The sequence below is a fragment of the Cornus florida genome, unplaced genomic scaffold (assembly GCF_030987335.1).
Source record: "Cornus florida cultivar Cherokee Brave unplaced genomic scaffold, ASM3098733v1 CherokeeBrave_3.0.0_Hap2_Chr11, whole genome shotgun sequence".
Taxonomy (NCBI): domain Eukaryota; kingdom Viridiplantae; phylum Streptophyta; class Magnoliopsida; order Cornales; family Cornaceae; genus Cornus; species Cornus florida.
Window position 1 is genome coordinate 71,398,548 of NW_026775581.1, and position 71,542 is coordinate 71,470,089.

Sequence of the window (71,542 nt, forward strand, 5' to 3'; positions counted from 1 at the left end):
CTTCCCATTTTGGGCGACTAGTCGCTTTTGGCTCCTCTTCTTACTTAAATGCCATGACCTCCTCCTCTGTGACCGCATCTTAAGTTACTGAAAAACTCACTAGTATGGTGCAAACTTTAGCGTTTGTATTTCACATACATATCTTGATAAGGGATGGAGCCAATGAAGGTTTAGGGGGGCACGTGCCTTTTTGAATTGGTCAACAACTTATAATATATGTGGTAATTTTTAAAAATTTTTCATATATATGACAAAATTTATATAGTGGCCCCCCTCAAATTTGTAATTCCTAAAATTATATTCTTATTTTTTCTTTATTTTTTCTTTTACTCTTCACATTCTTTAAATTTCTTTAATAGAAAAAGTCAAAATTTTTTTCCTCAATTGAAACATTTTAACTATTTTCTATTAAAGTTTTTTCATTTTTATTTTCCTTTTATATTTTAATAATTTTCTTCTTCTTTGTCTTTTTAAATTTTATAGTTGTTATATATATATATGTACTCCGTATTATTATTATTATTTTTTGACAGTGTGCCCCCCTCACTTGAAATCCTGACTCCGTCACTGTCTTTAATTCTTTTATATTCAATTTGTTAAGGAAACACATTATCAGATTCGGATTATTTTCGAATTATCAATTTTTTTTTCAATTCATATCCGAATAATCGGACCGAATTTGGATCATAATCTGATCCATTGACAGGTCTACTGCATAACACATCAGGTAACTCAAGGTGTAATGTGAGAGTTGAAGTACTCATGGGAGCAAGTAAGTATAGAATTTATTGACACGCACATAGAAAATGATAAAAACTTCTATCCGTTTTTGCAATCGAATGAAGAAACTTATTACAATGATAGTGTCAAGTCTAGCATCTAATAATTCACCAATGACAGTTGTTAATTACTCCCTCCCCTCCGTCCTAATTTGTTTAATTCGTAAATTGTGACTCACGGTTACGAAATTGACAATTATATTGAGGGGAGGGAGTAAACACTTTAAGCAATACTCATATGCTACGTGTGCGCGTGTATGCTCGCGCGCAGTCATGATAAGTTGATCAACACATTAACTATATAATTATCCCACCCTTATAAGAATAGTAAATAATAGGTGTCAATAACAGTTTTTAGTGGAAAATTGAGACGGGTCACGGTGTCAAATTAACTTAATACAAGTCAAAAGACAACACCTCCGGAATCGCACCCACCAAGCCCCCGCACGCACAAACGAAGAAAAGTCGGGTGTGTTACAGCCATCTATACGAATTGTCTCTCGCCCTAAATTCATATATATATTTATAGAGTATCTTACGATAGAGACGATCAGTCGAATCCTTACTTCCTTCTTCACAGGCTGAAAAGGGTTTCGATACTCTGCTATTGAATCGTCGAACCATGACTTACGCATCTCAAATCTTCAGTCAGTCGAAAAAGGTACTCCCCATCTCAATGAATTCACCATTTTCTCTCCTTTTCTGTGCATCCAAACACTATATCCACACATAAGTATATCATTCTACGTATTATGGTTCGTGATAGGTTCCAATTCTGGTTGCAACCGATGTATACATGTATATAATTCTAGTTTATTTATTTAGTTTTTAAAATGCACATTTGATACTAATTGCATTTGGTGGTTTTTTTTTTGACCTTTTAATTCTTGAACTGAAAAATATTGTATTGGAACATTCAGAGGACGGCGTGTTTATATATATATATATATATGAATATTTATATATCAATCTATGTAGTTTGGTTTAGTGATCATTTCTAGTTCTGGGTGCAACTGTTTTAATTCCTTTTTTTTTTTTTTTTAATTCACATCTGGTGCTGCTAATAGTGTTTGGTGTATTATTTGACATCTTAAATTCTCAATCTTAAATGTGTTTATAATTATTTGAAGTTTATCCATTTAGGATAGTATAATCAATTAGGTTGGTAGGCACACTTAATTGTTATTGCATCTACAAATACAAATGCCCTTGTATACATTTTTATTCTTTTGTCTCAAGAGTACTTTTGCACCCTAAACTGCTTAGTACGGAATGGGTAATATTATTTTTTCTTCAGCCCTGGCCTTGTAAGAAAAACGGTTTCTACTTGTCAAATTTATTTATTTTTCCTCAGCCCGGATGTGGGTTTGATGGGTTTTACAAAATAATACAAGATACAATGAGTTGCATGCACTGTCTTTAAATCATCTAGTTAAATTATTTGCATGTAACAGCAATCAAATCTGGCTATTCTCTTCAATGTTGCAAAGCTTATTGTTCTCGACTCTTGGTGGCTTTCATTGCTCCATTCACGTTTTATCTTGTCAAATTTTGAATGATAGGCAAAAAATTTATGATTATCACTTCCAAGTTCAGTGTTCATACCAAGTAGGTGAGTATACCTTTTTCTTTTTAAGAAGTACAACACACACGAGTGTCTCATCCAAGACTTGAAGGAGCACTTCTTCCATTAGAAGTGGTCGGAATACCATTCAAGATGAGGGCTGGGGGTATGGCTAGTATATGGAAAAATAAGCTTGTGTTCCCAATTTGAATTTGATGTACTGTCTCCTTGTCATTCTTCTATCACATTGAGCTGATTTGAGCCTAAGATGAGCTACTCAGTTATATTGCAATACGGGCTTGGATATTGAGGCTAAATTTGTAGCATGTTTTAGTGGAGGTCAGTCAACTTGTTACTGGCTAAGCTCAGGTCATTTACACTCCTGGAAGGCAGACAAATGAGATATTGTGTTTTATACTTCTAATACTCGGTAACATTATATTGGATGGTAGTACTATGGTAATACACTATTGTGTATCCCTGAAACGATGTTAAGACTAGGAATTTTTGATAAATAAGAATGCATTAGAAAGCGATCAAAAGGGGATCACATCCCAAGAGAACTACACAAGGCCAAATGGGGCCTCTAAACTCTCAAAGTTAAGACTAGGAATTTTAAACAATACATGTAACACAACTCTGCATATTGATGTTAAGGACTTAAGACGGTATAACACTGTGGACTACCCTGGTTTTGAGTGGTTAATTACATATTCTGATCCTATAAATGAGTATCAAATTATCATTTGGATAACATTTCAAGTGTTGACAACCCTGTTGGGGACACAAGAAGGTTTAAACTTTGTAGCCATTTCTTTGCACAACTTAATCCATAATGAGGGACTTCATACCGTGTAACCAAGAATCCAAGATGGGAAGATATATTTGTTCAGAGCTTAGATTTAAGTGGTACTAAATTGGTAGAGAATTATAGATCTGCAACTTGCTATGTAGATGGTGCTGATGTAACATTGGATCCTTTATTTTCTTTTTCTTTTTGTATTTTCTACTGCATCAAAATTTTTTTTTTGGGGGGGAAGCTTATCTTAGATTTATAAAGATCTAATGAAATTTTATCATCTTGTTTACTTTTATGCTTGAAAATAAAAAATGCTTATGTGTTTAGCACACAACATCAATTTCAAAAAATTGTAAATATATGCGCAATCACATCTAAATAACTTGAAAACAAGGATGAAACTATACCCTTTTCTTTAAGTAGAAGAACCCCACAATTATTTGTTACTTGGTATTTCATAATGAGAGAGACTTGGTATATGAATTTTCATGAGAGAAAGGGACTCATATATGGAGTTTGAGTGACTGGGAAAGCAATTGACTTTGTTGAAATATATTTTTATTTATTTATTTATTTATCAAGAAGACCTAATCAGTGTTGTTGGTTTTTGAATGTTGACAAGTGAGAGGATAATGTTTTGGTCAACTTGTTGTGCGTGTTATTGTGAGATGGCATTGTCACAGATGAGATGCACGTCTTATCTCGCAACAAGACATTGCAACACATATTTTTTGTACGTTCACATATTCTTATCATAGCCCTGCAATAACAAGATGGCTCAACTGCTCAACCAAATTATTGTGGTATAGGGAGACTCTGAATCATGAGTCGAAGTTGTGCATGTTTAAGATTGATTTTATGTTATTTCATCAACTTCACTTTGTATGTTATGGCTCGTGCAGAAGATATACATCCAGCAGTTGGATTTGACATGGTGATCCTTCTGTTCAATCGTTGGGATGATGTGTTGGAATATCATCTTCAATATTACTTCTTGTCCTTTACACCTTTTATTCCCTGCTATAAGTATGAAGAGAAGAGAAAATAGAGGAGAGAAGAAGAGAGAGGAGAAGGGAAGGATATGGATGTAATTTATGCATGCTTTATTTTATTTATTTTTACTTTGAGCTAAGAAATTGTACGTCTCTCCAAATCACTCCAAGCTTCTTCATTTTAGAGTTGATAATTTTTGTGGTTTGGACAGTGCAAAGAAGAACTTTAAGTGTGCTACTTAGGAAGAGTGATATACACATTGAGGATAATACTAAGGGAAGATGAAGATCAAAGTTAACACAGTAGGGTTAGTAAAGAAGGATATGATAGCATGTGGTTTGATTGAGGCCATGGCCTTAGATAGAGTGGAATAGGAACACAGGATTCATGTAGCTGAACCCAAAAATGACATGGGATGAGGTTATAAAAAATGATTTGAAAAAGTTAAATACAATAGATGGTTTAGCATGTAATAGGAAAGCTTGGAGAGAATTCATGTGCCCGGCCCCATTCATATGGGATTTAAGGCAAGAATGATGATGATTTATATATTTTTTAGTTTCTAGAACACCTGAAGGGCGCTTAGGGGACTGGGATTATACTCCATGTGTCATGCCTCTTACTATTGTAGGTTTAAATTCTAAAACCTTATTATTTAACAATTATGCGTTTAAATGGCTTGAATACACCTAACGTATGCTGAGTGGGGTAACACTAATTTTGTAATTTGGTTTGTGAAGGTGAGAGTGCTTGGAGATTATTAAACAGTATTAATGATTAATTGCACTTGAAGATAAAACATTTCTCTGAATGGGTAGTTTTGATGCCATCTGGTCAGGGCTATGGCTAACGAGCTTCCTAATGGAGGAGCTGATGGGATTGTGCTTTTAAATAAGAAAAAAAGGTCCTTTTTCTCCTTTTCTTGAGTGTGTGAATAATTGGGCTGCAAAACATATTAGGCCTTTTTATTAAAAATCTTTTGCAGCTCAATGATTTGCAGAGAATTTGGATTTTTTTTTTTAAAAAAAGGTGTACAGTTTGTAATTTGCATACGCTGCAGTGGCATGGATTGCACCTTTTCTGGTGTCCTTATGAAATCCTTTTACTAATTAAAAAGAAGAAGATTTTATGACATTTTTCTTGAATCTTTGTAGTCAGTTATTTCTTTTCATACAAATATATAATAACGCATTCATGTTGCCTACATTGGTGAAGATAGGGACTATAAATACTGCCATACTACCTTTTCCCAATCTAAGGAAGTGATGGAATTCCAAGAGAAACAACTTTTTTGTTTCTTATTCTTTTTTTTTCCCTTCCTGAATGTGGTTTTATTTTATAGCCACGTGTGCCTTATTCTTTATTAAGATATATTTTGAGGGAACAAAAGTTTAATGCTTTAATGGACGCGTAATTTGTGGAAGGGAGGAATGCCCAAGAAATGCGAGTTCTTCTCTAATTTACTTGAAAGTAATGCAAAGCTGTTGTATTGCCTGATGATTCTATGCATTATTTCTGCCAAGTGAGAGTTTGCATCTATATTGCTAGTTGTAATGTCAAAGCCAATGTTCTATCATATTCTGTTAGTTCATGACTTATCAAAAAATATTCTGTTAGTTCATGACCATCATGTACTCAATTGCATTTACTAATTATCTTTGCAGACACAGTTTGGTATTATTCTCTCTCTCTCTCTCTCTCTCTCTCACACACACACACACACACACACACACACACAAACACACACTTCGTTTACATATGCTTCTCGATGCTATAGATTTGCACATATTTAATGCATTATAAACTTAATGTTTCTTTGGTATCATGCTTTATTCATTTAGGTATGTAATTTATGAATTATTTTTTTCCTGATATTTACAGTTCAGAAATGTTCCCGGCTTATTACGGCATGACCATGCCATTTTGGTCCGTTGGTTTTCGAATGGTGCTCGCCCCTCTATTGATATAAGAGATGGTTGGTATCTGATTTTCTTTCTTGTTTATTAATTGGTCATATGTCAACAAGTGATGTGTATTTTTCTTTCTTTCTTTGGCCTGTCTATGTACGATGTGTTTAATGACTTTGTTGTACATATCTGATCTTAATGAAATTAAAGTCTAGTTTTCTTTTCCACCTGAATGTGCATGGACTAGAATTACATATTTTTTCCTCTGAGTTGGTATTATGGCACAATAGAATTCTAAAACAAAAATGTACAATGTGAATTGTTTTTTTAATACATGTCCATGTTTATATATATATATTTATGATGTATGAAATAGGGTAACATAATTGCTGGCAGCTGCATGAATTGGGTGTATATTAATATGGATCATTATATGTCCATGTGGACTTTCTGCTTATAACACACATGTGCACCAAAAAAAAAAAAAATAATGTAAAAGAAGAAAAAGAATGCGTTCATATGATTATAAATAATTTAACTTAAGAGTACAATCCAAATTTTAGATACAAAACTTCAGAATGATACTAATTTTTGTGTTGGGTAATATATCGAAAGTATGTTTTTCTGGAATTCGGTGAAGAAGATGAAAATAATCCAACAGACAAGATGGCATTTCTTATAGTAATATTTGTTGAGGAGGATACTTGCAAGTTGCAGCACTGAATAGGGTCCCTTAGTTTCATCTTTATATATGGTTCTTATTGGATCTTGACTTGAGTTAATGTTTTTCACCAAGCTCACCTAGCATACTAGGCATGCTAAAGTTCATGGTAATTGCATGATAAGTTGATAACCTATGGTTCATGGTATTAAGATTCTAAAAGATTTTTGTAATCTGGCATGATAACTGCAGTGCTTGGTTGTTGTTGAGGTTTCCTTTTTTTTTTTTAAGCAATTTTTATTTATTTATTTTTCCATAAGCAGTTTTTAGCAATTTTTGTTATTTCCCAGATATTTTCCAGTTCCGTCGACATGTTTGTATGCCTGGAGAGGGATATGGAGTTTGTAAGTCTTACACTAGATACACTCACAGTTGTACAACAGTAAATCCTGCCATTTTCAAGGTGATTTGACCCATCTAATCATTTCATTTCCTCTTCCTCACCGTCACCTTCATTGGCATAATTTAGGCATGCCTCTCCTATTACATCATCATTTGTTGTGGAGATATGTGTTCATTATCCGAACTGAATACTCATTGGTCATAGGTAACTATCATGTACTGTTTTGTGTAGATCTCATCAGTAGGAGTACACAATGGGAATGTTGTAAGGACAGCATGTACAATGGAAACTCCAATGGTTGGCTTGGAGTTCAATAGAGGGTTCACATGGTAGGTTGTGCAATGTTTTTTTTTTTTTTTAAGTACTTAATTTTATTATGAAAGCTTCTTATTTCTTTTGTTCTCTGATATCAGTTCACAGGTGCATTCAAGGAGAGGTTATTCAACAGAGTCAGGTGTAGTTCTATTTTACAATTTTGCTCTAAGAAACTATAGTTGATTCTAAAGTTTTTTGTCTGTAAAGATGCTTCTGTATGATAATTATGGAAACATTATACCATTATTTTGTCTCTTAATTGCTCTACAATACAGATACAAGATTATTACTAACTTATACTCTTGTGGAGAAATGTTTTAGAATCGAAAGGATTGAGAATTGGTTGAACTAAAACCAAGTATATGGGTGTAAATTCAATAAAGATTCAGACATTGATAATGTAATGATAACATTTGAAATTTAAAAAATTACTCAAAACAACCACTTTTGTTATCTAGGATCGATAATACAAAAGGATGGAGAGATGGATAGTGATATGACTAATAGGATTGGAGCCGGTTGGACAAAATGGAGAAAAGCTAGTGGGATTTTATGTTATAAAAGAATAACACATAGGCTACAAGGAAATTCTATAGGACCGTTATTAGACCAACTATGTTGTATGGAGCTATGTTGTATGGAGCGGAGTGTTGGGCCCTAAAAAAGAAACAAGAACAACGCCTTCATGTAGTGGAAATACGAATGTTAAGATGGTTGAGTGGATTGACTAGAAGAGATAGGGTCACTAATGAAAGTGTGAGAGAAATTGGTGTAGCACCATTGGTGAGAAAATTAGAGAGAGTAGACTTAGATGGGTTGGACACATTGGAGACCTAGAGATGGGCTGGTCAACGAGGTAGATTAGTTGTTATAGAAGGTAAGAGACGGTGGGGACGACCAAAACTAACATAGTATGAGGTTATTAAAAGTGAATTAAAAAAGTTAAATATGGTAGGTGAAATGGCATGTAATACCCTAAACCTAAACCGTAAACCCTAAAAGGTTGGAGAGAGAGAATTCATGTGGCCGACCCCATTCATATGGGATTAAGGCATGGATGATGATGATGACTCTGGAGGCTGGTTCAAACATTTATTGTTCTTGCTAGTTTATATACGAATGATTTGCAATTTATAGATATATATTTCTACTTTAGTAGTTCTAGTTTTGTTATTTTTCAGGAAGAACTCTTTACTAAAAAAGAGTACATTTCCTTGCATACAATTTTGTCTGCAAAGACTTAAATGACTGTCATAGTCAAATGCAGCCGAATACCCAAAACTAGAAAAATGTAATATATTCGGATGCAATGAGGCCCAATGAGGTGGACAGTCTCTATTTGCCCCGGTTTCTGTCACACGATTAACATATTCAAAAAGAGTATCTCATCAAGGCCTGAGCTTACAGTCAACATTTCCCCCTCCCTCCTATATATATATGTATATATATACACACACATGTAATTTATTTATTTATTTATGAGTAAAAATGTATTAGAGAACATTCAAGAGGGGGAACGCATCCCGCAGACAACACAAAGGCTGGAGCCGAAAAGAAAAGGTCCTACGGATCCAAGAAAATCAAAAAGTCAACTATCTCCTCTATTGAATTACAATTTCTCACCATCGCCCAATAAAAAAGAAATTTCAGAACCCCAATGGGAGATTCCTCCCTATAAAAGGATCTTCTATTCCACTCCTTCGAAACGCACCACCAAACGCAAAAGGGTGCCACCCTCCAAACATCATGGGCATGTTTGTAGTGTTGACTCATCTGCAAGTGAAATTACCACTCATATCTCCTCCTATAAGCATAAACTGTACTAGGACCCGCCATCTAGTGGATCCATTTTATAAAATAAACAGAAAATATTATCGTCATGATTCAAACTATCTGGTAGAAATACAAAATTGACTTTTTAAGAGCTCTCAGAAGAGCGAGCAAAATAAGTGGATAGAGCCCATTAAGGATATCTTTTCTGTTAGGTTCATCAATAGGACGTTTGCCCATAGATGTGGTCAACTTAGCAGCCTCTTCATGGAGCTGGGCTATTGAGTCCTTCATAGACATCATGAAGTCCATAAAGTATTTATGTTTTATTCTAAATTTTGATCTCTTTTGTCCATTGCAGTTTTGGCATCATATGAGTCTCTAGTGGTCATGATATATCAATGGATGAGGCAATGGATATGAAAATGCTGATATTTGACTAGAAATTGGATTAAGTAACCTAAATTACTACGATACACAAGTGGGAACTTAGAATGTAGTGAAGGTGAATATGCCTAAACTCTTGCATAGGCTGTGAGTGTTTTCAAAATCAAGTGGATATGGTGATAGCAAAAATAAAAGTAAATATGGAGATGAAAAACAAAACGTTGTGTGTAAGTATTTGAGTTTGGGTCAGAAATGGGCTGGGATAAAATAAACAATTGGACTTGTGGGTTGTGTCAATTGGGTTAAGGTTAAACAAGAGTTGGTTTATTGGTTCTGGGTCAAACTAACTGGGATAAGTGGGTTGGTTTTCAAGCTTAAGTTGGGTCAGATCTGGATTTAGATATTGACATGCACAATATGCAGATCTGGGATAAATATCCCACTGACAGCAAGTTATAATCGTATATTCATTAATAAGGGTTCTGTGAGCAGCAGCAGTAGTGGCGCTGTGAGCAAGCTGATATTGGTCTCCGGCGATGGTGATATCATCCCCAGACGACGCTCCGGTGATGAACGCTGGTATTTATTTTATTTTTTTGTTCGCCTTCCTTCTCTTTTTCTTTTTTGTTTTTCTCCTTCTGATGGGTGAATGATCTAACTATGGTTTAGCAATTGTGGGACTGAAGGAGACGAGGAAATGTGGGGGTTATTTTGTTTGTAGATTTGGTTTTTTGTTGGTTGTTGTTTGGGTGGAGATGGATTTCCGTGAGGGTGAAGCAGCGGGGTTATGATTTTGGTGGTTGTCAATTAGTCTAATGGTCGTGAGGGTTGAGTTTCACAGCAGTGATGGGTTCCGGTTAGTGGGTGCTTTGATGAGTTTTGGTGGTGAACAGTAGCAAGTGGGTTAAGAGTGAAGCTTGGCAGAAGTTATTTTGGTTTGGGTTGTAATAAACAGTGACAGAATGCTATGGATCCTTTGCTGTGATACCAACTTAAATAGAATGGGAAGAGGCAAGAGTGAGAAGAAGAGAGAGGAAGATAGGAAGAATTTGGGGGGGTGGGGAAACTGTAATCAACTGCTCAATATTCAATATTCATCAAAGGTCCTTAATCCAATACATATGCCCATGTATATATAGACAATCCAAAGAAACCTAAAGTCTAATATAATTGTTACAATATCCAAGGTTCGCAATCGCAGCCATAGTCGTGATCACGGTGGTGCTATAACAGAATCAGGCCCATATCGGTGTAATGTAACAAAATCGGTTATTGCAGTCACCAAATTTGTTCAACCATGCACACAGTGCTCAAAGTGCATTGATGCACGATTTTTTACAACATAATTCAACAAAGATGGATTTTTAATGAATTTTATAGAATTTTTTTAAGATCATTTTAACACGAGTGATAACTAGTTATCGTGAATTTTGAGTCGATGTCATTAATAAAAAGGTTTAGTGATTATACTCTTTGAGAAATTAATGAATAAAAAATAAACTCAATTATGAAATGAGTTAAAAAAACACACCATATATAACATGTGAGAATTTAAAATTTAAAATAAGAAAATAAAATTTAAAATTCAAATAAACTATAAAAGTTATATGCTATTATTGGCATATAAAATGAAATTTTTTAATGAGATTTTATGATAATTTATTATTATGCAGCCTATAATAATGAGCAATTGAAACTGTATTTTATTCTGTTTGTTAAATAAAATACTAGCACCATTATGCTAAACAAAATATGATATTCTAATTTGATTTTCTTAAAGAATCAAGAATCTCTCATAAACTTAAGGTATTGACTTAATGTAGTGAGGTCATGTGAAAAAAAATATTCAATTTATTGAAAGATTGGAATAAAATCCTCAAATTGATTGGGTATCTATGAAAATTATATTTGTTTGATATTTTTATTTTTTCAATAAGCAAGATAAATGTATTCCTTCCAAAATTTGTAAAGACTAAATGTAACGGGTGGGCGCTTGCCCATTTACCCAAAAAGCTCAAGCTGTTGGGTAGTGCTGCATACCCACCCATTTATACCTAATCACTTTCACATCCAGATCCGATGCGGGACAAATGACCCTTGTTACATTCTCTCCTACCCAAACTTGCAACGCCCTCGTTGCTGATCGGGCCACCCTGCCTACCCGGGCTGCAATTCCGGATGCGTTCCGGGCCGGGCGCTTGGCGTAACACCGGATCAAGGACTGGGTCTGGCTCTGATACCAACTGTAATGGGCGTGCGCTTGCACATTTACCCAAAAGCTCAAGTTTTTGGGTAGTGCTGCATATCCCTCCATTTATATTCAATCACTTTCCCATCTGGATCCGATGTGGGACAAATGACCCTTGTTACACTAAACCAGAACCAAAAACTAAAGGGGTAAACAACAGAATTTAAAACCTGTCCCATATCAGAGATGTGTTGAAAAGAAAGGAAGGATGAGGTATATAAAAGTAGGCACATGAAGGCAAAAACAAATAAAAGATTGTGTCTCCCACATTGGAAACGTGAAAGAATGATTGGAGCATGATGAGTTATAAAAATTCATGTGGAAAGACAAAATTCAAGTCAGATTAATTGCTTCTTGATGAAATGGGCTGCCCAGCCCATTTTTCTAATATATATAATTAACGGCTGAACCGGCTGACTCTTAGTCAGACGGTTCTCATGTGAGTACCAGGACTCACTGATATATCGGTGTGTCTCGGTATCGGGCAGATCATTTTCCATTGTGAACTGGCCGGTTCGCCGAAATATGACAACATCTTATGCAATCACATAGAAGTCAAAAAGGGCTGCCATTAACCCTCATTTGTGGCTAAATGCTTCAACGTAGTAGTCCCGTCTTTATAATTTAAGATTTGAGGGGTTAAATGGATTTAGTACATATTGTTCACCTGCACACAACTTCTTTTCAGATTGTGCGTAACACTGAATTTATTTTTGATGGGTCATATCATTGTTAACATAGCAGACCATACATTTGTGGCAAACTAAGCTATTGCCATCTTCTTCCGATTTTTCTATTTTTATTATTTTTTCATGTCTTTGCTATACATGACAATTGAGATCATTATTGAAATTTATTTAAGAATTTTGCTCATGGACACCTCTTTCGCTTCCCCTCAAAAAGATGCACTTACTCCAAACATGCATAAATATAACTATGTGTGTATATTATATACATCACACTTATATCTATATTCTTGTTATATAAATGTGTATTGGCAGCTGTTTGTTTGAGTTATATTTCCTGGTACGGGTTCCAATAAATAATAGAATGGAGGTACTTGCAAAAAACAAATTGTGCTTGTTTCATTGTAGGCTACATTCACTTGAATGATAATTGATAAGAGTGTAATTAAAAGCTTTTGAAGGATTCCCTGTCAAACTACAGTGCTGCTAGCTGCAGTTCTCAAGATACTACAACATCATTCATTCATCCTGTAGTAGATGAATACGGCGAGTAGAATGAAGTGTGCTGCTTTCTGCAGACTGTAGTAGGTTACAAGGAAAGATCTAATGGAAGAATAGTGTTTCTTTTTGCCCATATTCCTTTTCAGCTTTTCTCTTTCTTGCAAGCTTTACTTCACAATGAATTAGAAATTCTTTGTTCATATGTATTGATGTTCTTTTACTTCTATGTACCATTCTTTTGTGGTTCTCTCTGGTTTTAATGGAATAATCACATAGATTGTACTTCTTCCTTGTCACAGTTTATTCCTCGTCATTTATGAAAGTTTTTGTTGAAATGTCTTCTTTGCTTTTGTAATTAATAATGGTGTTATTTCTAATCAAAGTCCTGAATAGTTCTTTCATATCTTGCAGGTCTTCCTCCACACCAGGAAATTGGTATGCCATCTCTTTCACCAACAATGACAGAGGTATGGACCTTTGTGAAGCTTAGAAGAGGATCACGTTACGATAGATTTTTGGTTTCCCTCCTAAATGATTGTTTTTCATGATATGTAGGGTAACATTGCAAGGTGGTTGAAGAAAGAGGGTGATAAAGTTTCTCCTGGTGAAGTACTTTGTGAAGTTGAAACAGTAGGGTCCTTGCTTTATCTTTTAGGCTTTTGCAGTTGATAAATGTTTTTTGAATGTGGCATTCTCATCATATGAACCAACATCTAACATCATATCCACTTCATAACAAAGGATAAAGCAACAGTTGAGATGGAATGCATGGAGGAAGGATATCTTGCTAAGATATTACATGGAGACGGGGTGAAAGAAATTAAAGTTGGCGAGGTACTGATTTTATCTGCCATCTATTCTGCTGTGTTCCTGATAGTTTTGTATTTACATCTTTCTTTTGTTGGAATAAGAGAGCATTACGGGGTGTTGTGCCTGTTGATCAAGGTTGTTGGGACTTGGGATTGGTGGACTTGGTGTAGAGTGCACTTACAGTTGGCACTATTTGCCCAAAGTGGCTACCCTCAAACTCAAACTTGGATGGTCACACTTGGCAACATTTACTTTTCTTTTCTTAGAAATTGGAATAAATTAGACTGTACAATGGAAGTACATCTTAGTGTTAATCTATAGTGTAACTCCCTTTTCCTCCATCACTGTTACCCTCACATCATAAGGGGCTATTGTATGGAATAAACCCTTATCAAATGTGCCTAAATTAGGTAATCTACCTCATGATTGGCTATTTCAGTATATGTTTTGAACTTAAAGAACTAGAGATGGGCACGATGTGTCTGATTTTTTGGATAGTAAATATGTAACTAATTAAATTGAATCCCAAAGTGCTGGTGGCAGTGGTGGACTAGGTTGGCCTAACCGTCAACGTTATTTGCTTGGAGTGGCTGTCTCAGATTCGAATCCGGGTTCCCCCGCTTGGCAACATGAGCTTTTACCATTGCCCCTAGCACTAGCAGTGGTCCTCGTACTGACCTTCTATGGCTGAATATAAATAATATTCTAAAACTAGTGTTGCTAACTTTGGACAATAGCATGCCCAATTGGAATATTTCAATTTATGAGCTTCATTTCTTTAGGATGCTTGCAACCTACAAAATTCACAGTATCTTTGGACAAAACCATAAATGATTTCTCAAATGTCGAAATAGTGTCAGGTTCACTTTTTAGTTGTGTTAACTTCTAAATATATTGCAGTACCCTATTGATTGTTTCAGTTGTCCTACCATAGAATCTTTCCCGCATCACAAATTTTTTTGGCATATGCCAACCAGCCGATGTGATAATTATTTTCATGTGAAGGCGTGGTACAATCATATTTGATGGTGTCAAGTTCTCCATGAAAATTCAAGAGATATCATTAGTCCTTTACCTCTACAAAGAATGGCATTCTGTCGAAACACATCTTCCATTTAGCAATGTATGTACAAGAGTCTACTACAAAGAGTATTTTTGTAAAAGAAGCCATAAAATTGTTTTTATTTTCAGAAATCAATTTAGCACTTCCACATCCATCTTTTAAACTTCAATTCCAATATCAAGGAGGTCTGACTCCGACTGTGGATCTAAATGTTCAGTTTTTTTAGCTTTGTATTATTTTTTTCTTTAGTATTTGCAAAGGTAGGAGTTGCACAAGTTCCTCACTTGCGAAGTTTGTACATTATGCTGGTTAATAGGTGTACATCTGTCCTCTTGAGTTTTCTTGGCTTTCCTTTGTTTTGAGATATACCACTTAGACTGAGATCCAAATCACTCAAATCAATTATGATCATTATTGTTAGGGTCGTTAACTAACGTGGTCCCCCCTCATCGAGGGTTTAGGGAGTGGTGAACTGGAAATAGAACTTACCTTTGGTATTATTTGCACGAATTGACTGCGCTCAAAATTTGAACCCTCTTTATCATGTTTGTTTGACTGAGAGAGAGTTATTAGCATTTTTGTTGCATCGTTTTAATACCTTTCAGTTATTGTGATTTGGGTGTGTACAACTCTGACCCAAAACCTTCTACATTAGATCATGATTGTTTAGTGTGTTTTGTAATTTTGATGATTACCCTTTGTCTAAGAGATTCTTCTAAAACTCTTTTGTTTGTTTCTTATTTAATTTTTGTTGTAGGTTGGGGTGGGGTATGGATGGGGGAGTGTAGGGTACCATGTATCATTTTATAGATTATGTTTAATCAAATTCAAGTCAGCATAGCCTTATCTGATCTCTTTTGGTCTGACTGCATGAATCTTTATTGTGGTTCTACTTTATTCGGAGTTGCAAGTTTCGTCTATTATTTATTCTGATAGACCATGTTTCATTCACCACTGTGTTTCTTTCCTACAACTGCAAGCTGCGACCTTTTTTGGTTTCTCCCTTTTCCCTTGTACTATATCACTCCTTGTTGGTTTATCTGTGAATTTTTTGCACATAATTATTCTCTCTCAGTTGATTCTCTTTTACATTTTTTCAATTGTTAGAATCATGTAACTTGGAATGAACATCTTCATTCTAGTCATACATTTGTCTTTACTACTCGTCCATTTTGGCATCTTTATGTCAGTTGTGCTCAATTTTGTGAAAACATTTTCTGATTGCCTAGCATTCAGAAAATGAATTAGATGACTTTTAGCTATAGGGGGATATAAAGGAGGAAAAATGGAAGGTTTTGCGTCAATTCCTCAGCATGCGATGACATGTTTTTTATATTGTATATTTCATCCAACCTAAATTGAATGGGTGATGTTTTTCTTTTCTTTTCTTCTTTTTTTGTTGTTTAATTAAAAAACCTAATATGAATTATCTTATATGCTTATCATTTTGTTAATTGATAGTGAGAAAAATACTTTTTGAAATAGTGGGCTTTTGTATATGTTCTCCTGTAGGTGATTGCCATAACTGTTGAAGATGAAGAGGATATAGGGAAATTTAAAGATTACAAACCTTCTACATCAGTTGATACTGCTGCAGCTAAAGGGCCTTCTGATTCTGGCCCACCCAAAGAAGAGGTAGTTGAGGAACCTGTCAGTTCACCAGAGCCCAAAATTACCAGGGACAGTGCAATTTCTCCAGCAGAAGATCGTATTTTTGCTAGTCCCCTTGCAAGAAAATTGGCTGAAGATCACAATGTAAATTACAGAAGATGCTGTCACTAAAGTTTACTTTCTTTTTTTCCCCCTGCAATTTTTATTCCGTAAATAGGATGCGATTATTATTGTTGAGCACTTGAGCCTCTAAAAGCATGTGTCATTTGATATAGTTCACATTTTCTTGAGTATAGGTACCTCTTTTGAGCATCAAAGGAACAGGTCCTGATGGACGCATTGTGAAGGCTGATATTGAAGATTACTTGGGTATTACTTTTTGCTTCTAGATATATTTTACATGCTGAGAGTTCAATGCTGTACTTCATTTACACTTTATTCATTAGTTTTAAGATTTGATGCTGCTATATCATGTTCATGTTATCTTCTTGATTTTACCCCCTTCAAATGGATAATTTGCTTCAATAGTCATGTTATCTTCTTGATTTATTCATTAGTTTTTTTATCCCTTCCCATGATGTAGCTTCTCCACGAAAGGAAATCTCAACAGCAGCACCCAAGGTTAGTGGAGCGAGGGCTGAGCCATTAGATTACACAGACATCCCTCATTCTCAGATAAGGAAGGTAATATTTGGGTTCATCCTCGTCATCATAATCATCGTACTGTTTATACTAAAAGTATTGAGGTTTTGGATGCACGGGACCTACTGCCAATCACTCCTTGTGGACCCATTTTTTTTTTTATTTTAATTTATTAGGTTTCCGATCAATGCTCAGAATTTTATTTTGCTCAGTTTTTTCGCAGAATAGAGCTTTACTTTCTGAATCTAATTCCTGGTGTAACCTTTGCAGGTGACAGCTTCACGGTTGTTATTATCAAAGCAAACTATTCCACACTATTATTTGAGTGTAGATACTCGTGTTGACAAACTTTTTGAGTGAGTAATATTTCGCCTCCTGAAAGATATTCCCCATCAAATCTTGTATGATTATCTGAATGCTGCTTTGTCCGTAGTTTGAGGAGCCAACTCAATTCATTACAAGAGGCTTCAGGTGGAAAGAAGATATCTGTTAATGACCTTGTAATTAAGGTATCAAAATCTCCGGTCACTATTTATTTTGGCTCCGAGTCTCAATTAAGTTGCTTATTAGTATGGTCCTGCGATTACCAGACATCAGAAACTGATCCCTGAAGTAAATTGGCCTGCATGATTAGACGATGCTTTATCCCCCCACCTCCAAAATGTTATTAATCATTACAATATGCACCAATATGAGATGATTATTAACATCTACCTTATTTAGGTTATTTATTTATTTATTTATTTTTTCCATTATTGTTTGGCTGATGTATTATAATGGTCTAGAAGTTTCTCAATCAGTTAATTTCTATATAATTTTTTTCGCAGGCTGCTGCTTTGGCTCTTCGAAAAGTTCCTCAATGCAATAGTTCGTGGACCAATGACTATATCCGCCAGTAAGTTTATGGTAGTAAGCATTATGATTGGTTCAACTTATAATGTTGACTGTGACATTATTCTGTGTCAAACTGTCCAGGTATAACAATGTGAATATCAATGTCGCGGTGCAGACAGATAATGGACTGTTTGTCCCCGTCATCAGGGTGAGTCATTGGCCAATTCAATGCTGTTGATTTATGTCCATGCTTTTAAACTTTTAGTTCTGGCAGTAGTTCTTATGAAGAAATCGTACCGTGTTATTTGCAGGATGCTGACAAGAAAGGGTTGTCCAAAATCTCTGAGGAGGTCAAGCATTTGGCGCAGAGAGCCAGGGATAACAGCTTAAAGCCAGAAGATTATGAGGTGAGAATTTTACCTTTATAATCACTTACCACAGAAGGATGATTGCCCTGTGGTATTGGTACATAGTTCTCAACCATCCTCATTACAGGGTGGCACATTTACCGTGTCAAACTTGGGAGGGCCCTTTGGTATCAAGCAGTTTTGCGCCATCATTAATCCTCCTCAGTCGGGCATTCTAGCAGTTGGGTCTGGTAAGATCGGTACATAAATCATGTCTGTTATGCAACAACCATCATGATTATTGTTCATTATATTTCGAAATTCTTGAACAGCTGAGAAGAGGGTCATTCCTGGTTCCGGCTCTGAGGAATTCAAGTATGGTTCCTTCATGTCGGTAACATTGAGCTGTGATCACCGTGTTATTGATGGTAAGTTGCTCTATGAAGACTTTGATTTTGTAATTATTATTTTTTTGGTAGCTTTATCCATCAAAGCTTTCAAGATGATAAAGTCTCTTAACCAACCTGTTTGTGTTTAGGTGCAATTGGTGCAGAATGGCTGAAAGCATTTAAAGGCTATATTGAGAACCCAGAGACGATGTTGCTCTAAGTCGACTTTTTTGTTTTGGTTTTGCCTTTCAAATATTCTTTTTGCTCTCCGAGATAATATCAAGGAGGCCTCCAATGTGACCTGAACTGTTTGTTAATGGGCTTTGAAATGTATTTGTATCACTCATCTTAGTGTACCTGAGAGTACAATTAGATGGCTTTGGAATAAAAGTGACCTCGAGGCATTGTAACATGAACTGAATTTTGCTCGTATAGAGTGTAAAGACACTTACTAAGCAGGAGAGATATTTCAGTTGAACACAGAATCCTATCTATATGCATTTCACAATCAATAGATGAAGAGTTGTTTTGTCATGGGGTTGTGAGGCTTATTTATTTGTCAGCAGATCTTGAACCCATCTCTTATATCAGCCGATGGCTAGCCGAGTTCAAGTAGTTTGGTTTCAAATTGAGTTTGGGTTCAGAGATGTTGAATATTGTCCAGATCAAGGTGCAGAGCTGGCTCGGATGACCTAGGGCTCAGAAGAGGTCCTGATTGTCTATATGTTATAGGAAGATACCTATTGCTTGGTGGTTCCGATTAGTTCCGGCTTAGAACATGGGCTGTTTACAGAACCTATAGTCACACGGGTGAGATAAAGAAAAGTCGCTGAGTTACCGAGTCACAAACATAATCAAGCTTGACTCTCTTTATCACACCAGTGTGGTGGTATTAATGGTTCTGTTTGCAGCTCGATATACATCCAAATATGTCTCTTTTGCATGGCAAGTAGTTCTTTTAAATGCATGTTTGGATTCATTGGCAGATTCACAGGAAAACAAAGAGAAACTATTACATGATCCTAGTCAATCACAACCCCACACATTTGTTTCCATCTTGCGCTGTGATTGGTTACGTTTCGAGCTGTGATGGGTACTGTGATTGGTAGAGATCATGTAGTCCCGGACCATGTAAAAACAATTAGACTATTGTTGTTGGGTTCTTCAAGGATTTTGTCCTCCAAAACTAAAAAGCCAAATTCGACCGTGTGGTATTGGATTCTTTGATAAATTAGATCAAGATTCATAAAAGTACTTGACTTTTTTCATTATTTTCTCGAATGAAGCGAGCGAGCCATAACAGGTGACGGCACATTCACCACAAGAAGCAGCAAGAAAACACAATCCACATTCAAACCCCACAGCAACTTTGTTTTCTCCAAAGAAAAACTGATTTTCAAATATGAATCTATCATGCATTTAATTGTAATCGTCATTTTCTCTTCATGATTCCCTTTTCCCTTTATATTCCTTCATTTGTTGGATAGTGAGCAAGATGGACGATACATAGTCCGAAGATCGGTAGCCTAACGGTATCAGACCCTTACTTTCCCTTGAAGTCAATGGTTCGAGCCTTGGTAAAAACATGTGTGTGTGAGTTATTATGAATAAAAAAAAAAAAAAACCTCTGCAGAATGCCAATCGGAAACACTGAACATTCCCTTACAGAATATTAATGTTTACATCTATATAACACCGACTTCCACAAAGAACAGAGGAGGAATTCAATCAAAACATGTCATATGAGAAACGTTTTTGTGACTGAATCACTAAGTTGATCACATCAGCACTGTTCGCAGTGGGCGAGCTGTTATTAGGCCTATCCGACATGTTTATACACATATGTTTATATACGATCGATCTATCAACAAGACTCTCATTCTAGTAAAACCAACACTACTTTAGAGCAACTGCACTATGCACAGCATCACCTATGCATATGCATGACATTTTCAATATGAAATTTAATTTTAAAAATCTCATAAAAAATGCATTTCATAGAGAGCGAAAAGAGAAATAAAGACTATATACCGTTGAATGAGTCCTTGGGGTTTATCTCATCCTCCAGTTTCCTATCTATTTTACCCTTGACACTGTCGAAACAATCACAACAAGAGTCAGAATTTTCTATGAATTGAGCACCGATCATAGCTTATCGAGGGACATGAGTTGCTGGCTTCTTCATTCCCCCATCAATGCAGCTTTTCACTGGCTTCTTCAATAATTTTTGCAATCATCAGTAATAAGTTGCTCGCATTTAGTCAGGTATATAGTCATCAGTTTGACATGAACATCTCTTTAATTTGATAGCGAGGAAGCACAAATTGGCCATCCCAAGAGAATCACATCATACGAGGATATCCGGGGCTGGTGCTAGCAACTGCTCCGGCGAGGTAACCAATGCCAGTGTAGCTTTGAGCGAGAGGAAGAGGAACTTCAATGATGTGGGGAGCTTGTACAGGGTTTGGATTGAAACTTTCAGATCTTGGTATGGGTTGTGGAGTTGATGATTGTTGTCATGATCATCTTTGTTGTGATCAGAAGTTTTGGATGATACGCCATGTTCTAGAGATCGGGTTACTGTTCATTGTGTACCATGAGGTAAGGAGAACCACACCTAGCTCTTCTAAAACGCAAAATAATTCCACTAAATGAAAAAATATCTTCAAACCTGACAAGTTCAACGGATAAAAAATAAAAACAAAAATATCCGACATAAAAAAAAAAACAAAACAAGCCTAAAAGTCTTGAAAGTTATTTTACTTAAATTACATGTGTCCAGATCAATCTATTTTCAGTAGTCTTAATAAAAATATTATAAATACCATATTTCAGCAAGCTTTAGTATTTAACAGCATTTTTCTCAATAAAGTGGAAGTATTAGCATGCTATACATCAACAAATATCAGATGATATATGCAAAACCAAGACTGCTTAATTAAAAGACATTCACCATCTCAATTACTATATGGATATGGCAACAACAAAAAGTCCGGTCTACTAGACGTAACTGACACCCAAATTACCAAGGCATTTCATTCCTCAAGGACATAATTCATAATATCTGATAAATTCTCCAAAAGATAAATTTTCTTTAACAAAGATTAATATAGAGAGAGAAACTAATATATTAATGAAATTACTTCTCCATGTCCTAGTATAAAAGGGCTACCCGGTGTAAAAGGTTCCCGCCATTGCGGGGTTTGGGGAGGGTTCAATGAATGCAGTCTTACCTCCATATGCGGAGAGACTATTTCCTATTTCGAACCTGTGACCTCCATATCACTATGAAACAACCTAACCATTTCTGCATTCTTACTTACTATATGATATGCTATTCCCACAAAAGGATAAAAAATTTTCAAAGGAAGAACCACAATCTCACCAGAAAATCCCAAGCATCTTACTCTCAAAACATAACTTTACCAACAGAAAAGTAGCACCAAATGGTCAAGTACAACTATCCATCCAAAGATGCAAATAAACATAATAATAGCATCCAGAGGCCTTAAATCAAAATCAGCGACATCATCAATTATCTTAAAACAGCAACAGCATTTCAACAACAGTCAATACAACAATACGAACCAACCATCCAAATGTAGAGGACAGAATAAATAAGGAAGAAAATCCCCTACTCTGAACAGTACAGTCAGTTCTATCCAGTTCGGAATGTACTCAACAATAAGGTTGGTATATTTGCATCCCGAACTGGACGGAACAGGTCCTAATGTTCCAATGGAGAGGATTCAGGTCCACAAAATAAACCTAAAAATGGCATATTGAGGTCTTATCTAATTTACAACAAGAATATAGAGCTAAACAGCCTAAACATCGCATTAATCAACAATTCATTTGAACATTCAAATAAGAAAAATTGGATCCAAAAACCAATCAACCATTCATTTGAACACACATAATAGGAGAACTACAAACTCTCTCTACATAAATTGGATTCTCATAACAAAGTTTGATTCAAATTATTCATCACTCACATCTTCTACAAAATACAACATCATCAAATAAATATATATATCAAAGCATGAATCTTTCATGCAGAATATAATAGTCAATTTGGCGATGAACACCTTTATATCTCAACAGATCAAAATTTCGGAACAATTAAAACAAAGCATAGAGGCACAGACCAAAATACCCTCATATCGGCACGTATCTCTTCAATGCCTGCTTCCCTGCCACTGCAATCCCAACCACCATTCCGCCGATTGCACCTGCCACCGCCGCTGATCTTGGCCCCGCCGCCGCCTTATACAGCGCCCCAGTCCCCAGTCCCGCAACCACGCTGTTCACCACGTCGTCCGTGTCCCTCACCGCCACCAATCCACTCTCCATCCCAGCGAACAACAACCCGAGAACCCCCGCCCGGTTACCGAACTGCCGGCCCGTCTGTCCCGATCCGTTCAGGATCCGGTTCACCCGAAGCTTCATCGAGTCGCCGGACTCGAACGCCCTGACGCCATCGATGAAGCCCTTTCCGGCGCCGGTTCCAGCTCCGGCGAGGTACCCGATGCCGGTGTAGTAGGTGAGATTCTCGCCCCAGGAACGGCGTTGAGCGATGGACTCCTCCTGGAAGAGGAACTCCGGTGAGGTGGGAAGCTTGTATAGGGTTTGGATCGGGACTTGGAGATCCTGGTAAGGATTGTAGAGCCGACGATTGTGGTCGTGATCATCTTGGTTGTGGTCCGAAGGTTTGGGGATGTACGCCATGGGCGGGGGTTAAGGTTAGGGTTTGGTAAATGAAAAGAGCAACTGAAAATTCTAATTCGTATAGAGAGAGAAAGAGGAGAGAGAAACTCCTCCAGCTTCTTCTAATCTGGCGAGAGTGAAATGTGTACAAGTCCCAACGCCGTCTTTTTTGTGGTTTTGTTGAAAATATCAGTCAACTAACTGGTCAGTCAGATTTTTCTTCTTCTTTTATATGTGTATATTTTAATTATACAACTTTTTTTTTTTATTATTATTATTGTTTTTATCAATAAGAAGTAATGCTTACCTAAAAAAATAAATTAAATACCTTAGTGAGTGTCAATTTTTGCTTTTAAGTTTAATTTGTTTGGATGTAAAATATTTTTTAAAAAATAATTTATTTTATTTTATTTTATATTTGATTGTCTTAGAATATTTATAAAAAAAAAATATTTAATGTCACTATTAAGTAACATGTTAAAAATATTCTAATTTATAGTTGCATGGATTAGAATATAAGTGATTTTTAATATGTGGACTAAAGTAATATAATTAATTTTATATATTTTAAAATTACGGAGGTAGTGTAATAAGAGGAGCTTTGTGTGGTTATGACCATATTATAATCAACAATATTTATATTTGAAAAAAAAAAAAACACACACACACACACAAACTTCATATGGGTAAATACATTTTTGGTGATTCATTTGGTTGATATGTCAAGAGTAAAAGATAGGGCCTAGGTCCAAATCTCAATTAATGTCAAACCAAGCATAAATATAGATTAAGTTTGATCACTTCTCTCTATTAAGCTGGAGGCAAAACAGAGTGTCAAGGAAGTGCGCTCAAATTGTTGCAAACAATCTCTCTCATACAAAACAAATGCTTATATGCTTGAAGATGCAAGAAATCTTTATTCTGTATTAGGAAAGTTTTTCCTCTTTCCTTTTCTCTGACTTATATTTATAGAAGTGTGTATTTGCCCTAATACCTCTCTTGACTCTCGGGTCTGAGCCTTTCTGAGTTGGGTCTTCTCTTTGGGCTGCAATGGACGGAAGACTCGTTCATAATGCTGACGAGGTTGGGCCTTGAAATGGCCCGATGGCGCTCTGGCCTGGTTCCGGGCCTAGTGGGCCGGCCTGAGTGTAGCGCAGATCACTTTCTGTACCTTCAATGCTTATTTCTCTCTCTCTTTCGTGACACAAACACAATGCTCCCAAATTAATATTTTGACAAATTTTTAGGTTAAATTCAGAACCCTCCTTCACTATTCATATTTGTCATAGGAGGGGAGAGAAATTGTTGATACATATATGTATGTATACACACAGCCCACTTAACCAAATAGACATGCTCAATCTAACATTCACAATGACTCATCCGAACAAAAAAATCATCAAAAATGTATATTTCAGTTAGATAAAAAAATGTAAACAAGTTTTTCGGGTCATTTTAAAAAAAAAATGCCCTGCAAGATCTCTAAAGTTCCAATTGAAAAGATATGGTTCCTTCAAGTGCACTTCCTTGATTTTTCAGGAAGTTGATAAATTTACAAGCCAAACTACCTTTTCGAAAAATAAGTCTTTAAAGGCCATTTTCCAGTCTTGAACTTGAACTGCTGCCACTTTCTTCTGATTGTGATATCCATTGACTCCCCGCGTGCATACTAGAATTACTACTCCAGCTATCCTGGTTAAACACAATCACAAACTATTAGAAAATTTTCGAATGTATGTCGAGAAATTTTGAGACTAGATAATTTTCAAACTGGTTTCAGTAATCGATTTTTAGAACAGCCACGAGAACTAGTATCACATCTTCATAAATGCATCTCTCTCGACTAGTTATGCCCCAAGACAACTAGAAGCATTATGATTGTAGCAACCTATGAAGCCGAGGACAAAGGCAAATGCTATTCATCTGTTTATTCATTGGCATTAAACTGCAGTCATTTTCCATGATTGTTTCAAACTTGAAGAAGTGAAAAATAATAGTGGTAAAAATTGTGATTGAGACTACTCTTATACGAGATTTCCCACTTGGAAATGAGAGAGAATGACATTTTATCCACCAATACTACTAGTTCTATAAACACAATCATTATAGAGGATTTAAGTGTATGTGTATATATATATATATATATGCTGGCAATGCTTTCCCAAACTTTTTCTTCTCAGGTATTCCTAATATCAGGTTTGTTGCCAAGAAGACAGAAAAAGAGGAAACAACGTGGAGGCACTTATAACTATGACACAATTCAGTGTTTTCGTGCTTTTCCGCTCTTCTGATGAAGGAATGGACTCCGAGACATGGCTAAACAGCCTACACTGTTATCAGTAACAACAGAGTTCAAAGAGAAAATTACGACGACTGCTTTAACTCTAGTAGTAGCTCTTACTTCTCCCACATTGGGGCAATAGTGGGTGTTTGGGGTGTGTCTTGCCTAATCACAAAAGAAACCCAACTTCAGTTATTTCAATGGTAACCAACCAAACTCAAAGTTCAACTTACTTGAAAACTTGGATTACGTGTAGATACTGCATAGGCAATCTCGTCTTTGCTACTGGCCCCATTATCTAGCCCGAAATCTCTTAGTCGCTTCAGTTCAGGCACAATGACTGAACCGAGATCTGGCCTTTCTTTCCTCCTCAGCTCAAAACACTGAATTGCTATAACTTAGCATATGATAAGACCTCCTCAAAAGGCCAATCTGTTACTGTTGGATCAAGCATCTCTGAGAGTGTTTCTTTCTCAATTGCCCTTTCAACATGGTGGGTCAGACCAATGGCAGGCTTTGCTGTAATGATCTGTAACAACATAATGCCCAATGAATATATGTCTGATTGCACACTGAGCATCCCTGTTTGTTGATACTCTGGATCTATGTAACAAAATGTCCCAGCTGCTGCTATCATGTGATATTGAGTGACACTATCAGCGACAGAGGGTGGAACCAACCGTGCTAAGCCTACGTCACTGATCTTGCTCACATAGTTCCGGTCTAAGAGAATGTTAAAAATCTGCATCCATAAAATTAAGTATGTAAATTATCTTCTGCAATTTCCAGAACACACGCACATGCGTGAGTTGACTGGCATTCTTTCAATTTTTAAATTTAACTGATCTCTCTAATCATGATTGAAACTACTGATGCTTGCCCTATCATTAGTTATTATTTTCTCTGTGGTAAGTGCTATTAAACAAGAGAAAAATATGTTCTTTATATATTAATCGCATTACTGTAAAATTATCAAATGCAATAGCTGCTAAGAGTCCAAGTAATTGACAGCATTACTATGTGACTTTGCTAGGCAATTGTAGTGTTGACAATAACAACACGAGAAATTGTTCATAGATGATGCGACTGTGTAGATAGAAGGATAGGTACTCCCACATATTAGGGATGGAATGGTTCGCGAGACTGGTTAGCCTTAGTGTACGATGATTGGAGTAATTCAAGGATTGATTCCATGATATCTTCCATCATTGGATGTCCAAATATAATGTGTAAAACATGTTCACCCTATAAATAGGGTGGTTCATTGCAAACAAAAGTAAGATTGAAATAACTAAATAAGCATGCAGAATTGCAGATGTAGCCCTTTGGGCCTTGTGTTTCTTGAATGTAGCATACAGCCTGAACCATGTTGAATTAAGTTTCATTCTTTCACTCCATTTCATGGTTCAAACTCTCATGATATCCTACACCAATTAGACGAGGGAATGATCCAAGGGATTGAACACCTTGCTGCAACTTATAGGAGAGACCGACTGACTTCATGATATCCTACACCAATTACATGCTGAAACATCATGTTTGGCGCATGTATTGCGTTCGCCCAATAAATTTGGTGGTTCACCGTCAAAAAAAAAAATCTAAAGAAGTAAGAGAGAAATCAATATGAAAATGTAGTCCTTTGGAGCTTTGTGTATATGGAAAATGTTGGGAGTGGCTTGAACCATGTTAAATTAGGTGTCATACTTTTCTCTTCATTTTTATTATGTCTTTTTCGTGTTGTTTTTCTCCACCATGACTCAATCAGACTAGGACATCTGACAGCATGTGTAATTCATGATACAGGAAAATCTCGTTTTATCTATTATAAACTAGAGTTGATGAAATAATCATGTATAAACTGTTTTCCATGGAAAAACTTGTTTTGTCTATGTCACAACTTCGAATCTGAACCATGGATAATTGATGAGATGATCCGTTATAAAGTTATATACCCTTTCAATATGTTTTAGCAGAAAGTCAATGCATGAATATTTTCCAAAGACTTTCACTGATATTTCTACATTTAGTTTTCCTAAGTATATTCTGACTAGTGAAGGATCTTGTCTACAACTAATGAACCCTTAAAAAGCAATTTTTATTTTTACCTGGATAAATTCATGCATCTGTCATTGCACAAAGCAACCAAAAACATATCATCCCTCTCGCTGAAATTGCTTTTGTCCTTGTGACATGTCCGGCTTCAGAACCTTAATTGCAACAGCTGTATGACCGAGAAAGGCTTTATAAACAGGTCCATATCCCCCTTCACCAACCTTCAATGATTTGCAGAAGTAATCTGTCGCAATTTCTATTTCTTGAATGGTGTATTTTCTATACTGAATGCCCTTACGTGCCAAAGCATCCATCACTTTATTCTTCTCTTCCGTCTCGTGAATAGCGTTCATTTCTGCATTCTCTCGCTTTTGGATCTCCAATTCTGCAAGCCTTTGGTTAGAACATCTCGCATAAAATTTGAATGATTTACAAACATTTTTGGTTTTAAGTTAGCATCAATGCAGGCAGTACATTTGTTACTTCTCCTTTTCCAAATTGTACAAACACATTCCATGATCTTAAATCTAAACATTTTGCCTCTAAAAAATAAAAAGCGAAAATAAAGCACATAAGGTTTTGGAAGTAACCGGTCCAAGAAAGTGTAGTTGTCTTGTTGTTGAGGAGACAAAGGGTGATAGAAGTCCCAAATATTATACGACAAATTTCAAATTGAAGTGTCAAGAATTCCATTCTGCTATTTGTCTGATTGAATTGGAGGGATGTATATAACATATAATAGAAATGGAAACGTGATAGCTATAGCTACTCAGAGTTAGAGCAATCCTAAACAGGTTGAACCCCCCCTTCTCATTTGATAACAGGACCATACATTTTGTCATTTTCTTTTTTAAATATTAGCAAAAAAAAAAATGAATAGCATTCTCTCGATACCTCTATTATCCACTTAAAGAGAGTATGTTTATGTAATTTCTTAGGACTCACTGATTGAAATCTTCGGAGGCTGAATTATCTGCTGAAAATCCTTTCTGAGATTGTTGCTTGGAATTAGCTGCACTGCTAGGTGGAATAGATCGACTGGCCGGTCGGACGCTATGAGCTTTTCCTTTCGCTATAACATACACTGCACAAAAGTCTGGTGCAGCTTTGCTTAAACTAGTTGGCACATCTGTACCTCTAAATGCCCTGCGTAGAGACTAGAGACAACCAAAAGTAGTATCTGTTGTAAGAGAGAATATATGCAGAGTACTCAAACTTTCTTAAGCATCTTTTTAATAGCTATAGTGGCCTCTAGGCGGTGTAATGACTTATCAACCAAGGTACCAAGTAACTGTACATGGGGATTCATAGTCTCTTCTCTATGTAATAAGGGAAATAGCGAATATGAAGAACTTGAATTATATAATTTGGCATACCACTTACTAAAGAAACACAGGGCTGGTTGTGAGAAGCAATTTACACTTACAAAAGAAGAGCACCGCCACAGTCTCAGGAACAGGCACCGGAATAGTTGCATTCTGGCATGGTGTACAATCGCATGCCACAGGATGTTTAGGCATCTCAGGCTATTGAGGGGGCACTTGTAGCTAGCTAGTATGGTAGCATGATAGTGCCATGCACCCGCCCACAAATGTACCCGTCCACGAAAATTGCAATCCCAGAAGAATCATCCCGAACAACCAAGGATCCTAAGAGGTCAGTTCATATACCCTCTTTTGTGTTTATGTCATCTCATTTATACCCAATGCCTATGTTTTCCACATTGGTTGCATTCTGCTCTGTCATATCTAGCATGTTCCATATGTACATCCCTCTAGTTGTATACTTGCAATGATTGACAATAGTTGAAGGTGTTTCATCCCAAAAGTTAGGAATTACAGTTCACTAAATCTCCTGGGAGGTTCAAAAATTTGTAGAACAAAAACAGTAAAAAATGAAGATCTGCCAAGTAGTGGAACCAGTACCGAACAACACTGTGACTGTGCTCATAAGTCAATGTCTTGGGCCTGCCTCTTTCAAAACACATTTCACAAGGTGAATGTGTGTGTGTATACGCATGCAGAGAGAGAGAGAGAGAGCACCTCGTTAGAGCACTCCGGTTTGAGGCACCGGTTATCATTGTGCTGATCGAATTGTGATCGATAAAATCATCAATTGCATTTGAAACATCAATGTCGTGTAAGACCACCTCCCTTGCTCGAACCTGAAATCCTCAAAACCTACGGAATCAGGCTGTATTCATCTATATGACAATGCTGTAATTTACATATTTCTAAATGAAAAAAATTCCTACTGTATAATACATTGATGAATGATGCCTTTTTCAATTTCACCGGCATTATCAGGTCAAAATGTAACTTGAGCCATTACTGGTAGCAAATGTAGTATTGGTGCTGGTATTTTAGCACAGGGTCTAAATGGCGGTGTTAAAATTTACTGACCAAATAAGTCACTGACTGAAAAACAGCAGAATGATAAAATTTACAGATTTTAGTGAAAAATTTAGCCAATGTATTTATCTTGAAATACTTGTGCGGCTTAGATTATAATACTTACACAATGTATTTATCTTGAAATACAAAACACTCATACAATATACTCATATTAAATTACAGCACTCAGTGCAACATTTAGAATGTGTTACAACTTTGCAATACTAATATTAAATTAAGAATACCTTTATATAATTGTGTTGTTAATTTAAAGTTATTGCATAGTAGATTTAAACGTATCAGTCAAAATGTGACCTAATTTTGTACAAGAGGAGATTTTGGTTTTTGATTTTTGATTTTTCTTGGGTTGGAAATCTCTTATTTCAATCTAAACTTAATCCAACCGATATAGGCATAATTAAATTTAAGATAAATTGTAGAAAATACTTTCGAACTATTATTATTATTATTTTTTAAAATTCCTTCCTGTCGTGGCCAAAAAAAATATATACTATCCTAAACTAAAAAAGCAAACTAAAAATCTCAACTCTCAAGCTCTTACAGGGTATCAATTTTAGCCCAAGCCTGAGCCCACATCCAATTATGATTTAAATTAAATATATACAGTATATATATATATATATTGATTACTGTATTTACTTTGGATAAAATAGACCTATGATATCTAAATAATGTTTGGACAGAGAGGTAAAAAAAAAAAAACAATTCGTTAATTTCTTTTTATATTTTCCATATTTAGTACCTATAGAAATTGATTAGATTTGGGATTAGGGTTGTGTGGATCCAATTTGATTAGAAAAAAATATATATACAATTTTGATATATAACCAACACATTCTTAGTACAGAGTACAAATCTAAATATGTTATGAGATGCGAACTTAAATTTTTTTTATCCAATCAAATAACATGTGACTGATAAATTTTGAAAAAGACAAATTAATATTTGTGACATTAAGCACAAATCATAACCAACTCAATGGAATTTAAAATATAAAATCTGTAAATTTATTGTAAAAACTCTTTTGCAGACAAAGAATTGAACCCTCAAGTTAATATTTTGCAAAGTGAGAAAATACCATTAGGTTACAATGAATTTGATGCTTAAATGCATAGTCTATTAGTTAATCAATGAATTTATTGAATTCTTAAATGCGCACAGTTGATTAGTTAATCAATAAATTTATCAAATGTGCATTTAAGAATTGGGTTAAGTGCAAAAACCCCCCTCTACTATGGATATAGTGTAAAAAGGTCCACATGCAGTATAAAATTTCCTTATATTATCAATTTGATGCAAATAGGCCCCTGTAGACCTAAAATGACGATAATACCCTCACTTCGGTTGAATAAATTAATAACTATAAATCCAGACCATGTAAAATGACAATAATACCCTCAAGATTATTATATTTTTATTATATTATCAGATTATTATATATTTTTATTATATTATTAGTTTAATTATATTGTCAGTTTTTATTTTCTTTTTTATTATATTATCAGTTCTATTAATATTTTTTAATTATATTATCAATTTATTATATTATATATATATATATATTTATATTATCAGTTTTATTATATTTTATTAGATTATTATATATATTTTTTATTATTAGTTTTTTATTATATTTTAGAAGGAAAAAAAATCCCTTTTTTCAAGACGGCCCCAATCCTCCGGAAATAAAATTTAGACTCAATTTTGTAGATGGAGTACACTAATGCAACAAAGCTTATTGGATTATTTCAATCTAATTAACTATGCTTATTTGAAATAATAATAAAAGAAAAAATTAAAATAAAATAGTTACTATTTGTATCTGGTAATTACTATTCTTTCTCCCAGGCTTACAAGTTTGATCATTCTAGAAGGCGCAAGTTAAGATGGTTAGAACTTAGAACAAACTCGTATGCTATTACCAACAAGGACAGCATGTACTGGTCTAAGGAGCACAATGCCACCTTCTTTAGGTGTGGTCCAATGAGTCCCACTATCTTGATATTTCTGCTTTGACTGGACTGTTTTCCCACTTAAAATCAGTGTATTCCATCCTTGAATGCTGTAACCCTTATCTGATGAGCAAATCCACCAAGGCGCTCTCTTCATATCTGATCGAGAAGATGGGTGCAGCAGGAACTGAGCCCGATGACCATGAACTAAGCTTTCCTCATTTCCTTCTTCAATGGCTTTGTGTTCTGCCCTGTGGTGCTGCCAATGTGACTTCGAGCTATACTCGTGTAGTTTGTGCTTTGCTAAAGGGGAGGGGCAAAATGAGAATCAAAATGGTAAAATAGGTTTTTTATTTACTTTTTGTCAAAAAAGTGTGTATGTACATTTTTTGAATTTTATGAACTAGTATACACATTTTTAAAAAGTAATGATTAGTTCTTCACAAACCCTATATATATTAAGGGATTTTTTTACACTTAACCCAATTTTAATTATTACCAACTTAACAAATCATATAAATATCTTATTGAATATGTCTAGTGTATATTGAATATAATAAACTTATTTATTGACGTCCTCATAAAATATATTTACTACTTTCATCAAAAACAAATTTGATAAGAAAATAAATAATTCTCTAAATAATAATGAATATTAAAATTAGAGTGAAGCAATATCTAATGGATCAGATATTCTATGAATTAGGTTAAATAATATATGAATTAGGTTGGTTAATGGATAGGATTTAGATTCGAATTCAATATGCAAAATTTAAATATGAGTTGATGATTTATTTTATAACTCAATTCAACGCTTAATTTTTTAATGGATTAAACATTTATTCAATTAAGTTTGTTTGATAATATAATTTGAATATCATTAAAAATACTATCAGGAAGAGTATTAGGTAAAATTTTAACTGACATTAAATCACTTATCGCTGAAATTGAAAAGTTTTAGAAATGTAAAAAAATATTTATTTTTTAATTATCACTTAAAATCTTCAGTGTTTAAAATTATCGCCAACCAACAAATATAATACATGATGTATATGTTAACATATGTTGTCTAATGCTTTAATATATAATACTTACATATTCATCAAAATGTTTCTTTAAAAAAAAAAAAATTATAATCATTATTTGCCTAATTTTTTAATATTAACTTTTTTAAGTAAAAAAAACACACAAACGCACCCTTAATGGATTAATAACAAATTAAATACGGTATAAATTCATGAATTATTATTAGTCAGATTACTCTAATCAGATTGGATCAAGTAATAATTTTATCAGATTGAAATCGTATCAAATCTAACTTGGTTTGAAATCCGATCCGTTTACGGCGCAAGTATGATTCTCTCTCCCAAGTCCCAATTATTTTACCATTTCTTTGAATCCAAACAATCATGCAAGACCCATATGGAAAATTGGGTCAATCTATAAGGATCAACGGTGGATGATCAAGCAAAGTATTTGGATCAGGATGAGATAATCACAGGGAATCAAGCTTTCTCATCTCACTTCTGATTAAACTGACTTTTTTAATTTTAATTTTATTTATATTTATTTGTTTTGTTTTATGGTATCTTGTGACTTGTGTGAGTCCTGTGACCTTCCCATTGCTTTAGCAGTAACACGTGTCCCTTCTTGAAGTTTGTCTCATAAAAACTCCATGAGGACTTGTAGTCCTGTAAGCACCATCTCTAACTTTTTCTATACACAGCATTGATTGAAGTTAGATAATTGAGTCAACACGTGTCATGAAATGGGGTGCAACCCACAATAAAAAGCATTTTCACAGTACTCTCTCTCTCTTCTCTCTCTCTCTAGGCCTCCCCGAGCAGCAAGAAAAAAAATCTAGGGAAGAGGCATTACTAACCATTAGTTGGAGTTTCAGGTCTTGGATTTCTCAATTGGTAAGCAGCTTTCAATTTTTTCTCTCTAATTATTTGTGAATTTTCATTGTTTTAAGATGTTCAAGGACTAAATTGTATCAGACCCATGTGATTGTATCTCTTTTTTATACAATTTGTTGTGAGAGATTGTTTGATTTTTGGATGTGTTTTCTGGAAGATAGAAAAGTAAAGAAGACCCATATTTCAAGGGCTGATATGGGTTGCCTCAGATGTATGAAACCCAAGTTTTTGGTAGAAAAAGGCAGCTTTTTTGGGATTTCCTTGTGATTCTTGAGGGTAGTTCCTTTTTCCTAGGTTATTTCACATGATCCCCTTTTGCTTTACCTCCTGAGGTTATGGATAAGGGTTTGTTTTTTGATTTTTCTGATGGGTTTGTTTGTTTAAGGGTTGGTGGTGGGGGTAAGAATTTAGGAATTCTGGTTGGTTGTCACTGTTTCTAATATCTAGTCTCTAGGTCAACTCAAATCTATTCATTGCTTGGTATGTTATTATATGGAATGTTAGATCCATTGTTCTGCACCAGATCTAATAATTTCCCATTTTCATTTTGCTTTATCTTTGTTTCATTCCCACTTTTAATTTGATCTTGGAGATGTACTTTGTGTTTCTTGTATTCTTTAACATAGAGGCTGCACATCTCTAGCTCTTCCAACCTCGTGTGAAAAAGTACTTTTTGATCTGTTGTTGTTCAATTGGTGGGTCATTGAAGCTTTTTCTATGGAGGGGAGATTCAGAAACCTATAAGTTTTGTCACTAGATTCATTGCCTGGAGGAGACGAAGAAGGGGCTGAAAATTGTTAAATAATGTGAGTTTTGGAGAGTTAGGAGGTACCCACTTGTTATCACTATTCGAAGTGCGGGATTGATGGAAGAGATGCCTTCAGCGGCTGCAGTTACACTTAGCTTAAGTAATGCAGTCTGCGATAGCTCTGGAATTGGAAGCCCTGTGGAAGTGACACGACTCAAGCTGGTGACGGAAACAGCAACCTTGTTATCAAGTCCTGCATTGGTGCTGCCTGCAGAGTCTGTTTCTGGCTGGGATGGAAATGGCAGTGATCTGAAGAGTGACGTTAAGAGGGAAACCATGGGAGCCCGAGAACGGGAGAGTGGAGAAAAATCTGATTTGTCAGAGATGATACCCAAAAATGGAAGCAGTTGGATTGCTAGTGATCCCATGATCCAGGAAACTGTGGAAGATGTAATTTTGTCTCTTGGAGATGATCCTTGTGGAACTAATAGTGAGGATTTGTTAGATTTTGATGTGAGTCCCAAAATAAGCTTGCCAGTAGCTGTTGAAATTGAGGAAATTGGAAAGGGTCAAATAGTTGCCAAGGTTATTAGTTTGGAGGAACCAAGTATTGGGCATGAGCCTATTACTGTTGATATCCTGACTGTTCAGTCAAGCCAACGCGAAGAGGATTCTAATGGGTTCAACTTAAAGGCATCTATGCCGATTCTTCAGTTGTCTAGGGAGAAGAATATTGGCAAAGGTGGCGGTAGGAGTGTCTTTGAACTGGACTATGCGCCTCTTTGGGGTTCTGTGTCCATCTGTGGTAAAAGATCTGAGATGGAAGATGCTATTGCCTCTGTGCCTCGATTATTGAAAATTCCTATCAAAATGCTTATTGGAGACCGTGTGATTGATGGAATGAGCCAAAGTTTGAGTCACTTAACTGCTCATTTTTTTGGAGTATATGATGGTCATGGAGGTTCCCAGGTTTGTCCGGTTCCTTACTTTTTCTTTCTTTCTTGTAATTATTGGTTCCTTACTTTTTCATGTATCCTTAGTTCAAATTCAATGTCTTCAACTTCCTTATCGGGGAAATAAATAATTCAATATATTCGATTTGATAATTTACTTCTTTGAGAGCAATACGAAATAATTATCTGAAATTTAATTTTTCCTCTTTTGAATTTTGTAATTTGTTAATTATTCATGAATGGTCCCTTTTTGTGATATATTTATCTCAAATATTGTATATAACTGAACTTATTTTGAAAATTTTGCTATTCTCAAAGATTACAATGTGATAACATGTACTTCTTTCGACAGTTTGCATTATTTGAAATCACACTACTCATACTGAAATTTTGTCGAGAAATGTCTATATTTTTTCAACAACAGTTCTGAATTAGCTTTTGAGTATCACTATGATTAATACGAGGATTGTTTACTACTCTGAATAATACTCTGAATAATACGAGGATTGTTAAATGAACTTTAAAAAGAGAAAGAAGAAGGGCATACGAAACTCAATGCTTCAAAACAAAGCTTTATCCCGACCATTATGTTGGCTACATGAATCCTATTTTGCTCTTTATTGCTGTCTAAGGCAATAAATTCAGTTCTGTCGCTACTGCCATCTCTATCCTCACTGTCTCAAGTGACATTAATTTTGATCTTCCCTTTTCACCGTCATAACTCTCAAACTGTACATGTGTTTCCACATCCTAAATTTGTTTCATAATTTGGAGGTCTTTTTTCATTTAGGTTGCACATTATTGTCGTGAGCGCATCCATTTGGCTTTGGTGGAGGAGTTGAAAATTATTACAGATGAATTGATTGATGGGAGTTTAAGGGAAACTCAGCAGATGGTGTGGGAAAAAGCTTTCACTCGTTGCTTTTTGAAGGTAGATGATGAGATTGGAGGAAAAGTTAGCAGAGGCATCACCGGAGGCAATGCTGATTCCTCAAATGATAATTTTGAACCTATAGCCCCAGAAACTGTTGGATCTACTGCTGTGGTTGCATTGATATGTTCATCCCATATTGTAGTTGCGAACTGCGGTGATTCAAGAGCAGTCCTTTTTCGTGGCAAAGAAGCCATGGCGCTGTCAACAGATCATAAAGTAAGGCAGGTGTTTTATAATCTTTTATCTTTTTGTCAGCAGTATTAAAGCTATTCGTGAGAAAATAAATCTTGATTTTTTTGTCAGCCAAACCGAGAAGATGAATATGCAAGGATTGAAGCGTCCGGAGGCAAGGTCATACAATGGAATGGACACCGTGTTTTTGGTGTTCTTGCAATGTCAAGGTCCATTGGTAGGTGTACTTATTAATTGTAATCTTATAGCTACTGCATGGTTATGGTGTGCGTGCGTGCAAATTATTTGACGCAGTACCCCTAGGAAAGTTTGAAGCATCACTTCTGAGATCATAGTTGTCCTGGTCAAAATTAATAGAAAATTGTTAGTTCTTTTGTCGAGTTACTGCAAAGAGTATTAAATGGGGTCATAATTTTAATATGTAATATTTTTCTAGTGATTTCAAATTGAATTTAATAATTCTATTAATTTTTCTTTAAAGCTTAGAACCCTTTTCACTGGTTGACACTTGACAAATCAGTCAGGAACTTGTCAACAGACTGTTGTGCTTTTGCAGTATAAATTTTAGATAACTTTTTTGTTTCTCTCTCTCTTTTTTTTGGAGCGGTGGGATGTTTGGAGAAAGGAACACAGGCTAATGTGAGGCATTTTAGCAAGTTACTTGATTGAGAAACCAGGGTCATCTAATTGGGTGGGGTGGGGCCTGGGTATGTCTTCCCACAAACTATAGGCTGATTAAACTGGCTTCTTTGTCTGTTTAAAGAGCTTTGTAATTTAAAAAGGGCATCAGCTTACACAATATTATATTGCTGTTACCGAAATTTTTTACTTCCTTCAATATCCCAAACGACACACAGGCCTGCATATTCTGTATGTGGGCTGCATACAGCACACATATATAAAGCACTAATTTGTAATTTTTATTTTACTTATTATTACATCACTTCACCATATTACAGTACCCTTTTTGGGAAAACTACACTTGAGTTAGGAGTCCTAAATAACAAAGTTGTGGATCCAATTTTCACTTGGGCTGAATTAGGCATAGTAATTACACTTGCGCCAAGAATCGTTGATAAAGTGGTGAAAGTAATTTTGTTTTGAATATCTACCACTTAAATGAAAGTGGACTTTTAAAATACACAATTTTGTCATTTAGAGCTCCTAACTCAAACAAAGTGTAGTTTTCCCTACTTTCTTTTGTGTCCATGGGCCATGCAGACTGCAACCTACAAAGAACTGGTTTATTTTCCTGGTAGTTCAAATACCCTTAAGCTATGTTTGGGAGCACCAAATCGGTAAATTTCCTCCAGTTCCAATTCCAATTCCAAGGTGCCGATTCAGTGCTCCCAAACGTAACATTATAGTAAGTGATCTGATGAAGCATCTTCCTTTCAAAGTGACTGGAATTGTACTTTTATTGACCAGATTTATAGGAAAAATATGATGTGGTGATGAAAAATCTGAACCGTGGTAGAAAGGCACCATGTACATTAATATGTAGCTCGCATTTCATGTGTTCCTTTTGGCTTGTTTGTCTGATCAAACACAAATGTAAACATATCACTGATACCCCTTGTCTGTCTATAGGGTTATAGTCAATTATGCATTCCTAACCATACTAGACTTGTTATATGATGAAGCAATTCAACCTTGACCTTAGCCTTTGTGCCCTCTCTTGCCTTTCTTATCGCAGGTGATAGATATTTGAAACCATGGATCATCCCTGAACCAGAAGTCACAATTATCCCCCGAGCCAGAGAAGATGAGTTGCTTATTTTAGCTAGTGACGGGTTGTGGGATGTCATGACGAACGAGGAAGCATGTGAAGTGGCCAGAAGACGGATTCTGCTTTGGCACAGGAGGAATGGGGATAATCCCCTAGTGGGAAGGGGTGAAGGAGTTGATCCTGCAGCACAAGCTGCATCAGACTACCTCTCAGTGCATGCTCTCCAAAAGGGAAGCACGGACAACATATCCGTGATTGTGGTGGACTTGAAAGCTCAAAGGAAGTTCAAAAGCAAATCCTAATGACACTTTCACCCATAATTTGGTTCTAATCTACAGTTATATACAATATAAAACTGCATCTCATCATTACATAGCTTAGTCCATTCCTTTTTCATATGGGCTTAATGTGTGTATGAGACTAGTAAATCAGTAGTACTGTGTGTTGTCAAAAAAACTGTAACAGAATGTCTTATTGTCTGTTTGCACAATGGCAGGTTATATATGGCTTACCTAAATCAAAGCTGTTGTAGGACTTTCTTTCTTTTTTCTTTTTGTTTTCCTTATTATTATTTTATTTTTGGCTGCATAACATCATACTATGATGTTTGATGTGTTAATATTTGTTTTGGCCTTTGAATTACTGATATTCTGCAAGTTGAATTCTGTGAATCGTCAAATACAGATTGTTGATGGGGGCGTTGAGTGCATTTGTGTGTGTGTGTGTGTGTGTGTGTGTTTGTACCTGAGTCCAGTTAGTTCCCTAAGCTTTCAACTCTTTTGTTCTCCATCAGTTTTAAGGTTTGCATTGTGTTGCTTGGGAGAACAATCTTTTTGCTTCTCTTCCATTGTCAAGTCTAATTAGAAGTATTCTAGGACCTAGATGAATAAATAAAAATAGCAAGGCTGTGGATTGAATGTTTTAATGTTAAACATGTCAAATTTTATTGACAACAAAAAGTGATGGAGAACTTTTATGTTCAAGAGTTCACAGGCTGTAATTGCACCACTTTTGTAGCTATTGGACTTGAAGCTTCCATCTTTTACTTTGGAAGGTGAGGGTAAGGAAGTATTGTTAAAGTGTACCACTTGGCTTTTGCGACTTTGAAAGATGAGGAAATATCACTAAATTGGGTTTTGTGACTTTGAAAGATGAGGAAATATCACTAAATTGTTTGAGAGGTGAGAAAATCCCTTAAGTTGTAGTCCTTGGTTTTGCCATTTGGTGGATGGTAACAACTGTTACGTACTTTCTTCAGTACATTTGAGAGAAGGGTTGGAAAATCCATTTATAACCAACATCCCCTTCGCTTCTTCCATTTTATACTCTTTAGAAGTTATGATATGATGTACTTTAGTTTATAATATATAATGTTTTTACACTTTATCCGTATTCTACTAATTGGGTGTCCAAGTAAAAAATTATTGAGCAGTTTGTTATATTTTGTAATTGGATCAAGTGCAGAAAACACCTTATATTTTGTTTATAGTGCGTATTGTACCTTTCGTGTGCGAAAAATATCCTTAATGTATAATATGCCTAATGTATCAAATTTGTACAAATAAAAAAGACTATAGTATTAAATAAATAAATAAATAAGTTACCCACAACGTTTATTAGATTAACTATTCTAGATGGTTCAAGTATTTAGCTTTAAAAAAGAAAAAACAATAATTTATGTAGCAAAAATGTTAAAAGCGTAAAAGAGATATTTATTACTCAAAAGAAAAGAGAAAATATATGTCTCCATATAGTGACAAAATAAGAGAAAATATACTTGAGTGATATGAAGTGTATATATATCTATATATGTATAAATATATAACCTAGATATGCACTAATAAGAAAAGAAAAACCAACATAAATGATTGGAGACTGAAAAGCCACGAACATTATATTAATATATATTTGGGTATTAAATTGGTGCTTTAAATTAAAATTAATTATAAATTAAATTCAAACTACCAATTTAGTCCACCAATTACAACATTAGGGAAAATGAATTCTGTGTGGAAATGAATAAAAAATATTTAAAAACTTTTTTTAAGTTTTGAAGAGAAACGCACAATTGACAAGTAGCAAAAAGTAGGGAAAGAGACAAACAAAACGAAGAGCAAGGTGCTATTTTAAGTTTTCAAGGAGCGTTAGAAAAAGCACTGTTCAACATCAAAGCTGCTATTTCTTCTTCTTCTTCTTCTCTCTACGCATCGTTTTGGGTCTCTCCATTACTGATACACACCCTCTCGGCGGTAAGAATAATATATATTTATGATTTTTATTGAATCATTTATGTTAAATGCTTAATTTTCATTACTCCCAGACTTTTCAATTTTTTCTAAATTTAAATTTCAAGAAATTCTGGTTACGTTTTTGATGTTTTTTTTATAGTAAAAGTTCCTTTCTTTTGACTTCGGCTTACCCATACAAGGGTCTAAGTTTGTGAATGTGCGTGTGTATATATACATATATGTATATGTATATGAAAATATATAGTTCAATGATTAATTCTTAAATAGATGATGTTAAAAAACACAGTTTTTTTTTTTTTTTTAATTAAATAAACAAATATGGAGTGAATTTTAGAGTATATTTGTTCTGATTTTGCTCGAGTTTCTTGATGTTGAATTTCATTCTTATGTCTAAAATCCGAGAACATTAGGTTGGATTGACGGTTGATAGGTATGCTAGACTTCTTTAAAATTCAATGTTGAACTCTTGTTCACGATGTTAGAATTGATAAATTACGAAAGAATAAAATGAAATGAAATCAGAAAGCTCTTCTTTGAGGTGAGTGTAATACCTTCCGTTGCTTTGCCTTGGGCAATTTTTAATTATTTCCCCGTCCCCAACTCTAAGGAAGCTTCAATTTGCACAGGAATGCATTTTGCATTCATGTTCATTACATGTACTTTTTGCATTATATAAAAGGCTTCTGATAGCTAAAAAAAAAAAAAAAGCCTTCTGAGAATGGCGAGTTCTGTAAGTCATCTCTTTAATGTCTCGAACATCTTCCCTAAGTAGAAGAGCTGGCATATGAACTACTTGATGCTACTTATCAAGGTTGTTTATCAAACAACTCTTTTGCTGGGGAAATTCCAAAGAGCCTAACTGGATTACAGAGACTCATCTTCGGGAATATCTCGTTAAATGGGCCTTCCCCATATTTGCCCTTTTTCGTGTATCGGAACGTTTAGTGAATTTTAAGAAGTGGGGCAGTATAATCTGGGTATAACTCCTACTGCCAGCTCCACCAGAAGCATTAAGGATGAAATGTAATAGCTTTTGTTCATAAGATAAGGAGTGTCCATAGTCAACCCAAAGGAAGGTTTTGCGTCTTCATTATCAATTTAGCATCATCTGGTTGCCAATTTCTCCAATATAGGGGCATTTTTTTTCAAAAAAAAAAAAAAAAACCTTAACCACTCCGATGAAGCATGGGTTTTGGTATAAATGTAACAAGTGATTATTTTTTTATTGTGAAAATATTAGTTTAGGCCCTTAGGGCACTTTGGTTTAGTACGTTACTTGTGACTGGGGGCAAGAGTTGGATTAATTGGAGTAATTATTGTTATCATTGTCAATAGTCAAAGGTGGTTCATCTTGCTGTCTATTTTAAATCTGTCCACTTAAAGATGGTTTTGTTGGTCACTTGAAGATAAACTTATGTTCCCTGCATAGTGTGATAAGCTTCTATTGTTTAATCTGTGTAGTCCCTCTATAGGACCCCGTTGAGGAAAAGCTGAACCTGAAAGTGGTTGATGCTTCATAAGATCGGTCAGCTGCTGATTTAAATATAATTTATGTTGATTTCTGTACCATGCCAAATCCAAATTCCATTGTATGAATAAAAATTAATTAACAGTTTGGTGTGGGAGAGAAAAATTCCATTGTATGAATAGAAATTAATCCAATCCTGGTAAGCTTTACTTTTTTCTCTCTCTTTTTTTTTTTTTTTTTTTTTTTTTTTTTTTTTTTTTTTTTGTCTTTTTCCACTCACACACACGCACACAAAGAAAAATAAAAAAAGAAGAGAAAAAGTAAAGCTTACCGGGTGCAGGTTATCATTCTCTATATTAAAATAGTGGAGACTATATCTTATCATTTTATTATTTGTCATAGCCACTAACATGATTTAGTTTAAAATGACCAATCTAATAAATACTTGCACAATGCAGTGCTAAAGAAAGAACCAAAAAATGATCTTTCGTGTATAATCCTGCATAATCTTGAATGTTATCAGTTCTGGTCTATAGACCAAATAATACTATGCAAGCAGATAAACGTGATAAATATCAATAGCTTGGCAAAACTTTTCATGCTGGTTACCTTCCTCTTTCATGGTCCTAGTGATCCTAAGATTATAATTTTTTATGTTTACAATGGCATTTAGATGGAAGATCTCCAAACTAGGAATCAATTGTAAGGGAAACTGTTTAACTGGGAGAAAGAGAAAAAGAAAACTGATTTCAGTCCCCTGAAAGTTTATATTGAATCATGTTTGTCCAGCAGATGAAATTATAAACTATTATAAAATTAATGCTCACCTCCATCACGACATTTTCATCAAATCGAATTTTTTGGTCTCCTAATTCCCTCTGGTAATGCATATCCAGTATTTTGTATCAATCAAGGTCTTCACTCCTCAAATGGGATAGCTTTTTCTTGATTGTGTGTATTATTCTCTTTGGATTAAAGTTAAATTTGATTTGGACAGATCTATCACCTTACATCTCTGCTTGATCATTTTCTCTGCAGTGCCTTATCCAAGAGAGGTCCTGTTTTTGAGCAGATTGATTGTTTGGAAGGAGATGTATATGGGTGAGATGAGGTGGGTGAGACGACATTATAAATGCAACTAAATGACATTTATGTCACCTAATCAGTGTTTACCTATGAAATGCTATGTCCCGTTCTTTGTGGTAAGTGATAATTTTGGCTTTCTTTTCTATTGAGCAAATGGTTGTCTCTATATTTTCTTTTGTTTTTCAATTGAGCACCTCTATCTTCAAAATTTCCCTCTTTGTACAAGACTAATATTCCAATTTGGATTTGGTTCTCAAAATGAACTTTGATTTATAATTTCTCTGTTTTCTTGACTTGGAGACTTCATACCATTGACACAAGATGCTTAAATTAGTGCATATATCATGTAACAGGTGGTATAATGGAAGACTGAGGAGCTGAGGACATCAAATTTCATATATTTCTTGTACACATGGATCGAAGTACTCAACTTTTCTAGATATATATTGTTCTTCATTTTTCCATTCTATTATAATTCTAATTCTTTGCAACAAGGAGGTGCGTGTAGTGATGGGCACATCATTCTCATTTTTCCGTTCCGTTCTAATTCTAATTCTGATTCTTTTCTAATTCTACATCCTGAAGAAATTTATTTGTCTAAGTTTACACTTGGAGAATTCATGTCTGTAGAGATGTTGAATCAGGGCATTGTGTAGTGATGGGCACATCATTCTCACTTTGTATAGGATATCTGATGATGTGAATGAACTGTTCTGAAGTGCTTGGTTAAAATGGATTTCGAATGGTAAAAGCCTCGGGTTTATGATCCTATGAAACTTCAATGATAAATTTGAGTTGGTTTCGTGTGCGTGTGTTTAAATTTCCTGTTTCCAGTGGTCTAACTCTTAAGTTTTGCTCTCTTTTTTGTAATAACTGACGTGTTAGGAGTTTCTGGACATCCCATGGAGATGAATTTATTTTATGGTGCTCCATATGACGTTTCAAACAAGGCCATTTTCTCTTCTGCATCATTTGATTAAGTTGTAAGTTTATAGAAAATGGCCTCTCCACATTTTCTTAGTATCACCTTTTGGTGAAGACTCACCCTCTTTTGGAAAGTTATTTTCATTTCAAACAGAATCCAATTTGAGATCTAGGTTTGCCACTTCAAAATACAAATTGAATGATCATGATTCCATTGAAAGATCTAATACCTCTTTTAACGAGAGAACAGAAAATTGGGGTTTATGTTTGACATAAATAGGTTTAGTCAAACCAGGTAGCACACTACAGACTTACTTTGTTTTGAATTTATTATTTACACGGAGAATAAGTAGCATTAATGTGTGGAAGAAAAGCAATATGTTTAGCCACCATAGCTGAGAGAGTAACAAATTGTAAAAAGAAATGACCATTATCCTGTGTTGGTCTGACCAATGAGGGGTGCTGGGAAGGGTATATTGGATAAAAGGTACATGCCTGACCTCTAGCATTATTTGCAAGAAGTGGTTTATGTGAAACTCTTACCTGTGTTCTCATGCTTAAGAGTCATTTCTTTTACCGTTGCATCAAGTAATAGCTCCTAAGAATAAGTTATAAATCTTTATTGAACAAATTTTGCTAACACTGGTTGACAGGCGTGCACATGCGGCAGCCTGCTGACTCACCCCTTTGAATTCCTGTCCTTTTATGTCAGGGTAGGGATGAGTATGAATCTTACTGCTTTATGCCCCATTTATTTTTTCCACTGTGGCTTTATAGTGAAAAAGCAGATTTGTCTTTGTTGTGCTCTAGCTCATCAATTACATCCGATATCGACTCAATTTGGCATTTTCTAATTCCTATGGTCAGGGTGCAAGCTCCATGCACGATCCTCATTCTTGATTTTTCTATGCTTCTTCATATGTTAGCAACTTAGCAACCATTTACTCTTTTGTTATGATGAAATATTGATATTATTTTTTAGCAGCTTCTGAGTATAGTCATATTGCTATCCCAGCCCATATAGAACACCTGTTAAGTGGTTATAAGACATTTAGCTGCACCTGATGACCCAACTACCTAGAGTGACATCATTCCGATATAAGCACTGCATAATTGACTTTAATTCTCTGTTCTTCCTTATCAGCTTGAGCTAAATACGTTGCATTCTTCTGCCTAGTATCAGATGCATACGTCTTTTTTTTTAAAAAATTGTTCGAATGTTGATGCTGTTCGAAGTTGATTGATAACCTTAGTTCATTTTCAAAACAAGGAATTTTTAGATCTTTTAATTATACTGTGATCAATGCAATACTTAGTTCTTCATGAAGTTCACAAATTCAATCTTTCCACTGAGTTGACTACTGCCTGAATATATTTCATACAAGTTTCTTTACTTGTTTAGCACAGATCTTTTTTGAATTCTTGGGATGGAACAAAATTTTGGTTTGGTGATCTTTCTCTGTCAACCTATGGTGGGCTTTGGCTGCTAAGCAAGCTTAATGTCACGGGCCTAGAGATTTGGCGCAGCGGCACGGCCCGTGCGGCACCAAGGCGTTGCTTCAGCTCGCGCAAGCGCCCTGGTCAGCCACCACGACCTACCCTCCCAAGGATACATGCTGACTGGTTTCGGCCTACCATGGCCTCGTCAGGGGAACGGCTCCAGCTCCCGACCAGTTTGTGCAGGGATGGCCAACTCCCTTCTTCATAGTCAAGTCCACGACCAGCGACAAGCACCTCGAACTGAACTGAGTCGACCTGCCTGAACTCTGAAGAGGTACCATCCTGTGGTCCTGCACGCCCCTTCCCTGGAACCATTCCCAGTCAATGAATGTTCTTAGCCAACCAGCATGCGTATCTTCTATACTCATGGCGTCGTTAGGAATCGGATCGTGACATTCTCCCCCACCCAAATCCTGCGACGCCCTCGTCGCAGTGCGGCGCTGACTCCGCTGCGTCCAACATTCCAAAGTCTCTCTCCTCCAAGTGGTATGCTCGCCTGCCCACCATCGCTTCCTTGTACAACCCCTGGCTGCACTCGCCCAATGATAGGGTTTCGGGCTAAAGGGACGCCCACTTCTTCGGAACGCAACCCCACGTTATGCCGCCTCCGCGACACCCCGAGCAAACAAGCGCCCTCCGGCTAACTTGATACCCGCCTTTCACAACGGTTTGCACGCCTCTTGAACTTGCAAAAACTTTGGTGCGCGCGGCCCTCCGGCCTAAAGGACGCGTCTTCATGGGGAGATGGAGGCTCTCCTCCAACAGCATTGATTGCCCACCGACGCTTTAGTGCACCGTCTTCATTCTCAAGACCCCCGGATCGACAAGGGGGCACACCTCTGTGCTTTTCCCCAAGTTCTGCTCTGATACCATTTGTCACGGGTCTAGAGATTTGGCGCAGCGGCACGGCCCGTGCGGCACCAAAGCGTTGCTTCAGCTCGCGCAAGCGCCCTGGTCAGCCACCACGACCTGCCCTCCCAAGGATACATGCTGACTGGTTTCGGCCTGCCATGGCCTCGTCAGGGGAACGGCTCCAGCTCCCGACCAGTTTGTGCAGGGATGGCCAACTCCCTTCTTCATAGTCAAGTCCACGACCAGCGACAAGCACCTCGAACTGAACCGAGTCGACCTGCTTGAACTCTGAAGAGGTACCATCCTGTGGTCCTGCACGCCCCTTCCCTGGAACCATTCCCAGTCAATGAATGTTCTTAGCCAACCAACATGCGTGTTTTCTATGCTCATGGCGTCGTTAGGAATCGGATCGTGACATTAAGCTCAGCTGACATCTTATCATGCTTTTATTTTATTTTACTTGATATGCTCTTCCAGCTTTTTGTATCGTCGGTCCATGGTTTTGTTCACACTCTTCAGTCTTAAAATGAAGTTTCCTGTTGCTCTGTGCAATTGAAAATTTTTCTTCGCCGTGGTTGAATTTGGAATTCAATGATACAAAATATGTGCAATATCAGTTAGGTTATTTTGGTTTGGGAATAATTAACAATTATAGAGTGACACAAAATGGACCAGAAATCTTTTTTTTTTTTTTTTTCCTAAATGAATGCGCCAGAAATCATAGAATAAAAACCATGAGAATTAATGTCATACCCATTCTACTACATCTGTTAGGGCCCACAATTTTGTGCTGCAAATGGCTGACGTGGATATGGTTTGGTATTCATATAACTTGTGTTTATGCTATTGAAAATGTATCTAAAATAAGTACTCCTATTTGCAATCAAAGAACCATGAGCCATCTGTCCAAGTGTTTCAAGATGTTTTGTTAATCACAGGGCTCTCAACAGATGTCAAGGAGGGTGAGAATGGCAATTACACCCTCATTAGAGATGTGGAGGATAACCAATTGGGAATGTTTGACCAACCGCTGCCTTGCTTTGGTTGTGGAATAGGATGGTTTTCGTGAGTTTTTCTGCACCTGTGCTTCTTCTAATTCTCTCTCTCTCTCTCTCTCATGGGCAGACCTTTATTTGCAGTCTTTTGCTTGGATTTGTATTCCCACTGATGTGGTACTATGCAACAATTCTTTACTTTGGGAACTACTACCACAAGGATCCTAGGGAACGAGCTGGACTCGCTGCTAATGCAATAGCTGTAAGTGCTCCATATGACGTGAAGTTAGGTTTTTTTCTTTTTCTTTTTCTTTCTTTTTTTTTTTTTGGGAGGGGGGGTTGATTCCCTGACAGAACTTTACAGAAAACCTCAAATATATAGCATTTGGACATTTATAACTTATCTCTTCCGCACATGCATACTCAAGAAAAAAATGTCTTGTAAACTTTGCTAATCTGTGAATCTATCTTTGCAAGGTTTTCTATGTTTAGAGCTCTACTACAAATACATAACACTTACTTCTCTAATTCTTCCTCCATTTATCTTTTCTTTTTTACTTTTTTGTTATGCGATTTAAAATTTCTTTGGAAAGAGTTGAAATTGAAAGCTGGACAAGATAACCTCCTGAAAATTCAATAGCTGGCACTAGTTCCTCTCCTCTTACATTGCATGTCAGTAGTTTACATCCTTAAATCCAGGGCATTTATTTATTTACTGCATTTCTTACAATTACTTTGCACTGCATATTGTATAGACAACTCTGTTTTTTCATTAGAAACACTTGCAGTCCAGACAGGAGTCAAATAAGGACGTAGTGTAATAGGTGGTTGCATGAATTGCAATGGTAAATAGCAAATAATATCTTGCCCCACCCTTGATGGGGTGAGGTTGGGTTGTTCTCAGGTTTAAATATTTCTTAGGAAAGAAAAATGGATTATGTCCTCCCTTCATCCTCACTTCTAAATACTGATCTCAAGTATGATTATCGTTCTTGCAGGCTTTGATACTTACAATATCAGTGCTGATCGCAGTAGCAGCCATTCTGCTCTAGTGCTAGTTCCCGCGGTTCTGGTGATCCTACCTCTCACATGAACTAGGATCCGCTCTTCGCACCTCTCATATGACCGGCCTCGAGCAAAAGTCCGAGTGGATCCTTTTGTAGATAAAGCAGCCATCTCATACTCTTAACAGGGCACAACTGAAGAAGAATGTTTGTTTAGAGGTTCATAAATATTAGAAAGCACTTGTTCTTGGCTCCCTATTTAGCAGTGTGGACAAATTCCAACTTGTACCAAGAACTTGTGACGTACGCCTTGTCATTAGGGTATTTTAGTATTTATGTAGCAGTAATTCGTGTGTGAAATGGTAGATATTGCTTCATCCAGTAACGATTTTCATTTGTTTTCGAAGAATTTTTCATACTAAATTTTCAAGAGTTGGTTGATTAGTTAAATAGCATACTTTTTACTAGAATCTGATAATTTGGTTGGATATGAATGTTAGGAGAAAACCTAATAGCTTAGGTTGTGTGATTTATGCTTAATTTACCTAGGTAACAGGCCTACCTACCAACAAGGTTGCCCGGAGAGGCAAAGAAACTAACCTGTGAAACAAAATAAAAGAGAGAATTATTTAGTCATAGTTGAATCTTACCTGGGAGAAAAACTTGGGACTTGTTTGGTTCAGTTTTTCGAGAGCAGTATTTTTGTCCAGAAATTTGTTTGGTTGCTAATTTTTTAAGAACTCAATTAAAAAAGGTTAATTTTTAAATAACTGTCTTTGTCTTTTATAGTTATCCAAAAATAGTTTGTGTACTGTTTCAAAAAAAAAAAAAAACTGAACCAAACAGTCCCTTATTTCCCATCAACAATGGCTTTTTCACCGTCATCAATATTGCTTATTTACCTTACTTGTCTGCCTTGGGTTGGCATTAATTGCTATCTCACCATTTATTTATTTATTTATAAGGAACACTTAATTATGATTTAGTTAAGCCCTAATGGTTGTATATTTTTGCTGGAAGAAAGTAACAAAACCGTTTCCTTGTTTCTGAAATGGATTCTGTTGGTTTTTTTTTTTGTTCTTATTTCTTTTCCGACTCAATTTCTTTTACATAACAGAATTGGTAGATTCGGAATCAAGGGATTCAGCTAAACTTTTGTAATAGATACAGAAGTAAAACTCGCAAAGCTAACTTGATGTAAAAAATACTTTGATTGTATTCAGTTGTATGAAATTGGAGTTTTGAAATTAGAATTTGTGTAATTCACAAAATTGAACCAATTTTTTTTTCTAATTCCAATTCTAATTCACACTTCGGGTGTGCTTCTAAACACATTCTCCCTTTCCAATACTGCCCCCATACGAGTTAGTATGGAGAATACCTATATGTAGATGGTGGAGATTGTGGGATATACCCACATAATGTGTTTGGCCCTGCATTTGGTCCGTTATCATCGTCATCATGAAAATTATGGGCTTAAAAAGTTAAAGAAAGTCGGTGAGATAAGTGGTATTCTATATTCCAATAAAATATGTTACCTTACTGAGGCTCAAACCTCATATCGAAGAAGATTATATAAACACTTACCTGAAATCTTAATAATTCGATATCATTCTGAAAAACAATTTTTTTTGGAGAATTCATCATGAGATATCTGTTCCATGCAAGTGAATTTTCAAGAGACTGCTCAAGTTTTAACAAAAGCAGCTATACGGGGTCGTATCCACTAAAAATAATATCATAAAAAAAAATGGTTACAAATTTTTTACTGCTACTTAGTATTAGGTTTGAAATATTATCTAAAAATATCAAATTTAAATCTTTATACCATGTCAAAGTAAAGTAACCAACCAATGGGCCAGTGGCTTAGCGGTATCAGCCTCTTACCTCCGAAAAGAAGGTCAGGGGCTCAAGTCTCATAAGAGATAAATGTGTGTGAGTAACAATTAAGAAAAAAAAAAAAGTAACCGTGACATATATATTTGGAATAACATTGGATTCGAATGGGAAAGTGAATAGGTATATATGGGTTGAGTATTAACTCTACCTAATAACTTAAATTTTTAGGTCAGATTGCGAAGCACCAAGCACTCCATTCAAATGCATGGTTAGGTTTGAAACAACTTAAACAAACAAAGAATGAAATTTGTAGACATTTTTTTTTTCTTCGTTTCATTTCCATTATTAATGAATGAAATTTTTTTGTATTGAGAACTTTAACTATTTTTACTTAGATTCTCCAAATAAAAGATTAATAGGTAATTAGTTTAAATCAAATGAGTAAGAAATTGCACATTTTATAATATGAATTTTTACAAAATTTTTTTAGGAGATGTAAATTCATGATTTGCATGTATGATGTATCGTGGCGAAATTCTTGTGCACTTAGCTAACTCTTTAACGCGTAAGTACACAAATATGCTTTATTTAGAGCCTTTTTCTCACCTTAAATATTTTATTTAAAAAAAATAAAAAATAAAAAATAAAAGGGTACCTGCTTTGCTATGGGCCTTTTTTGGGGTTTCAAGTTTGGGCCTTATTTGCTCTCGTTTGGTTGGACCTACTAAGGATCCTTTTATGATTTCACGCTTTGTAATGCCTATTTCACATGGGCCAAGTTTGGACCTGATAGAGGCCCAATATTTACATTTTCTTTCTTTTATACAATTGCTTTATTTATTTATTATAATTAAATTTTTTTTTTTTTTTTTAAAAAGAAGAAGAAGAAGAAGATATGGAGTGTCTAGTGATTAGAGAAAGAGAGAATCAATTGGAGGCTAAAGATAAGTGTGGTGTGGGGCAGTTTTAGAATTCTAAAATTCTATACATAAAAATGAAAATATAAAAAAATTTAGGCAGAGAAGTTTTAAAATTTTTTTTAGATATAAAATATATTTGTTGAGTATTTTTAAAATTTAACCATGATCAGAAAATATCAAATCAAAATATAATTTTAAAAAACTTAAAGTGAACAATGTAAATTAGTGTCCTTATTTACGAGAAATAGATTACTCATTCATAGTAAAAAAATTGTAACTTTTAATTTAATTATTCGAAGATTTAATAAAAAATGGTCTCCCAAATTAATTGAATTCAAATTATTGAGTTATTTTAGAGTTTGGATTCTATAATGATAAATTTTTCTATTTTTTCTCTATTTCCTATATTAAAAATTATTCGCAGCACAAGAAAGAAAATGCTGGCACAAAAAACAAGGAAAAAAAATCTTTCTATTCGCACCTCCATCTCCATCTCCATTCCGGACGGCAATTGAACTTCTATCTTCTACATCTTGGATCTTAAGTTGCCTTGCATCTTAAAATAAACAAACACAATCAAATAAGTAGCCACATAATTCGATATAAAATCATAAACATAAATTCGTGAAGTATAGTATTTTTTTTAATCAAGTTTATTTATTAATAACCAACGTTTGTGCTTTGATGTGATATAATATAGATATGTACTTTAATTATTCATTTTATATTTAAAAAATATAAAAAATGTTAATAAATTAACCACAAAAAGAAAACTTCAAATTTTTATTATAATATAAGATTATTTTTTTAAAAAACATACAGTATTTAACGTGGCACACATCTGATACTTAAAAAAAATACAAGTAATATTTACTCCAATTAAGTCACATACTTTACATTAAATGTAAAGGATGGCACAATGTAGTGCACTCACTCGTACTCATAGCCGTTAGCAAAGTGCAAACAAAAAATAAAAGGATAATAAGTGATACCCTCTCCCAACTTCATACTCTCAGATATACAAAAATATTCATACTCGCATCCACTGATATTTTCACCACTTTCTTTAGTGTAAATTAAAAAATTAGTGTAAATTAAAAAATTCAAAGAATAAATTATGTTGGTGTGTTAATTATCATGTCAAAATAATGACATCAACTTTCATACATTTTTTTTTTCTTTTCTTATTTATTCACTTTTAGAAAAAAAAGCAATAAAAACGTAATTTCCATATATTTTATGGTAAGAATTTTTGAACCAATAAAAAATGAAATTTTATGAATAAAACAAAGTTCTACATAAAATTGACATAGATAATGACTCTTATATTATTTAAAACGTTTTTTCAGTTATATTATAAATTTTTAAATAAACCTTATTAAAAACTAAAAGGCAGATGTGTGATCGATCAAATTCTGATTTTATAAATTGGGAATAAAATATTGTCTTCCCATCTTTTATAAATTGAGTCTCCTTTCTTCCATTTCTTTTCTGCAAGTGACAATTGGAACAACTGTAGCCGTCAACGTGTCGAACAACCATCGGTAAGGATCTGCTTCTCACCCTCCCCTCACCAGAACAAAAATATATTTCTAGGGCAAATCATTTCAGCCTCCCCAACCGCCTCCATCGTTCTCAACTCTGAACTTCCCTCTCTCTCTCCCTCTGCAACTGCAAACTACAAAATCTACAAGAATCAGAAGTTCAAAACCTATATATTTCAGTTTATCTATCTGTCTGCAAGAATTAAAACCTATTACCTATATCAAAGCCCATATCGGCATATCATTTCAGATTGTTCCAAAAATCAAAACCCATATCTTTCAGTTCCCATCGCCCGCTGTTCCAGTTCGGGTTCGCCGTTCACAAGCTTCAGCCGCTGGCCCGCTGTCTCTCAACTCTCAAGCTTGCCTCCCCCCCTCTCTCTGCAACTGCTAACTTGTATGTATGGGTTTTGTTTTAAATTTTTTTCTAAATCAACTAGTCAAGGTCTGTGATTCTTGTTTTGCAAACTAAATCCTATTTGGTGAAATTTTTTATGGTCTTTTTTAAATAAATTTTTTTTTTTTTTTAAGTAACAAATTTTGCATTGCATTTTGAGTAATCACCGTAATATACATTTTATTTCAGCAAAACAAATATATAATTTTTATTCCTATAACTTCTATTTCTGTTTTTTTTTTTTTTTTTTTTTTTAAGTAACAAAATTTGCATTGCATTTTGAGGTAATAATATACATTTTATTTCAGCAAAACAAATATATAATTTTTATTCCTATAACTTCTATTTCTGTTTTTTTTTTTTTTTTTTTTTTTTTTTTTTGTGTCAATTATGTCTACAAGAAAATTTGAATCTAGGCATGAAAAAAGAAAAAAAATATAAATCTGAATTGGATTAGAAATCTGCAGAGATTGAATCTGAAACAATTTTTATCAAAATGCCAAGCTTTTTGAATATGGAAATATTTTCCGAACTAAAAAAAAAAATTCATAACAAGAACTTTGACAAGCAAAAGTACTTAATATAGGGTAAAGCTCTAAAGTTACTTCTTGAAAATTAATATACTTGCAAAAAACATGCTTTTGAGTGAATTCCATAGTGTTGGAAGGGGCTTGCCATGATCTGCCTCACGCACTGCTTCCACTAGTATATTCTCAAATAGGATTAGTAAATTGGTCAAAAGAAGAGATAGGGTACTGAGTGGTGAATTGTTCAGAAATAAATTGGTAATTTATTATTTAGTATTTTTATTAATTACCCAAATAAGATTTTCTATGCCTTAATCAGTCAATTGTCTTAGTTAACTAAAATTGAATTAAACAACAGTTGATTTTGGTTGATATATTTTGATTTAGCCCACAACATTGATAAATCCTAGATGTTTTGTTTCACATAGAAATACAATTTGTGTAATCCACGAAGGATATATTCAATCTTTTTGCCATATTTTTATTTTCAAATTTTGGTTTTTGATTTTCTTTTGTTATTAGAATGTAGAATATCAGGATATTGATTTGGTAATTTTGATGATTATTCCTGAACTGATGCATTGTACTTTGTTATTGGATTAATTTAACATAAGAGCTGAGTATAATATGTGCTAATCACACCTCTTTCTACGGATAGGTGTCTAACATTTTGACTAAAAGCATAATTGGGTTTTGTTGATACATGATACATAGAGTACTTAGATGGTGGTGTTAAAAGTGAGATTGTGAAACCTCTTCCTCACAACTTGAGTGTTTTCTTATTTTTAGGGTTAGCATCGGGCCTTAACATTTAGCAAGAACAAGGTTCAACAAACATGCCTCCTCAGTCATCAGGTAACAAACTTTTACTTTTTCTAAAATTTTAATTGGCATTTTTAGCTATTGGTTACGTTTATTTATTCTTGTTTTACATACTGATTTTTTGTTTTTGTTTTTGTTTCTACATACATATATATAATATTGTTATGATGTGATGCTCGAACACTTTATTAATGGAAATTAAAGACTTGGAAGTTTAGTTTTCAAATTCAGAATATATGTTTTACAAGTTTGTTAACGCTTTTAAAACTTTTCCTCTTTTGTTCAAATAATATAGGTTTATTTTCTGAAAGAAGAGAGTTGATGGGAATGGGTGGAGTGGGCAAAAAAAAAATAGGTACGTTTTTTTTGCCTAGCTAATTGAATTATATAAATCCCCTTACCGTTGTAGCTGTGATGTTGGTTTTAAAATGACCAATTATGATAGGAAGTCTCTTTTCAATTTATTTTAATCAAATGTATATCTATGCAATGTGTGATTATAGATGACGATTCTAGATGAGGATGTTAATGTTAACGTTATGAGGATGTTGATGTCAACGTTGACTCTAGTGATGACGACTGAAGATGTTGATAATATGTTGATGCATTCAAATTGAGTCAAAACACTTAAAATTGAAGGAAATTTAGAGTTGAAGACATACTATTGAGCATAGTGTCTAATTCTTTTAGTTACAAGAATCTTTGGTCACTTCACACACGATTTTTCAGTTACTGAAATTTTGAAACAATGGTGTGTAATATGATTCATCTACTTGGGCTTTCTTCTTTTTAATCTCTCTGAACTCAAATTTTATCTGTGAAAATAGAAAAAGAAGACTCTATGCAATTTTAATTTAACTTTATCAGTTTGAGCATTGACATAGCTTCTGAAATGTTGAAACTGAAACAACAAAGAAGAGGGAGTCCACCAATAAGAATTACCAGTCTTAATAAGTTCTCTGAGCGTCTTGACTAATATTGGCGTGTGAGACTTCTATAGATATGGACTTGTAGAGAGAAAGATATATGGTTGGGGGCACAAAGTGTACTACAACTGTGAACCAATGATAGGATTGTGAGCTTTTGGCTTGTTTCATGCACATCGGATCTAAGAAGTGTACAACAATGAAATGGAAAGCTCTGATGCACTCAAAGTTACAAACAGAGATAATAATTAATATTATATATTTATAACTTACTTTACTAATCTAATATGATACTACGTATATCATACATATATACACATATATATATGTTTGTAACTCTATACTTAGACTTGGATATATTTTGATTTAGCCCACCCCATTGAGAAAATCTTGGATCCGCCCTTGGGCAGTGGCCATGGTGGGAGGAGGCAGCGTGGAGCGATTGGATATTCTAATTTTTGAGTTTTTTTTTTTTTTTTGATAAATAATGCTACAATAGAGAAAGTACTTCTTGTAAACAGTGTAGAAAGTAACAAATCCTCACTTTCTCTTTCCTTCATTAAATTTGAAAGTACTTTCTAAAAGGTGAAAAGTAAAATTATATTAGTAAACATATTTTTCACTTTAACTTCACAATTTTAGGAATTGACCGTAAAAATTAGTAAGTAAAAGCGTTAGTAAATAGGCTCAAAAGGTGTCCATTTCTCCTCACTATCCGTTAATAATCTAGTATCCACATTACTGATAATTTATAGAAATTCGTTTTAGGCCCCTTTGTTTTCACGTAAAAGATTTTCGTAATATATATATATATATTTTTAATGTAAAACTTTTTACATATAAAATGTTTTATTTTCTTTTTATTTTCTGGGAATTATTTATTTATTTTTATTTTTTTTGTTTGGCTTCTAATAATGTTTTAAAAGTGAACTAAATCCTTTGGAAAGCCAATATACAAAACTATTAGAGATGCATTCCTATCATTTTAAAAAATATAGAGACTGAACCTAAAAAGGTACTGAAACATTATATTTTACAATGTAATTCATTAAAAATAACCTTTTAGTAAATTTTAGTTACTTTTTTATTGAAGTTTTGAAGACCACGTAACATAAGAATTGATATTTATAAATCTTAAGTTGATTCCTTGTACATTGCTTAAGTAATAAAAATCTTTCTTGTGATTTTAATTATAACACTGATATATGTGGGTGTTAAATCTCTGACTTAAAAATGTTAAATTATTATTATACCTATTGTAGTAGTTATTATTTTTATTGTAAAATATCTGTTTTTTATTTATTTATAAATAAAGTAATATTTTTGAACTTTTTTAAGGGTATGCTTGATTTTTAAGTAAATGTTGAATATGACATTAGTAGATGACATTTTTCGAATTTATGAATGAGGGAATATGTAAAAACCCTGGACTGACTGACTGAGGAGTATGTTGAACTTCCTCTGTGCCACGTGACCAGTAACAACCCTGCACTGCCTGTAAAATGCTTTACACTCCGTCACAAAGTTTCCCCTCTCAGTCTCACACACACAACACACACTCTTTCTCTTTCTCTCTCTCAAATTTGCTCTTCTTCTCTGAAAACAAGAAAATGGCGCCTAAACCTTCATCACCACCACGATGAGGACGACGACCACTGTACAGTGGTTCTCTGTATGTTTCTGATTTCGACCCACATGTGACGGAGGACGAGCTCCGGCGAGCATTTGCAGTTATGGGTCCGATATGCTCTGTTCGTTTTTCCAGAAAAAGAAAATGGGTATCCGATCAAGTAGTGGGGGAAAGTTCTTCGTTCCCGTCTTGTTGGCGCCGTCTACACTCCACGAGCCATCACCGAGAAAACAACTGTAGTTCACTTCTACAATCGCAAAGACAGTAATAGTCCCTTTTCTGTGTCTATATATATACACACACATATTATTTCTAACTATGTTGTGTTTCTTTGTGTTTGTTGAAATCTTGATGGGATATCTCTTTAATTTGTTGATGGATTCTACTTTCTGATAAATTTGTAAGATAATGTTCTTCATTTATCGGGAACAATGTTTAGGGTTTGAGATACTCTTTTAAATGAAAGGGTTTAGGGTTAAGGATATGCCATTGTTTTTATTTTTTAACCTCTTTGAGAAAAAGCACTGCTACATACAAACACGTACAGACCAGCCCGCATCTCTGTCCTAATTTAAGCCCATCGCATTAGAAGTCCATTTCAAAGAAGCTGTGAAAATTGTTGATCAGGTTGTACTGGCTCTTTCTATTGAAAATGTTACAATTATAGCAACGAATGAGGTTTGTGTTTGTGAATTAGAATATGCCAGAAATTAATATTGATTCACATGATCAAGGGTTCAGATTTGAAAATGTGTGACTATAGACATCCCTCTAGAATATGAACTTAATTGAAACACAATGTAGCAAGTTTCATTTACGATTAGTCTTTTAATGGTTATGGGTGTTGTAGATTAACATGGAAAATTTGAGCATTAGAATTAAATCCTTTGCTTTGTTCTGTTTTGTCTTGATTCAACTACTTGTCTTTTTTTAATCAGCTGCGAAGGCTCTAAATTCTGCTGAAATCACGGGGAAACAAATGTCAGTCATGTGGTATGAGAGAGATGCTGCAATAAGAAAGATGGGTTTTTCCATAATTATATTAGTGAACCTTGAAGCATCAATTAGCTGCTATGAATTGGAGTGCCTATGTAGTAGCTATGGGACGGTTATGCGCACCAAAATTGGTGAAAAGGTTGTGAAGCAAACTTATTTTCGCTATGGAATAGTCCTGTTTGATGAAGAGGAATTTGCCCTTAAGGCTATTCATGATCTTCATGGGATGAAGTTCAATGGCAAAGAACTGTAATTTCTCAACCTTAGTAGTTTGATCTTTTGTTTTCGAATGGGAATCTCAACTTCTTTTTTTGTTTTTGGGCAATTTTGTTCCAAATATGTGAATGAGAGACTGAAGAAAAGGAACTCAAAGCGCAAGTTTGTCGACAGGCACAATGAATTGTCAGTATGCTCATATGTCTATGTAAAGAATCTAAATGAATCAATAGATGATTTGAAGTTGTTTCAGCTTTTTAGTGATTGTGAAGGGATAATGTCTGCAAAGGTAATATATAGCACCCGCGGGAAGAGTAGAGGATTCGGATTTGTGGGGTTTTGCAGTCACGAAGCAGCAAAGGAAGTCTGTTACGGTGAGCATTTTTCACACTATTGTTTAATAATTTGTTGTTTTAAAATTCATTTCATTGAGTTCTTACATGTTTTGCAGGAGGTGAAATACTACGAATGGGAAGGGAAAGTCTGAAAATCGTGCAGACATTTCAATTCGGACCATTAAATCTTGGCACCAATGATGAAGGAGATGATGAAGAAGATCCTCCAGATGACCTTTTGAAGGCTGGAATGATTGGCAGAGAGGGTCAAAATGATATCCAAGAAGGGCTGTCCGTGTATGTTCTGGATGGAGATGAACCTGATTTAGTAGACACACAGGAAATGTTAGGTTGCAATACTTACGATGAATTTGCAAGAAGATTGCATGCATCGTGGGCAAAAGTTTTGAATGAAGAACCTCTTGAGATTGTCCACCTATGCCGTTGACCTGGCCAGGTCACATCTTAAAATTTGATTATTTTGATGTGATGGAGGTAGGGCGTGTTGTCTTGGATCCATATGCAGCGGACTGGGATGAATTTGGATCTATGTTGGATAGAGTATTGGCAACTCCTAGTAATTGAGCAGAAACTGCTGAAAGAACTGTCAATAGAAGGTAAGAAGATAGTGATTTTTTTGGAGCGAGGTTGACGCTGTTCTAAATTGATTGATAACCTTAGTTCATTTTCAAAACAAGGCATTTTTAGATCTTTTAATTACACTAGGATTATTGCAAGAGTTAGTTATTCATGTACTTCACAAGTTCACTCTTTCCACTGAGTTGACTACTGCCTGACTATATGTATTGTTTGAATTTTTGAATGGAACAAAAATTTTGTTTTGCTGATCTTGCTCTGTCAACCTGTGTTGAACTTTTGCTGCTAAGAAAACTTAAATTTAGCTGACATGTGATCGTGTATTTGACTTCATATGCTCTTCCGGTTTTTTATGTCCAAGGTTTTGTTTCACTCGAGAGTCTTAATGTGAAGTTCCTGTTATGTGGAATTGAAATTTTTTTGTGGCTATGGTTGTTTTGAAATTTCATGATATCAAACGTGTGCATTATCAGGAAGTTAAAAGCTAAATTTCTCTAGAAAATCTGCTGATGATATTGAAGTAATGTTGGTTTGGGAATAATTTGCAATTATAGAGTGACACAATATAGACAAGAAATCATAGTATAAAAACCATGAAAGTTAATGTGATATCTATTCTACCACATCTGTCGTGCCCATAATTTTGTACTGCAATTGACTGAGGTGGTTATGGTTTGGGATTCATATAACTCAGTGTTTATACTATTGAAAATGCAATTGAAACAAGGTACTTCTATTTGCATTACAGGTGTCAAGGATCGAGAGAATGGAAATTAAACCGTAATTAGAGACGTGGAGGATAACCAATTGGGAATGTTTGACCAACTGCTACCTTGCTTTGCTTGTGGAAAAGGATGGTTTTCATGGGTTTTTCTGCCCTTGTGTTTCTTCTAATACTCTCTCTATCATGGATAGACTTTTATTTGCAGTCTTTTGCTTGGATTTGTATTCCCACTGATGTGGTACTATACTATGCAACAATTCTTTGCTTGGATTTGTATTCCCACTGATGTGGTACTATACTATGCAACATCCTAGGATGAGTGTTCTTTATGATGTGAAGACATGTTATGTTTGCTCGTTAACTCCATAGAAAATCTTAAATGTATATATATAAGCAATTTGACCTGTGGATCTATGTTTGCAAGGTTTTCTATGAATTTCAATGGTTAAATAGCAAAGAATATCTTGCGATCCCTTGGTGGATCTACGTTTGCAAGGTTTTCTATGAATTTCAGATATGATGATTATTGCCGGTTTTGATATTTACAATAGCATTTCTGATCACAGAGTTTAAAAATTAAGTAGCAGCCATTCTGTTCTTGAGCTAGTTCCCAAAGTTCAGCTGTTCCTAGCAACCTTTTACATGAACAGAAGAATGCTTGTTTGGAGGTTCATAAATATTAAAAAGCACTTGTTTTTGGCTCCCTATTTAACATTGTGGGTGATTCTATCTTATACAAACAACTTTTGATGCCCTCTTACTTGTTATTTATGTTGCAGTAATTCATGTCTGAAAGTGTAGATATTGCTTTATTCAGTAATGGAATCCTGTGTTCGGAAACATCTTGAACAAAGATTTTAGTTGTGGACATGTTTTTTTCTTTTTCTTTCATATAGACATTTGTTTTTTTCTGGTCTGATTGAAGACAGTGACGAAATCAGGAATTCAGTTGAGGGGAGTGATGTTGAAGAGTAAAGAAAATTAAAAAAAAAATTATTTACATTTTTTTTAACAAAATAATAAATATAAGAATATAATACTGATTGATAATATTTCAGTCTAAGGAAAGAGAAAACTGTATGTATATATTAATATTAAAGACCCAGTGCATAATAATTAAAAAAAAAAAAATCAATTACTTTCATTGACATTCTTGTTAATTAGGTTGTGAAATGACAAAATTAACTTTATAATTAAATATAAAATTAAAAGTTAATAATAATTATTTTAAAATTATGAAAATATCCCTTGGTGGGTCTTCTTCATCTTTCACCCTCTCTTTCTAAAACTCTCACCTTTCTCCATCCTGATTGTATCCTAATTCCGGGAAGTCAAAATTTCGAAATACAAAACACAGAGCCGATGAGAAAGCTTTCGGCCAAAAACGAAAAGAAAAATGATTGTTAGGCCTTTAAATCTAACGAATGTGTTAGGTCTATGATTGGAGGGAATTAATATTTGTAACAACACTAATATTTAGTAATTTGAAATTTGATCATAATTTTTCATGATTGTTGTAAGATTTTTAATGGAGGCAAAATGCTTCTCTCTATTATGTGCTTGATGTATATGTGAGGTTCTAATTTCCGTATTCATTATTATTTTCTTTTTCTAAATTAGCTGCTAGAACCATTCCTTTCTTTGAAGTAGAAGTAACATTTGAACAAGAAATAAATCAAGAATTAAGTGTTAAAAAAGGACAAATTGGTTGAATTAAAACACATATTATGAGAATGGGGATTGGAAATGCAAGTGTGCATCTTCCTTCTGTAGTCCATTAGCAACAATACCAGTCCACAGAGCCATTCACATTCCATTTGACACATATCTAACGACAGGTACTCTCCAACTTGATATCTCAAATAACTTCATTGTCAAATAACTCATTCCTGAAGCAGATACAAGTGATTTTATTTGAAAAATTAAAGTCTGACAATTTTATAACCGTAATAATGATATGCTTTGAAGTTGAGTAGTTTGAAAATTTTTTCTTCTTATATTGCTCTAGGTAACACTTACCAAACTGAATTGAATTAAAGTGAAACTTAATAATTAATTTGCTTCAAAATGTTATCAAGATTGTATGTTCATCTTATGGATGGTCCATTAGGAGATTATCCTGTCTTTTGCCTATCCAAATATTACGGCTTCGTTTCGACTGAGTGATTTAAAGGGATTTGGAAAGAAAAGAAAAAAAAAAGTGTTATAACAAACACAACGAACTCAAGTTGAATCAAGAAACATGATAAAAAAATAAACACGACACACAAAGAATACAAAGATTTATACGTCATTCGGCAACAACCTACGTCCATGGTTGGGATCCGGCGAAAGTTTTCACAATGTGTCAAATCGGAGATTACAAGTTTTTAGCCCCTCGCTCTGTTCCTGTACGAGTTTAAGAGTCTTTTTCTTTCACCACTCCAAACCTTGAGCACACTTATATATTAGGCTACAAGATACTAATTAGGATCTACGACCTATGAGCAAAAAACGGGTCAAAAAATTTTCCTTCGTCGATTGCGACCCGAATTCAAATTCGGGCCACAATATCACAGAAGGATAGTGGAAATCGTGTTTGGATGTGGAGAGAAAATAAAGGATTGGGAGAGATTTGGAGGGATAACTCCCAAAAATGAGAAGATTTGAAGAGAAATGATAGTGAGCAAGTAGTATTTTAATAATACTGAAATTACCTTCTTATAACATTTGACTATTCTTATAACATTTTATAAAAATGTTATGACAATAATTTAATTTTTATGATTTCTTTTCTTTTCTAAACAAGAATATTATCATTTTCTTTCTTTTCTCTCATAATTTATCCAAACATGAATAAAAATTATTATTATCATTATTTATTTATTTTTTTTTCTTATAACTAATGTTATCATTTCTTTTCTTTTTTCTCATATTTATCCAAACGAAGTCTACAAGAATCTTACTTATTATGATTAAAATATGATTACAACTAGATAACACCTTATTTTCTCATTGAAGTGACAAAACACTCATATACCATCGGGCTATCAACGAGTTGGATCAAGATTTTTCCAACTCTGACAAAAATCTAGCTCGATTAAAATTCAACTACATATTTGAATCGTATCCTATGGTTCAAGTACGTATTCAAATTTTAGGATTGTATTATAATTGAATTGAACTTCATTTTTTTTTTTTTTTTTTTTTTTTTTTTTTTTTTTTTTGGGTTTCCAGAAGCTTAAAAGCTGATTAAAAGAAGTTAGATGGTTAGCACTTTGGCATATAACAATACCTCACCGTTGAAAATGTACATTATCACCACTGCTTATGTGCAACAATAATAAATTAATACATCTTCTTTCATTATCAAATTAGAGATGATGTATTACCCCTGCCAGCTCTGATTGGGTAAGTGAATATGTAGCCCACTATCTATTATTTGATAATTAAAGAGGACGTATTCATTTATTGGTCCACATTAGCGGTGAGAACAGTGTACATCCTCTGGTGAGGACCTGAGTATTGTCCAAAGGGAAATATGCAGTCCAAAGAATTTTTTTTTTTCGAGATCTCAGAATGTAGCATCAGGGATTCATAGAATTTCATTTTATTGAACTTTATTTCTCAGCCCATAAATATTTTTTTCTCCGTAAAGAATTTTCCTACACTTTCATTGAGTAGCTATGGTTAGAAACGTTCAAGGATAGCTACTCAATGAAAATGTGCAGACAATGTCGCTTGATTTAGGTATCTTTAATTTTCATTCCATTTTCAAAAATTAAAGGGATCAATATGGCTTTCTAGAATGGTTGTAAAGTATACATCTTTATTTCACTAATATCAATTAATGGGAGATTTTGTAGGAAACGGGGGCATTAAAAACATAAACTTTAGATGAGGTTTGGAATAGATTCTACTAATAATTTTTTGTGGATTTCTAGACAAGCGCGTTTCTCTCCGCAAGGAGATGAACATGGTATATTTACTTTCTCAAATCTGTTTCCGGGTGAATGAATTGGCTCAAAAGTGTGGTTTTTTGATAAGCCTAAATGAGCATGCAAAATGTGGGAAGTATTTGTCCCACATGGAAAAAATGTTAAAACTAATTGAAATTTAAATAAGCTAAATTTGGGTTTGGGCTTGGGCTTGGGCTTGGGCCTAATTGTAAAGTCCAATTATTCTTTTTACTAAATGGAATCTTGGATTGAGCCTTTAATTTTAGGCTGGACTTATTTAAATGGGTGGTTAGTTTTTGAATTTAAATTAAAAGTTATTTTTTTATTTATTTTTTTTTTTCAAAGGATTGCATCTATTTCTAAAGGGTTGCATCTGTTTTTCAAAGAGTTGCATCTGTTTCTAAAGGGTTGCAACTCAAAACCAATAGACATAACTATTCATGTAAACCATCGCAACCTATTGGAGTGGATGTGTCTATTGGTGAACAGACACCATGTGAACCATTGCAACCTATTGGAGTGGATGTGTCTATTGGTGAACAAACACCATGTGACCATTGCAACCGATTGGAGTGGATGTGTCTAGTGTGAAGAGACACATATAAATGGTTGTGTCTAATGATGAAGAGACATACTCAATCCGGAAAGGCACATTAATTAAAAACTACTTTTTAGTTTTTTCTAAAGGGTTGCAACCAATCCGAAAAGGCACCTTGTTGCCTATAAATACCCCCTTTGGATTATTTGCAAATCATTCATTTTTCAATTTCTTCTATCTTCTTCTCTATACTTGAACCCAACCCAAGTGGGTTCAAACCATAGGTTAAGTGGTCCGAACCACTTTAACCCAAATCTAATTTCATCGAGCCATATTAAGATTGGTCCGAACCATTTGGTTCGGATTGCACCCAATTCAATATTTATATAGTATAGATGCATTTTTGAGTTAGAGAGAGTATTACAAGGAGGAGGTTCGCTGTATCCACGAGTTTGTAGTGCTGTTACTGGTGGATGTAGATCGTTGTATCCTAGGAGTAGACGCTACTGAGTCCGTTAGTACCATAGCGGGGCAAATCAGTCTTAAGGACATAGTATCCAAAACTAGACTCGGTCCAGATTCATTCCTTGTATATTATTATTATTTTATTACTTTATTTTGCATATTTAATTAAAATATAGAGTTGCATATTTAATTAATGATTTCTTAGCATATTGTTAATTATCTCATGACATATTAGTATAAGGTTTGTTATAACTTAAATGTCACATGAAGCATATATTTTATTAACATTCTTAAGACAGATTATTCCTTGCGTAGAATTTATTATATGCTTCTATTTCATATATAAAAAAGTAGAGATTATACTAATAATTGAGATATAATAAAATAATGTTATATACATTATTATATGATAATATGCTAAATATTGATGTGTTCAATATTATATGAAATTGAAACATGTTATATAAGTAGAATATTGAATTATTTATATAATTCACTATTGGTTGAATTATTTTAATTTTGTAATATGATGTACTATATTATATTATCTTAAATTTGTATCAATAAGAGGTCGAAAAGGGTACTTCATTAGTTTTATCAATGATTGCATAAGATATTGTTATGTATATTTGATGCGAAGTAAATATAAAACCTTAGAAATGTTTTAACTATTACAAAAATGAGGTTGAGAATCAACTTAGCAAAAAGATCAAAATACTTGTGCTAATATTTGTTCAGAACATGATATCATTCATGAAGACATGATGAATGCTATATTGATAAATTCTGGTTTAACTCAGAATTTGTGGGGGAAAGTTTTGCTTTATGCAAATTACGTTCTAAAAAAAAATACCTTAAACTAATGTGACACTATATGAATTATGGAAAGGTCGAAAACTTTCCTATAAATTCTTAAAAGTGTGGGGGTGTCTAGCTAAGGTTGCAGTTTCTACTCCTAAAAAAGTTAAAGTATGACCTAAAATATGGCAACCTTGTGGGTGGGTGTGCCGTGGGCGAGTGTAAGAGGCACCGACATGCTACCACACTGACGACTACAGGTGTATAGTCCCACATCACTTGGGGAAGGAAAATGTGAAGTTCTTTTATGTGGTAGTGTTATCTCCAATTGGTATGAGGCATTCTGGGATAAAATCCAAGAATAAAATCATGCGGGTTCGGGTCCAAAGCGGATAATATCATACCATGTGGTGGAGTGAATCGTTACATAAAATATTTGATAGGTTATGCTCATGACAGTATTGCATTTCATTTTCTTGTACATATAATGAAAATAAGGATGAAGTTAAACGTAACAAGAGGGTTAGAGCATCTAAATCTTTTGGTCTTGGTTTTCTAGCATGTTTATTGGAGAATGAGCCACAAATCTTTTTTCTTAAATTAATTATGTGATATAATTAATCATGTGATATAATATAAAACTATATTGCTATGCAAGTTCAATATTATTTTTATAAATGTTTACTTTTATTTGATATTATAATATTGAACTATGTAGTTGAATTACTTAATGTGCAATGGAATTCAAATTTACAACATAATTTATTTAATATGTGATATTATTGAATTTATATGAATTCATAACTGGTTTGTGTATGTAATACAACAAACAAAAATTGACTGGTCTAACTATGTTAATTCTCTCGATAGTCAAAGGAAAAAGATCAATACTAGTATTTAAGACATGTGTAAATGGGCTGAATAAGAGAAGATTTTCCAATAACTCGAAAGAGTTTAATGGAAAATGTTATGGATACATTAAACAAGTATACCGAGACAAGTTAAATCAAGCTAGTTAGCTCTAATGTACAATTTAGCTAAAAGGTAAAATGTTATTAAGTTGTAAACTAGTTAGCTTAGCTATAAGCTAAAATGATTAATAAAGTGCACAGAACCTAAGAGGAAGATGAAAAACTGTTAGTTGGTTCTATCTCTCAACTTGATAGTAAAAAACATGAGGGTGATGAGGAGCCATTTTAGCCATAAGCCATTTGAACTATACATCATATCTGCTCATGTAGGAGGGAATAATACTACTTGTAAAGTAATAGTTTTTGAAGAATATTCTTTGATAGGAAAAAATATAAACCTACCTTACCCTCGATAAGATTGATTAGATTTCATTATTAAGGATAATGAAATCAAATCTGACGTGGTTCAACAAGTAAGAATAATCCTACTATAACTAGAGGAGGTGAAAAGGATTAAATCATGTCCCGACAAATCTGGTAATAAATCTCCTATGATTTCGCACAAGCAGAAGATAAGGTCAACCATCGATATCAGCGGAACGATTTTGATTCCAATCGACAGCCATAAATAGGGCATCAAGCTATTAAAGAAGGTACGACGTAAAAACTATTATTAATCCCTGCCTTCTTTTTAGACCTCCGTGACTAATTTGATCGTCGGAGAGCTCTTGGCTGGCACCACACCGGTGCCGTCAAGGTTCATCGATCTTCTCCTCTCTTCCTTGCAGGAAAACGGTATCGTATCGGATTGCGTGAATTTCAGCCTCAATAGTTGGCGCCGTCTGTGGGAATCACGATTCCCTTGAATCAATTAATTACTCGTTGGGTATATACGTTTGCAGTCCGGTATGGTTACTGAAGGAACACCGTCGCAGGGATCTGGTCAAAGGGTAGAGTCGGGTGAAAACCTGGACGTCCTAAACGACCAGGCACGACTTGCAGCGTTGGAACTACAGGTTCAAACTCTGAGGCAGGGTATGAACCAGTTGATCCAGCAAAATGCAACGCTCTTGCAACACCTTATTCCACCGGCTTAACAAAACTTTCGAGGACAAGATCTCTCAAGTCCAAACGGAGGTAATGAAAATCTTGAAGAGCGGGATAATCATTCCCCCCAAAATGAGACTGAAGTGGAACAAAGCCAGGTGGGAACCCGACATAGAGAGGTGGTTCACCTATCTCTCTTACAGAGTTCCCGACCTCCTGAAAGCATAGCCTTCTGTCTTAAGGAAAAGATAAAGAAAATTACCCATCTCGACTTGCAGATCAAGGATCTCAAGGGGAAAATGGAAGATGTAATATAGGCTATGAAAGGGAAAGGTCCTGCCGCCGTAGATGACCTGGTACAAAGGACCAACATGCCTTTCAGCCTCGCCGTTATGAAATGTCCACTACCTAGCAAGTTCAGGATGCCCATGTTCGAAAGCTTCGATGGGACCAAAGATCCCCTCGATCACTTGGAAACTTTTCAAGCTCTTATGCATTTACACGTTGTGCCAAATGAAATCATGTGCCGAGCTTTTCCCACTACACTTAAGGGATCAGCGAGAGTTTGGTTCAACAAGTTGAAGCCAGGAACCATCAACACCTTCATTGAGTAAGCAGTTTGTGAGCCACTTCATTACAGGTTAGAGGCATAGGAGGCCGGCTACCTACCTGTTTATCGTGAAGCAACAAAAGGAAGAGTCGATTCGGGAATACATCACCCGATTCAACGCAGAGATGTTGCAGGTAGAAGAGGCGGACGACAAGGTAGCTTTGACCGCTTTCATAAGAGGACTCCAAACCTCCAGATTCTTGTTCTCCTTATCAAAAAAACCTCCCACCAGCATGATAGAGTTGCTAGTCAGAGCGCAAAAACACATCAACGCTGAAGACACCATGAGTGCAAGGAAGGAAGGAGAGGACAAGAAGAGGCCAACCCCTCTCGCCAGGGATGAAAATAATACCAAATATAAGAAATCTTTCTTCAGCCAGAGTGACAGCACATATCATGAGAATGACTCAAATGAGTATACCGACTAAAAATTGTTTCGCAGCTGGAATTAGCCTTATCAAGTCATTCACAATAAAGACTGGGGGCATCTTAGTTAATCATTTTAAATGGAGGGTAGCTTCATCACGTGTTATTTTGTTTTTAATAATGATGGTCTTTAATAAAATTCCTTTTAGTTTATACGTGTAGTATCCCCGTACTATAAGGGATAGTAAATGAGTGTCTTGTATTACAAGGACCCGGGCTGAATGAATCCCGTAATCCGTATCCCCGTACTATAAGGGAATAGTAAATGAGTGTCCTGTATTACAAGGACCCGGGTTGAATGAATCCCGTCATCCATATCCATGGACTATAGGGGATAAATATCTTGTATTATCAGGACCCGGGTTGAATGAATCCTGTAATCCATATCCCTGTAATATAAGGATAATAAATGAATGTCCTGTACTACAAGGACCTGGGTTGGATGAATCCCATAATTAATATCCCTTTACAATAAGGGATAGTAAATAAAAATCCTTTATTAAAGAGGTGAGCTGAGTAAAACTTGTAAAGTTCAATTCCCTTACTAAAGGGACAAAACTCGTATAATTTATTTCCTTATAAAAGGAAGAGTACTGTTCCCTCGGGTGCAAAAAAAAAAAAAAAAAAACTATTCAGGAACAGTACCCGACTGTTCCCTCGGGTGAAAAAAAAAAATAAAACCCTGAGTTACTATTCACATGAATAGTACTCGCAGGTACTGTTCACTGGGGTTGGAAAAAAAATATATATATATTATTATTACGGTTCATGCACAGTACCCGCGGGTACCGTTCATGCACAGTACCCGCGGGTACTGTTCACAGGGGTATTAAAAAAAAAAAAAAAAAAAAATTTCCCTAAGTTACTATTTATATGAATAGTACCCGCGGGTACTGTTCACCGGGGTTGGAAAAAAAAAAAAAAAAAAAAAAAAAAGAGAAAAAGAAAAAGAAAAAGAAAAAGAAAAAGTATTATTATTATTTATTACATTCCCAAAGCTAGACGTGCAAGCTTGGGAATGGGAGGCAACTGATAGGAAAAAATATAAACCTACCCTACCCTCGATAAGATTGATTAGATTTCATTATCAAGGATAATGAAATCAAATCTGACGTGATTCAACAAGTAAGAATAATCCTACTATAACTAGAGGAGGTGAAAAGGATTAAATCATATCCCGACAAATCTGGTAATAAATCTCTTATGATTTCGCATAAGCGGAAGATAAGGTCAACCATCGATATCAGTGGAACGATTTTGATTCCAATCGACAGCCATAAATAGGGCATCAAGCCATTAAAGAAGGTACGACGTAAAAACTATTATTAATCCCTGCCTTCTTTTTAGACCTCTGTGACTAATTTGATCGTCGGAGAGCTCTTGGCAGGCACTACACCGGTGCTGTCAAAGTTTATCGATCTTCTCCTCTCTTCCTTGCAGGAAAACGGTATCGTATCGGACTGCGCGAATTTCAGCCTCAACATTCTTGAAAACAAATTACTCTACTACCAAGATAGACTACTTAGATAAGTGTGTACTAAAGTTATGAGCTACTAGAATTGATAGCTAAACAAACTTAACTTCAAGCTAGCGGTAATAGCTGAGAAGTGGGTGCTCATCATAACTTAGTAGTGAGATATGAAAAGAGTGCGTAATAATACTTGAGAAGTGAGTGCTCACTCTGTGGTGATTGTATCCAAAGCTTAAATAATAAGATAATTATTTGCTTAAATGATTGAGTTATGTGATGTGTGACACATGAAAGGTTATGACATGTTAATATGATTGATTTAGCATGAACCTAAACATGAATAACTTAATTCATAAATACAAGAGATGTAGAAGCAAATATTAATTAAAACCCATTGTAATTAATATCTTTAGCATCAATTCACAGTAACGTCAGTGACATATTATAAGAACAAGTTAGAGATAAAGTGAATACATATGCACTAGAGATTGTTAGACATACTTGTTGAGAAGTGAATATAGAACCTTGGAAAGATAGATGAGGTGAAATATTTAATATATGGTATTTCAAGAGTTAGAAAACCATAAGATATATCATATATAAAATTTCAGGATTATCCCAAAGTTGTGGGGGGATATTATCCATAGATGAAATTTGTTATGAGTTACCTCACCAGATAAAAAATACTTATAAATGTAGGGTTCTTAATCCTAAGAGATTTTGGATAGAACCAAAAATCATTTATAGTATTATAACAATAGTGCATGCTGTTTCCTATGAGGAAAATATTATGAAACAATTAGAAGAGTTCTTTTTCCAGCGGAAGAGCTGAGTTATTTGTTCTAGTTGAAGAGTAAAGTGTGCAAGCTTATAAGTCCTTGAGTGGATTAAAACTGGTACTAAGACAATGGCATAAATGTGATGTATAAGTCATTGTATGACTTAAAAAAATTAATGATATACTAATTAGTATATTTGATATGAAAGATTTAACATATGATAAAATAGTATATTCTTAATAGAGTGAGATTGAGATAATACTAGTTATGATAACAAAACCCTAGCTAACTTTTGTAGATGTAAATCTCAAATATAAATACTAGCCAAAGTATATCATTGGTTGAAATTGCAAGACATCTTAATAACTGTGTTTAATTGCACATTTTCGATCCAGGATCGGATCACTGAAAAACAATA

At 34.8% G+C, this 71,542-nt stretch overlaps 5 protein-coding genes across 9 annotated transcripts; 4 read left to right on the top strand and 1 right to left on the bottom strand.

Moving 5' to 3' along the window:
- The first annotated feature begins 1,179 nt into the window (after positions 1-1,179).
- Positions 1,180-19,243, top strand: LOC132283067 (dihydrolipoyllysine-residue acetyltransferase component 2 of pyruvate dehydrogenase complex, mitochondrial-like). The gene is made up of 19 exons (XM_059784951.1): positions 1,180-1,440; positions 6,017-6,110; positions 7,054-7,166; positions 7,338-7,435; positions 7,520-7,560; positions 13,425-13,480; positions 13,569-13,643; positions 13,755-13,847; positions 16,399-16,641; positions 16,794-16,866; positions 17,081-17,181; positions 17,410-17,495; positions 17,573-17,648; positions 17,967-18,034; positions 18,115-18,181; positions 18,285-18,380; positions 18,469-18,571; positions 18,653-18,748; positions 18,859-19,243. Exons 1-19 carry the CDS (start codon positions 1,402-1,404, stop codon positions 18,927-18,929), a joined length of 1,689 nt encoding a protein of 562 aa, XP_059640934.1. The 5' UTR covers positions 1,180-1,401; the 3' UTR covers positions 18,930-19,243.
- A 1,098-nt stretch (positions 19,244-20,341) lies between these two features.
- Positions 20,342-23,591, bottom strand: LOC132284103 (mitochondrial import inner membrane translocase subunit TIM23-2-like). Its single transcript, XM_059786173.1, has 2 exons — positions 22,858-23,591; positions 20,342-21,380 (listed from the first exon to the last, which is right to left on the bottom strand). Exon 1 carries the CDS (start codon positions 23,435-23,437, stop codon positions 22,868-22,870), a length of 570 nt encoding a protein of 189 aa, XP_059642156.1. The 5' UTR covers positions 23,438-23,591; the 3' UTR covers positions 20,342-21,380; positions 22,858-22,867.
- A 10,236-nt stretch (positions 23,592-33,827) lies between these two features.
- LOC132283790 (protein phosphatase 2C 16-like) lies at positions 33,828-39,136 on the top strand. 3 transcript variants are annotated; one of them, XM_059785812.1, is made up of 5 exons: positions 33,828-34,034; positions 34,661-35,751; positions 36,526-36,885; positions 36,973-37,078; positions 38,558-39,136. In XM_059785812.1, the coding sequence occupies exons 2-5, from the start codon at positions 34,900-34,902 to the stop codon at positions 38,890-38,892; spliced, it is 1,653 nt and encodes a 550-aa protein (XP_059641795.1). In that variant the 5' UTR covers positions 33,828-34,034; positions 34,661-34,899; the 3' UTR covers positions 38,893-39,136. The 3 variants fall into 3 exon arrangements, with proteins under 3 accessions (XP_059641795.1, XP_059641796.1, XP_059641794.1); XM_059785813.1 differs by having other exon boundaries at positions 34,744-35,751; XM_059785811.1 differs by having other exon boundaries at positions 33,828-35,751.
- Positions 39,137-40,691: 1,555 nt separating this feature from the next.
- On the top strand, positions 40,692-49,118 carry LOC132283791 (large ribosomal subunit protein eL20z-like). 2 transcript variants are annotated; one of them, XM_059785815.1, is made up of 6 exons: positions 40,693-40,839; positions 43,346-43,509; positions 43,747-43,815; positions 47,608-47,734; positions 47,809-47,926; positions 48,663-49,118. In XM_059785815.1, exons 3-6 carry the CDS (start codon positions 43,806-43,808, stop codon positions 48,714-48,716), a joined length of 309 nt encoding a protein of 102 aa, XP_059641798.1. In that variant the 5' UTR covers positions 40,693-40,839; positions 43,346-43,509; positions 43,747-43,805; the 3' UTR covers positions 48,717-49,118. The 2 variants fall into 2 exon arrangements, with proteins under 2 accessions (XP_059641797.1, XP_059641798.1); XM_059785814.1 differs by lacking the exon at positions 43,747-43,815 and having other exon boundaries at positions 40,692-40,839.
- Positions 49,119-52,936: 3,818 nt separating this feature from the next.
- Positions 52,937-60,549, top strand: LOC132283114 (polyadenylate-binding protein, cytoplasmic and nuclear-like). Of its 2 annotated transcripts, XR_009471947.1 has the most exons (6): positions 52,937-53,368; positions 54,685-54,750; positions 55,013-55,072; positions 58,212-58,859; positions 58,937-59,437; positions 60,166-60,549. XR_009471947.1 is itself a non-coding variant. In XM_059785009.1 (5 exons), exons 3-4 carry the CDS (start codon positions 58,559-58,561, stop codon positions 59,266-59,268), a joined length of 633 nt encoding a protein of 210 aa, XP_059640992.1. In that variant the 5' UTR covers positions 52,943-53,368; positions 54,685-54,750; positions 58,212-58,558; the 3' UTR covers positions 59,269-59,437; positions 60,166-60,549. The 2 variants fall into 2 exon arrangements, 1 of the variants encoding a protein (XP_059640992.1); XM_059785009.1 differs by lacking the exon at positions 55,013-55,072 and having other exon boundaries at positions 52,943-53,368.
- The last annotated feature ends 10,993 nt before the right edge of the window (positions 60,550-71,542 follow it).

Excerpts from the sequence above, each read along its gene's own strand:
- LOC132283791 (XM_059785814.1), top strand. The coding sequence starts at position 43,488 with ATGCTATGTCCCGTTCTTTGTG. Across the intron at positions 43,510-47,607 it reads GCTATGTCCCGTTCTTTGTG|GGCTCTCAACAGATGTCAAG; the intron begins GTAAGTGATAAT and ends TGTTAATCACAG. Across the intron at positions 47,927-48,662 it reads TCGCTGCTAATGCAATAGCT|GCTTTGATACTTACAATATC; the intron begins GTAAGTGCTCCA and ends TCGTTCTTGCAG.
- LOC132284103 (XM_059786173.1), bottom strand. The coding sequence starts at position 23,437 with ATGGCGTACATCCCCAAACCTTCGGACCACAACCAAGATGATCACGAC.
- LOC132283790 (XM_059785811.1), top strand. The coding sequence starts at position 34,900 with ATGGAAGAGATGCCTTCAGCGGCTGCAGTTACACTTAGCTTAAGTAAT. Across the intron at positions 36,886-36,972 it reads CGCTGTCAACAGATCATAAA|CCAAACCGAGAAGATGAATA; the intron begins GTAAGGCAGGTG and ends TTTTTTTGTCAG. Across the intron at positions 37,079-38,557 it reads TGCAATGTCAAGGTCCATTG|GTGATAGATATTTGAAACCA; the intron begins GTAGGTGTACTT and ends TTCTTATCGCAG.
- LOC132283067 (XM_059784951.1), top strand. The coding sequence starts at position 1,402 with ATGACTTACGCATCTCAAATCTTCAGTCAGTCGAAAAAG. Across the intron at positions 13,848-16,398 it reads AAGAAATTAAAGTTGGCGAG|GTGATTGCCATAACTGTTGA; the intron begins GTACTGATTTTA and ends GTTCTCCTGTAG. Across the intron at positions 18,749-18,858 it reads TGATCACCGTGTTATTGATG|GTGCAATTGGTGCAGAATGG; the intron begins GTAAGTTGCTCT and ends GTTTGTGTTTAG.
- LOC132283114 (XM_059785009.1), top strand. The coding sequence starts at position 58,559 with ATGGGAATCTCAACTTCTTTTTTTGTTTTTGGGCAATTTTGTTCCAAA. Across the intron at positions 58,860-58,936 it reads AGCAAAGGAAGTCTGTTACG|GAGGTGAAATACTACGAATG; the intron begins GTGAGCATTTTT and ends CATGTTTTGCAG.